Source organism: Elephas maximus, chromosome X, assembly GCF_024166365.1.
Source record: "Elephas maximus indicus isolate mEleMax1 chromosome X, mEleMax1 primary haplotype, whole genome shotgun sequence".
NCBI lineage: Eukaryota > Metazoa > Chordata > Mammalia > Proboscidea > Elephantidae > Elephas > Elephas maximus.
In genome coordinates this window covers 128,600,369-128,672,457 of record NC_064846.1, presented here as the reverse complement: position 1 = coordinate 128,672,457, position 72,089 = coordinate 128,600,369, and the positions used below count along the sequence as shown (strand labels likewise).

The 72,089-nt window shown below is 39.5% G+C and overlaps 1 protein-coding gene across 1 annotated transcript; it reads right to left on the bottom strand.

Annotated features, from left to right (window-relative positions):
* Positions 1-42,061: 42,061 nt before the first annotated feature.
* FUNDC1 (FUN14 domain containing 1) lies at positions 42,062-64,486 on the bottom strand. Its single transcript, XM_049871324.1, has 5 exons — positions 64,314-64,486; positions 63,529-63,685; positions 60,177-60,252; positions 48,230-48,358; positions 42,062-46,782 (listed from the first exon to the last, which is right to left on the bottom strand). Exons 1-5 carry the CDS (start codon positions 64,339-64,341, stop codon positions 46,705-46,707), a joined length of 468 nt encoding a protein of 155 aa, XP_049727281.1. The 5' UTR covers positions 64,342-64,486; the 3' UTR covers positions 42,062-46,704.
* Positions 64,487-72,089: the final 7,603 nt, after the last annotated feature.

Here is a 72,089-nt window from a genome sequence, read left to right as displayed (position 1 = left end):
TAGAAGGCTGTTTCCTCTGCACTGAAAACCTGTTGTCTAGCGCAGCCCCCTCCATCAGTCAGCTGGATCTCCTGGGTAACTCGCTGCAGCTTCTACATCAGCACTTGCTGCTTCGCCTGGCACTTTTGTGTTATGGACATGGCTTCTCTCCTTAAACCTCACGAACCAACCTCTGCCAGCTTCAGACTTTTCTTCTGCGGCTTCCTCACCTCTCTCAGCCTTCACAGAATTGAAGAGAGTTAGGGCCTTGCTCTGGATTAGGCTTTGCTTAAGGGAACACTGTGGCTGGTTTGCTCTATCCAGACCACTAAAAATTTCTCCATATCAGCAATAAGGCTGTTTTGTTTTCTTATCACTCCTGTGTTCACTGGAGTAGCACTTTTAATTTCCCTCAAGAACTTTTCCTTTGCATTCACAACTTGGTGAATTGTTTGGCACAAGAGGCCTAACTTTCAGCCTATCTTGGCTTTAGACATGCCTTGCTCACTAACCTTAATCAGTTCTCGCTTTTGTTTTAAAGTGAGAAATGTGCGACTCTTCTTTTCACTTGAACACTTAGAGACCATTGGCCTAAATTCAATATTGTTGTGTCTCAGGGAATACAGAGGCTCGAGGAGAGGGAGAGAGACGGGGGAATGGCCAGTCGGTAGAGCAGTCAGAACACACACGACCTGTATTAAGTTTACTGTTTTATATGGGTGCAGTTCCTGGAACCCCAAAAGAATTACAATAGTAACATCAAAGATCACTGATCACAGATCACCATAACAAATAATGATGAAAATGTTTGAAATATTGCAAGAATTACCAAAATGTGACAGAGACACGAAGTGAACACATGCTGTTGGAAAAATGGTGCCAATAGACTTGCTCGACACAGGGTTGCCACAAACCTTCAATTTGTAAAAATACTCAATATCTGCAAAATGCAATAAAGCAAAGTACGATAAAACGAGGCATGCCTGTATATCACTGAAAAACTTGTGTTTGATTTAAAGGCTCAGGCTCTTTTAATGGTAGATCTTCATCATCATCATCGTCATCTTGAGATTGCAAGTCCACAATTACTTGCAGGTTTATATCATCATTTCTGTGGCAATTTCTTTGTTGATATCAATGTAAGATGCAGCACTGACCCTATTTTCTGAAACACCACTATAAATGCCATTTATTGCATCCTGAATCTGCATGATGTTATCGGGCTCAATAACTGTTTTGTTTTGTATACTGTTGCCACTGCCAAATAAGAAACTGCAGTTCTTAAAGCATTTTGTTACGGTTTCTTCCTGAATCATTTTGACTGATTGCTTAAGAAATGAAATTGCATCAAGGACGTTGATTTTCCCCAAAATCTCCGATGCCATCCTGCACATCTCAAGGTTGGCAATCACTTTTTGAAGCAATAGTTTCCTGTAGTTTACTTTAATATCTTGGATATTAAAATCCAGAGGCTGTAGGACCTACGTTGTGGATGGTGGGAAAAAATTAATTTAACATTGAAAAGGGGCAGCGAATGATGACAAGAACCATTGCCAATGAACAGAAGAATGCTTTGATTTGTTTTCTCATGCTATTGTTGAGCTTATTTTAAAAATCTGTAAATTGCTCCTGTCATCCAAGCTTTTTTCTCCATTTCCATTCTACTGAAAGCTGGTTAATTTCAAAATTCTTCAAGCACCACGGTTTATTCCTCTTTCCAAATACCCACGTTTCTCAAATGTCCCATCCACAAACATGGTCAAGAGGACAGTAAACCACTCTTTGGAAAGCCAATCCCTTGAACAGTTTTGCCCCTTCATTTTCTGAGTCCTATTAGGCATTGCCCTGTAGAACAGAGCAGTCTCATCAGCATTCGCAACGTCTTTAGGATCATATCCCCTTATGATCTCTTAATTTTGTGAACCAGTTTTGAGCAACGTTTCGGCAACCTTGTTTGACTCCCCATAAGCTACATTGCAAGCGATGCCTTTTTCCCCCCAAGCTCTTAAGCCACCTGTTAGATACTAAGTGCATCCGCTTTAAACGTGTTGCCGTTTCCTTCACTTTTGCTTGATGGAGAGCTCTAAAATGGGAACATTTTTGGTGGAGACTTGAAGAAACCACTCAAAAACAGATTTGTTGATTTTTGCATAATTCCATCCCTTCTTTTCTTGATATTTACATTGGTCCTGCTTCTGTATTTTTCAACTATTTTATCCTTTTCTTTCATAATTGAGTAAATTTGTGTTTGCCTCTCTTGAACTTAATTACACTTTCCTTGACAGTCTTTCTGTCTTTGGTTATTATTTGAGGACATAAAAATTTCTTTCAGAGGTAGATTTCTCACTCTCTTGTTCATGGCTGTGAAAGAATAAGCTTTTTTTAGAAAGGAAACAAAAAAGGATATAAGTTCTTATAAAAATTGAGGAATTTATGATCTTCTCAAAAACATGAATATCACAAACAAAATGAAAAAATTGAAAATTATCAATATCATTGCATGATAAATTTAGCACACTTCAGTAAAATATTTAACAAAAAGAAAACCACATGAGAAGAATGTTTTTGCTTTTGTACACACCCTGAATGTGTTAAGTGAGGAAATGCTTCTCTATTTTGAGGGCAAAACAAGACATTTTGAAGGAAAGAATTTCAAAGAAATGAAGGACTGGATTTTGAAAATTATAGTAAAATGTATCAAAATTACAAATAGCTAAAGCAAAAACTGAAAATTAAAGATAAAGAGAAGAGTAAAACCTCTCAAGAACAACTTATGGATGTTGTCCTTCACTGGAAAAAAGTTACAGGCAAAAAAAAAAAAAACAAGGCAAAAGGTAAAGAATAGACATACTCAGAGAACAGTAGCAATGAAGAGTATGCACTCACACACAGTAATAAGGCCAAAGTAAGTGGAAGACTGAAACTTCAGCTCTGACTCTTGTGCTTCTTGAAACTATTGCCAGCTTTCACATCTGTACGTCCTCATATTCGGATGGCAGTACCAACGATTTTCTGATTCTTTCTGGATTTCACAGGCTCTGGCTTTCAGAGAATACTTATTAGGCTGAAGTAATTGTTTCAGTGGAAAATATTTGAGTTTTCCTTCTCCAGAAGATTTCATCCTTACACAGGTTGCAGCTTTCGCAGGTTTTACTCTATCACACACTATGTTATTGTATTTTTTTTAAATCTAATCATGATCTGGAAACCCTGGTGGCATAGTGGGTAAGATCTACAGCCGCTAATCAAAAGGTCAGCAATTCAAATTTACCAAGTGCTCCTTGGAAACCATATGGGGCAGTTCTACTCTGTCCTATAGGGTCCCTATGAGTCGGAATCAACTCGACGGTAATGGGTTGTTTTGGAATCATAATCTAAACCAAGCATCAGTAAACTTTTTTCATAATAGGCCAAATAGCAAATATTTTAAGCTTTGCGGGTCATATGGTCTGTTACAACTCCTCAGCAAAGCTGTTGTTATACGAAAGCAACTGTAGAATATACATAAACAAACAAAAACAGACAGCAGCCTGCATTTGGCCTTCGGGTCATAGTTTATTGACCCCTATTTTAAACATAAGGAGTCTTAGTGGCACAATGGTTAAGCGCTGGGCGGCTAACCAGAAGGGTGATGTTTCGAACTCACCAATGGCTAGGTGGAAGGAAAGACCTGTAAAGATTACAGCCTAGGAAACTCTATGGGGCAATTTTACTCTGTCATAGGGGTCGCTATGAGTCTGAATTGACTATACTTGGCAATAGGTTTGGTTTTGTTTTAAGAGTCAGAATCAACTCGACGGCACACAACAAACAACAGTCTAAACATAAGGAGTTCCTAGGTAGCGCAAACCATTAAGTGCTTGGCTGCTAACTGAAATTTTGGCAGTTTACTTCTGTCCAGAAGCACCTTGGGAGAAAGACCTGGCAATCCACTTCCAAAGGATCACAGCCATTGAAAACCCAATGAAGAACAGTTCTACTCTGATACACATGGGGTCACCCACCATGAGTCAGAGTTGACGACAACTAGTACAAGCATAAATAAGCATATTAGGCACCTTGTTATCTAAACTAAACTTACATATGAGTTCTTGGATACATTAAAAGGTCCTTTTGTAATGTACTTCCTCTATCCCACACCCACACCTCTGCACACTCTTTTTTTCTTTTTTTGTAAATTGGTCTTAGGATTTTGGATTTGCTTCAAACAAGGCAAATTCATCCTCAATGTCATTTAACTGGAATGAATCTGAGCAGTCATTTTACTTAATGCTCTAACCTGAGATAAGCCTGTGCCTAAACTGCCTCAGAAATATGGGAACTTGATTATTCACTAGGAGCTACAAGAAAGATGGATTCATAATTATCTTAAGAGTTCATGCTCCCCTCAGAATGAAATTGTTTTCCCTTATATCGAATCCAATCTCTTGCTGCTACTTAAACTCATTTCTCTTGATCCATCTTCTGTAGACAGGATGAACATACAACTTGTTACTTCCTTCAGTATTATTACCACTGGTGATAATTCATGCAAAAAGTCTGCCTGAGATCGTCAAGTATCACTTGGCTATAGGTAGCATGTCCTCTTGGGCAGCCCCTTAAAGCCACAAGCATTTTTGTAGCAGCAGTGATGTATTACCACAGAACCTGCAATCCGTTTTAGCAAGCCTTTGTTCCCAATCCCCCTTCCTCCTTGCCGCACTCCAACCAGTACAGTATTTAAAAAACAGAAAGTGGGGAAAGATTAGATGATGATTGTACTGCCTAAAATATGGTTTTAAAATATCCATTATTTATTCATTTAACACATTTGGCTTCTTCTGTAAACTTATTGGGGAGCCTTGCGAATACAGTTGACCTCTGAGAGAAAACTAGTAAAATCCACGTGGAAATGTAAGAGGTCACCTACGGGAACATTCTGACAGACGTGTGCCAAATGGGAATCCTCTAACCTGGCAGAAATGGATTTCTTGTGAGATTTCAGGGCCCCTCACTGCATGGTCACCTTTCAAGGCCCCTGGAAAGAGTTGTAGCTATGTGTTCACATAGTCATACAATTTTGTAAAATTTGCAAAAAGTAGTTTAATTCCAATCAGTTAAGACCACTGTCTCTTTCCACTCCACTTACTCTTCATCACACTTTCCCTCCTGTAGGATGGTGCTGGAGTGGCCGTGGACAGTCTAAATATTCACTTTGCATTGAATTTTGGAGTCCCTGGGTGGTGCAAATGGTTAATACTCTAGGCTGCTAACCAAAGGTTGGAGGTTTGAGTGCACCCAAAAGCATCTCAAAACTGAGAAGAACACATTCTTTTGTGGTTCCGAGAGGGGGGAGGGAGGGAGGGTGGGAGAGGGCTATTTACTGATTAGTTAGTAGATAAGAACTACTTTAGGTGATTAGGTGAAGGGAAGGACAATACCCAATACAGGGAAGGTCAGCTCAATTGGACTGGACCAAAAGCAAAGAAGTGTCCAGGATAAACTGAATGCTTCGAAGGTCAGCAGAGCAAGGGCGGGGGTTTCGGCACTATGGCTTAAGCGGACTTCTAAGTCAATTGGCATAATAAACTCTATTATGAAAACATTCTGCATCCCACTTTGAAATGTGGTGTCTGGGGTCTTAAATGCTAACAAGCGGCCATCTAAGATGCATCAATTGGTCTCAACCCACCTGGATCAAAGGAGAATGAAGAACACCAAGGTCACACGATAACTATGAGCCCAAGAGACAGAAAGGGCCACAGGAACCAGAGACTTACATCATCCTGAGACCAGAAGAACTAGATGGTGCCCGGCCACAATCGATGACTGCCCTGACAGGGAACACAACAGAGAACCCCTGAGGAAGCAGGAGATCAGTGGGATGCAGACCCCAAATTCTCATAAAAAGACCAGACTTAATAGTCTGACTGAGACTAGAGGAATCCCAGCGGTCATAGTCCCCAAACCTGTTGGCCCAGGACAGGAACCATTCCCGAAGACTACTCATCAGACATGGAAGGGACTGGACAATGGGTTGGAGAGAGATGCTGAGGAAGAGTGAGCTACTTGTACCAGGTGGACACTTGAGTCTGTACTGGCATCTCCTGTCTGGAGGGGAGATGGGAGGGTAGAGAGGGTTAGAAACTGGCAAAACGGTCACGAAAGGAGAGACTGGAAGAAGGGTGCAGGCTGACTCATTAGGGGGAGAGTAAATGGGAGTATGTAGTAAGGCGTATATAATCTTATATGTGACAGACTGACTTGATTTGTAAACTTTCACTTAAAGCACAATAAAAATTATTTAAAAAAAAAAGCATCTCAAAAGAAAGGCCTGGTAATCTACTCCTGAAAAATCACAACCTTGGCATTATTGACACTTCAGGCCACAGAATTCTTTGTTGTGAGGGGCTGCCCTGTGCATTATAGGATGTGTAACAGCATCATTGGCCATCTACCCTCCAGATGTCAGTAACACCTGCCAGGTCATGACAACCAAAAATGTCTCCAGACATTGCCAAATGTCCCTTGGGAGGCAAAATCACCTCTGATTGAGAACCACTGTCCTAAAGGATGGTATCTAGAGTAGTTTATTCTAGGAAAAACAATGTTGTTGTTGTTAGGTGCCATTGAGTCAATTTTGGCTCATAGCAACCCCATGTGACAGAGTAGAACAGCCTCATAGGGTTTTCTAGGTTGTAATCTTTGCAGGAGCAGATCTCCAGGTCTTTCTCTCACTGAGCCACTGGGTAGGTTCCAACCACCAACCATTTTATCAGCAACTGAGCACTTAACTGTTGTGCCACCAGGGCTCCTCAAAATAAGCATGTGTATTCAGCAGTGTATTTGCTAAGAGTCCATCCTTATAAAAAGAATTTATAAGAACTTAGGGAAAGTATGCTGATGTCTCCACTACCAGTCTGTCAGTTTGTCATACTGTGGTGGCTTGCACGGTGTTGTGATGCTGGAAGCTATGCCACTGGTATTTCAAATACCAGTAGGGTCACCCATGGTAGACAGGTTTCAGTGGAACACCCAGATCAAGACAGAATGTGAAGAAAGGCCTGGTGATCTACTTCCAAAAATTAGTCAATGAAAAGACTATGGATCACAGCAGATTATTGTCTGATATAGTGCTGGCAGGTGAGCCCCTTAGGTCAAAAAGCACTACGTAATAGCCACAACAACGGACTCGAGCATACCAATGATCATGAAGATGACGCAAGACCGGGCAACATTTTGTTGTTCACCATGAATCAGTGCCAACTTGATGGCAACTAACACCAACATACTGACGTCTGTCATATACTTTGAAATGTATCAAAAAAAAAAAAAAGATGAATAGAATGCTCGATAGATGGATAGATAGGGGATAAAATAAGTATAGAAAACTGTTATAGAATCTAGGTGGTGGGTATATGAATGTTCATTGTAACATTCTTTCAACTTTACTGTAAGTTTGAAATTTTTCGTAATAAAATATTGGGGGGAAAGGAATTCATGCATATTTCACTATCACAGCTAGAAAATCAAGAGGTTCGATTCACTTAATTATCTTAAGTGGAAATAAAAGGAAATCTCAGGAAAAGATATCCTTGTCAGTACTGACAAGGATATTCTTTTTCCTCTAAAATTGTGCTATTATATCTAAGTAACCTAATCCCATGAAATAACTACTTAATAGTTCTGGGCCAGTTTAAAGTGTCTAGCATTGACTAGAGCTGAAAGAGGGCTCAGATTCATTAATTCTTTCATTTTGTAGCTAAAGAAACTAACCCTATATATTTTTTAAAAATTGCTTTATACAGGAGTCTTTCTCGTCTTTCATTTTCAAGGATTCTGCCATTATCCTCAGCATTTTATTAATTAAAAATAATCTTAAACACTATTTTCCCCTAGGAGCTTCAACTGCCTAATAAAATCACAGATATTGGAATCTTCAAGTTTAAGCACATAAATCGCCTTCTGTAAAACCCTTCCTACCCTCAATTATGGTGACTGTTGTCTTCAAGCATTTCATTGGACAATAATTCTGCCAATGTTTATTGAAACTACCATATGTCAGGAACTGTGTGTACAATATCCATCCTAAGGGCATTGTAATTTGTAGAGATTTATACCAATGTGAAATGGCTATGCTGTTATGATCATAAGACTTGTAGAATCAGATGACTCCACAGGTACAGGCTAAGGTCTTTGAGTTCAGTGTTTTTACAAATTTTTGAAAAGCAGACATGGAATGAAAAGATGCACAAAATCATTAGCCATCAGAGAAATGCAAATTAAAACCACAATGAAATACTACTACAACCCTACATCTAAATTTAAAATACCGTTTTTTGTTTTTTAAGAACATTAGGTGTTAGGAAGGATGCAGCAGCATTGGAACTCTCATGCATTGCTGATTGGGATGTAAAATGGTACAGTTACTTTGGAAAACAGTTTGGCAGTTCCTTCTCAAGTTAAACTTACAACCATGATGTTGCTATTAGGTGCCGTCAAGTCACTTCCAACTCATAGCAACCTTATGTACAACAGAACGAAACACTGCCCGGTTCTGTTCCATCCTCACAAACATTGTTATGCTTGAGCCCATTGTTGCAGCCACTGTGTCAATCATCTTGTTGAGGGCCTTCCTCTTTTTTGCTGACCCTCTACTCCACCAAGCATGATGTCCTTCTCCAGGGACTGATCCCTCCTGACAACATGTTCAAAGTATGTAAGACGCAGTCTCACCACCCTTGACTCTAAGGACCATTCTGGTTGTACTTCTTCCAAGACAGATGTGTTTGTTCTTTTGGCAGTCCATGGTATATTCAGCATTCTTCACCAACACCACAATTCAAAGGCATCAATCCTTCTTTGGTCTTCCTTATTCATTGCCCAACTTTCGCACGCATATGAGGCGACTGAAAACACCATGGCTTGAGTCAGGTGCACCTTAGTCTTCAAGGTGGCATCTTGGCTTTTCAACACTTTAAAGAGGTCTTTTGCAGCAGATTTGCCCAATGCAATGTGTCTTTTAATTTCTTGACTGCTGCTTCCATGGGTGTTGATTATGGTTCCAGTTAAAATGAAATCCTTGACAACTTTTGACAATCTTTTCTCCTTTTATCATGATGTTGCTTATTGGTACAGTTGTGAGGATTTTTGTTTTCTTTATGTTGAGATGTAATCCATACTGAGGTTTGTGGTCTTTGATCTTCATCAGTAAGTGCTCCAAGTCCTCTTCACTTTTAGCAAGCAAGGTTGTGTAATGCAGGTTGTTAATGAGTCTTCCTCCAATTCTGATGCCCCATTCTTCTTCATAGAGACCAGCTCCTTGAATTATGTGCTCAGCATACAGATTGAATAGGTATGGTGAAAGGATACAACCCTGACACACACCTTTCCTGATTTTAAACCGCGCAGTATCCCATTGTTCTAACGACTGCCTCTTGATCTATGTACAGGTTCCTTATAAGCACAATTAAGGGTTCTGGAATTCTCATTCTTTGCATAATTTGTTATGATCCACACAGTTGAATGTCTTTGCATAGTCAATAAAACACAGGTAAACATCTTTCTGGTATTCTCTGTTTTCAACTAGGATCCATCTGACATTAGCAATGATATCCCTCGTTCCACTTCCTCTTCTGAATCCAGCTTGAATTTCTGGCAGTTTCCTGTCAATATATTGCTGCAGCCACTTTTGAATGATCTTCAGCAAAATTTTCCTTGTGTGTGATATTATTGATATTGTTCGATAATTTCCTAATTCAGTTGGATCACCTTTCCTGGGAATAGGCATAAATATGGATCTCTTCTAGTTGGTTGGCCTGGTAGCTGTCTTCCAAATTTCTTGGCATAGATGAATGACCGCTTCCAGTGCTGCATCCTGTTTGCTGAAACTTCTCAATTCGTATTACTTCAATTCCTGGAGCCTTGTTTTTCCCAATGCCTTCAGTGCAGCTTGGACTTCTTCCTTCAATTCCTGATCATATGCTACCTCCTGAAACGGCTGAATGTCAATCAATTCTTTTTTTTTCCTCCCACACATCTGTCAATTTGTTGTACTATGGGGGCTTGCATGTTGCTATGATGCTGGAAGCTATGCCACCAGTATTCAAATACCAGTAGGGTCACCCATGGTGGATAGGCTGCATCGGAGCTTCCAGACTAAGACAGACTAGGAAGAAGGACCCAGAAGTCGACTTCTGAAAATAATTAGCCAGCAAAAACCTTATGAATAGCAGCAGAACATTGTCTGATATCATACGGGAAGGTGGACCCCTCAGGTTGGAAAGCACTCAAACTATGACTGGGGAAGAGCTGCCTCCCCAAAGTACAGTCAACCTTAATGATGTGGATGGAGTCAAGCTTTTGGGACCTTCATCTGCTAGTGTGGCATGCTTCAAAATGAGAAGAAACAGCTTCAAACATCCATTAATAATCGGAACATAGAATGTAAGAAGTATGAATCTAGGAAAACAGGAAATCACCAAAAATGAAATGGGTCTGGGGTCTTAAACGCTAGCAAGCAGCCATCTAAGATGCATCAATGAGTCTCAACCCACCTGGATCAAAGGAGAATGAAGAACACCAAGGACAAAAGGTAATTACGAGCTCAAGGGACAGAAATGGCCACATGAACCAGAGACTACATCAGCCTGACACGAGAAGAACTAGATGGTGCTCGGCTACAACTGATGACTGCCCTGACAGGGAACACAAAAGAGAACCCCTGAGGCAGCAGGAGAGCAGTGGGATGCAGACCCTTAGTTCTCATAAAAACACCAGACTTAATGGTCTGACTGAGACTAGAAGGACCCTGGTGGTCATGGCCCCCAGACCTTCTGTTGGCCCAGGACAGGAACCATTCCCGAAGCCAACTCTTCAGACAGGGATTGGACTGGACAATGGGTTGGAGAGGGATGCAGGTGAGGAGTGAGCTTCTTGGATCAGGTGGACACTTGAGACTATGTTGGCATCTCCTGCCTGGAGGGGAGATGAGAGGGTAGAGTGGGTTAGAAGCTGGCAAAATGGACACAAAAAGAGGGAGTGGAGGGAGGGAGTGGGCTGTCTCATTAGGGGGAGAGTAATTGGGAGTATGTAGCAAGGTGTATATAAGTTTTTGTGTGAGACTGACTTGATTTGTAAACTTTCACTTAAAGCACAATAAAAATTATTTTAAAAAATGAAATGGAATGCATAAACATCAATATCCTCGGCATAAGTGAGCTGAAATGGACTGGCATTGGCCATTTTGAATCAGACAATCACATGGTCTACTATGCCAAGAATGACAACTTGAAGAGGAATGGTGTTGCATTCATCATCAAACAACCTATCTACCTATTATACAATCCAGAAATTCCACGCCTAGACATTTACCCAAGATAAATGAAAACATATCTACGCAGAGACATGTACATAAATGTTCACAGCAACTGTAACATAGCAGTCCCAAACTGGAAACATTCCGTATCTATCAACAAATAAACTGTGTATATATTCACACAATAGAATACTACTTGGCAATAAAAAGGAACGAACTACTAATACACACAACACCGACGCATCTCAAAACATTATGCTGAAACATGAAGAGTGTAATCAATGTCACTGAATTCTGCACGTAGAATCTGTTGAATTGGCAAATGTTTTGTTGTATATATTTGCACCACAATTAAAAATATATATATATGCTGAGAGGAAGAAGCCAGATACAAAAGACCACACACTATATGATTCCATTTTTATAAAATTCTCGAACAAGCAAAACTATAGTGACAGAAAGCAAATCAGACGACTTCCGGCCAACATGGTGCCATAGATAGAAGCACCACGCTGTCCCTGCACAGCAAAGACCTGAAAAACTAAGTAAAACAGAGACAAACATCATTCCTGGAACCTGAAGTGCCAAATGAAGAGATAGAGAACTCAGCCAAGCACAGAATGGCATAAGAAACTCACAGGGACTGAGAGCGAGGAGAGGTACTTGCGAAGGGCCCCATCAGCCAACGCAGCACGGATCTGCCATCTTGAATTCCAGTTGGGGACCGACAAACGGAGCGGAGGAACGATACACGCTTTCCCACCCCCCATTATCTCCCCGCTGCTCTACCTCCGAGCTTCCTGCTAGTTGCGGTGGCTCGGGCAGCCCGGAAGTGCAGCATCTGCGCCACTTGGATTCACCCCACCCACATCGGAGATCAGCGGACAGGGAGTTCAGGAAAGCAGCTTCAGGAAGTTCCCAGCAGGAGACAGAGCACCTGGTAACGAGTGATATACGCTTTCCTAGTCCCCCGCTTTCGTCCTCCCCACTTTGTCCTCCTCTGCTTCCGCCAGCCACAGCCTTTTGGCCAGGAGGCAACTGCTTTGGTCTCAGGCTGCTTGGATTTGCCCTGCTCACACTGGCGGGGCCCCTGAGCTGGTGTTGGTTCTTTCCATCCCTTTTGTGCCTCCAACCACCTCCTCCTCCTTTCTCTGGAACACCTGGCTCCGTGTGCCATCTTTTCTTCTTCTTGAAATGCTGTCAAGCCTTGCTTGATTGGGGAACCACTCCCCCAGCCCGTGACACCAGGCTGGTGGGATCTCTCGGGCTTTTTTCACCTTGTTTTGCTTTGTTCTATTTATTTGTTTTCTTTTTCTTTTCACACCCTGGGAGCCCCTTCCAGCTGGGCTGTACTGCATGGCTTAAGAGCCGCTCCCCCAACCTGCGCAGCCACGTAGGTGGGTCCCTGGGGACAATTCTTTTCTTCTCTCTTTCTTTTTTCTTTTCTTTCTCTTTTCCCCTTTCTGCCTGTCTTCATTTCTCAGTTCTCATCTCTCTACACTTATCTTCTTTTCCTGTCCCAGAATACCTGGTGCTGTGTGACATCTATACCCACTCTAGCCGGGCTATACTGTGCAGCCTGGGAGCCACTTCCCCAGTCTTAGCAGCCCCGCCGTGGGATTCTGGGACTACTGGGGGCTCTTCTTTTTTTTCTTTTCCAAATTTTTATCTAGTTATTTTTCCTTCCCCCCCCCCCTTTTTTTTTCTTTTTGTGTTTCTCCATTTCTTGGTTTCTCATCTCTCCACTCCAACGGGAAGCTCCCTTAGCACTCTTTTTTTTCTCTTACTTTGCTTGTTTGTTTTTGGCTCCTGTTTTTCTCTCCTCTCTCCCACACCCCTATTAGTACCACACATCACAACCTCCCCCCCTTTCCTGCCTACCTGCACCATGCACTGAAAATCACACCAGTGAGGAGCACAGGCATGGCCTACTGAAACCTGCCCAGCACTGATTCCTGGCCTGCCCTGTCGGCTCTAGTAGTGCCACAAACAACCCATCCCAGCCTCTCCCCTGCACCTGGACCTGTGCTGCTGCACCATAGCTTAATGACAGGCCCTGCCCATTGGACAAGGAGGTGAAAAGTATTATGACTACAGATGAGCAAACAACAAAGAATGCACAGCCCGCCTGCTCAGACAGAAGCAAATAAGACAAAAAAAAAGCAAGACAAAACAAACAAATCTACAATCAAGAAACAAAGAAAATAACTACTGAATGTCCAGAAGCCAGCAGACAATATCAAAGCACATAAAAAAAAATAGGGCAGGATGGGTCTAGTAAGCATCCAAAATAAAACACCAGATGACTTCCCAGTAGAAGAAAAGGCACTAGAACTACCTGACAGGGAATTCACGGCAATCCAAGGGTTGAAGCAAAAAGCATATAAAAATGAGGGAAAAAAAGACAAATTTTTGGAAAAGGCAGACAAATTCATGGAAAATACGGACCAAAAAAAGGAACAATTCAGGAAAGTAATACAGGAAAAAAATGCCAAAATAAATTCACTACTAGAAATTGTACAAAAACAACAATTAGAAATCCAAAAAATAAACAAGATCTCAGAAATGGGCAGTGTCATAGAAGGGCTGAGGAGCAGGTTTGAAATGATGGAAGACAGAATCAGCAAAATTGAAGACAAACACTTGGATACAACTCTGTTTGAGGAAAAATCAGAAAAAAAGAATAAAGAAAAGTGAAGAATGCTGAGAATTATGTGAGAAAGAATCAAAAGCAAAAATGAGTGAGAAATCGGACCTCCAGAACAGGGAGAGAAAACGGAAAACACCGAGAGGATCATTGAAGAATTGCTGACAGAAAACTTCCCCAATATCATGAATGATGAAAAGCTGACCATCCAAGAAGCTCAACAAACCCCATGTAGGATAGACCCCAAAAGAAAAACACCAAGGCATATCATAATCACACTCACTAAAACCAAAGACAAAGAAAAAATCCTGCAAGCAGCTCGAGAAAAACAAGTCACATACAGAGGAGAAACAATAAGACTAAGCAATGATTATTCGGCAGAAACCATGTAGGCAAGAAAGCAATGGGATGACATATAAAAAACCTTGAAAGAAAAAAAATTGCCAACCAAGAATAATACATCCTGTAAAACTTTTGTTCAAATATGATGGTGAAATTAAGACATTTCCAGATAAACAGAAATTAAGGGAATATGTAAAAACCAAACCAAACTTACAAGAAATTATTAAAGGGAGTCCTTCGGTCTGAGAACAAACAACATCAGACCACAGCCTGAATCTAGGATGCAAGATTGTAGCAGCCAGATACCAACCTAGGAAATGAACTCTCAAGGACTATCCAAAACAAAACCCTAACTCAAAAAGAAAGACCAGACTTGCTGGCCTGAGAGAGACTGGAGAAACCCTGAGAGTATGGCCCCCAGACACCCTCTCAGCTCGGTAATGAGGCTACTCCTGAGGTTCACCCTTCAGCCAAAGATTGAACAGGCCCATGGAACAAAACAAGACTAAAGGGGTGCACCAGCCCTGTGGCAGGGACTGGAAGGCAGGAGGGAACAGGAAAGCTGGTAATAGGGAACTCAGGGCTGAGAAGGGAACGTGTTGACATGTCGTGGGGTTGTTAACCAATATCATACAACAATGTGTGTACTAAGTGATGAGAAACTAGTTTGTTCTGTAAACCTTGATCTAAAGTTCAATTTTAAAAAAAGCAAATCAGTGCACAGAATTTAAAACTGAACATTATTCATACTAGCCAAAAGGTGAAAACCCAAATGTCCATCAACTGATGAATGGATAAACAAAATGTGGTACATATGTACAATGGAATATTATTCAGCCATTAAAAAAACAAAGTCCTAATGCATTCCACAACATGGATGAACTTTGAAAACATTATGCTGAGTGAAAGAAGCCACACACAAAGGGACAAATACTTCTGCTCCCACTTACATGAAATATCTAGAGTAGAAAAATGCATAGAGGACAGAAAGTAGATTAGTGGTCGAGGGGAGGGAGAAATGGGGAATTATTGCTTAATGAGTACATCATTTCTGTTTGGGGTGATGAAAAGTTTTGGGAAGCAAATAGCAGTGATGGTTGCACGACATCATGAGTGTGATTATAAAAATTACATTTTAATAAAGAAAAAAATTAAGAGTACTTTTCTAATTCCTATAAAACGTAGGGTGATAGCAGCATAGGCATTTCACATTGACATAAAGCTCTCTACCGTTTACATTTTTTTCACACTCGCCACTTTATAGAGTGGGCAAAATGGAAGTTATCCCCACTAGGTTGTTGTTGTTGTTAGTTGCTGTCATGTTGATTCTGATTCATGGAGACCCCACGTGCATCAGAGTAGAACTGTGCTCCACAGGGTTTTCAAGGCTGTGACCATTCGGAGCAGATCGCCAGGCCTGTCTTCTGAGGTGCCTACTGGGTAGGTACAAACTGCCAACTTTTTGGCTAGGAGTCGAGCACTTAACCATTTGCACCACCCAAGGACTCCTGTTCTCACTTTACTGATGAGCAAAGGGAAATTCCTGGAAGTGAACTAGATGTTGCATAACTAATAAGTGGTGGAGATGTCACTTATTAAATTCAGAGTTACTGCAGAGTCTTTTCACCTTCTTGTACCCCACTGGTTCTCAACCTTTAGGTTGCATCAGACTTACCAGGAGAGTTTGTTAAAACATAGGTGGCTGGGCCCCACCCTTAAGGTTTCTGATTCAGTAGGTCTGAGGTGGGGCCTGGTAATTTGCTTTTCTAACAAGTTCCCAAGAGAAGTGAAGTTGTTGGTTGAAGATCACATTATTTTTATTTTGAGCTAGTTTTAGACTTAGAGAAAAGTTGCAAAGCAGAGAATTCCCATATATCTCTCACCCAGCTTCCCCTAATGTCAATCTTATATAATCATAGTACAATGATCAAAACCAAGAAATTTACATTGATATAATATTATCAACTAAAATACAGATCTTGTTCAAATTTCACCAATTTTTCCAGTGAAATTTTTCTTTTCAGGATCTCACATTATATGTAGTGATGTTTCCTTAATCTGTGACAGTTCTTCATTCTTTCCTTGTCTTTCACGATCTTGTAACTTTGAAGAGTACTAATCCTTTATTTTGTAGAGTGTCCCTCAATTCGGGTTTGACTCATGTTTCCCATGATGGGGATGAGACTATGCATTTGGGGCAAGAATACCTCAAGGAAAAGATAGTAACTTTACAGCAGAAAAACTCAGCAGACATCACCTTAAACAAATGATCAAGGTTGATTAAGATCATCAGTAATACAACAGATCGACATCATAAGCCACTTGATACACTGCACTAAGAAGAGGATCCACATTTTGGAATCACTGCTCTGCTCCAATAAATACTTACAAAGTGTTCGATACTGTATAAACCAATTGCCGCAAGTAGATTCTGACTCATGGTGTGCCCATGTGTGTCAGAGTAGAACTGTTCCACAGGGTTTTCAATGGTTGTGATCTTTCAGAAGTAGATCGCCAGGCCTTTCTTTCAAGGTGCCTCTGGGTGGACTGGAATCTCCAACCTGTCAGCAGCCCAGCACGCTGTTTGCACTGCTCAATCCTATACAACTACTCAGTTTTGGTTTGTGTGTGTGTGTGTGGCAATATATAGGTAACAAAAGATTTGCCATTTCAACAGTCTTCACATGTGCTATCTTAGTTTGGGTTCTCTAGAGGAACAAAACCAGTGAAGCATATATAAATACATAGAGAGAGTAATTTACTTCAAGGAAATGGCTCATGCAATTGTGAGAAAATGGCTTGCACAATTTTAGGGGCTGGCAAGTCTTAAATCCATGGGTCAGGCAACAGGCAGAAGCCCTGTGCTGGCTCACGTGGTTGCAGGGCCTAACAAATCCAAAATCTGCAGGTCAAGTGGCAGGCTGGAGGCCTCTGCTGGCTCATGAGGTTTCCAGGTTGACAAATCTAAAATCTGCAGGTCAGGCAGCAGGCCGGAGACTTCTGCAGGCTTATGTTCCAAGATCTGGAGGTTAGGCAATGAGAAGAGTGCAGGGTTAAGAAAGAAAGTGAGCTTTGCCAGAACATCCATTTATATGCTAGAGGCAGGCCACACCCCCAAGGAAACTGGCCTTTCAACAGATTGGCTGCTCACATCAGATCACAAAATGGAAAGTGATTATGTAATGATTGCCAAACCACTGAGAATCATAGCCTAGCCAAGTTGCCACATAACACTAACCATCACAACCCACCCCTTATCAAATTGGCACCTATACAAATCTCCTTAAATCATACATAATCTCTAAATACAGATAATTATAGAGTCATACTTGTGCCTAAAATAATGCAACTAACATGCTTGCAACCAAAAATATACTAGCCCCTTTTACATATTGTACTTTATAATAAGCAAAGGGAGGAAAGAAAAGAAAGATATTTGACACACATACACACACGTGTAAGAAAAGAAGACATAACAATTACAAGTCCTCATTTCTATAACTGGAAACATGGTCATAGCTGGTATTTAGAACTACCCTTCTTCTACCAACCATTCTGTATTCCTTTTATACCATCAGCAAGCACCTCTTCTGATCGTGGTTCTTTGCCTGGTAGGGTGACCCAAACCTTCATTCCTGAAGAGTCTAAAAAAAAAAAAAAAGTCTAGGACATCAATATTCATGTCATAATTGGGTTGCTGTAGTTTTCCATTGACTTTAATCAGAGGACATGGTAGTACTAAGAGACACCCTAAGGGATCTCCTGCATTCCAGACATACTCTTCTTTACCTCCATTACGTAGTGTCAATCCCATTAGCCCTTGGTAATCAGGATCACCACCATGCATCTGACAGTTTGTTGAACTGTGGTGGCTTGCATGTTGCTGTGCTTCTGGAAGCTATGCCATGAGTATTCCAAATATCAGCAAGGTTACCCATGGTAGACAGGTTTCAGCAGAGCTTCTAGACTAAAACAGACTAGGAATAAGGATCTAGCAGTCTACTTCTGAAAAAATTGGCCCGCAAAAACCCTATGAATAACAGTGCAATATTGTCTGATATAGTGCCAGAAAATGAGCCCCTCAGGTTGGAAAGCACTCAAAATATGACTGGGGAAGAGCTGCCTCCTGAAAGTAGAGTCAACCTTAATGATGGAGATGGAGTCAAGCTTTCAGGACTTTCATTAGCTGATGTGGGAAGACTCGAATGACAAGAAGCAGCGACAAACATCCACTAATAATCAAAATGTAGAATGTACAAAGTATGAATCTAGGAAAATTGGAAGTCACCAAAAATGAAATGGAACACATAAACATCAATATCCTAGGCATTAGTGAACTGAAATGGATGGGTATTGGCCATTTTTAAGCAGGCAATCATATGGTCTGCCATGCCAGAAAGACAAGTTGAAGAGGAATGGGCTCATATTCATCGTCAAAAAGAACATTTCAAGATCTACCCTGAAATACAACACTGTAAGTGATAGGATAATATCCATATACCTACAAGAAAGACCAGTTACTACGACTGTTATTCAGATTTATGCGCCAACTGCTAATGCCAAAGTGAGGAAATGAAGACTTTTACCAACTTCATAAGTCTGACATTGATCAAACATACAATCAAGATGCATTAATAATTACTGTTGAGTAGAATGCAAAAGCTGGAAGCAAAGAATAATCTGTAGTTGGAATATATGGCCTTGGTAACAGAAACGACTTTTAATATTCCATGAGAGAATTTTGCAAGACCAGCAACTTCTTCATTGCAAATACCTTTATCCAACAACATAGATGATGACTATATACATAGACTCACAGGAAACAAACAGACTACATTTGTGGAAAGAGACAATGGAAAACCTCAATATAATCAGTCACAACAAGGCCAAAGGCTGACTGCGGAACACACCATCAATCACTCATATGCAAGTTGAAGTTGAAGGTAAAGAAAATTAAAACAAGTCCATGACAGCCAAAGTTTAACTTTGAGTATACCCCACCTGAATTTAGAGTATATCCCAGCTGAATTTAGAGACCATCTCAAGAACAGATTTGAAGCATTGATCATGACAGAAGACCAGACAAGTTGTGGAATGTTATCAAGGACATCATACATGAAAAAAGCAAAAGGTCATTAAAAAGACAGGAAAGAAAGAAAAGACCAAAATGAATGTCAGAAGAAACTCAAAAACTTGCTCTTGAACGTAGAGTAGCTAAAGCGAATGGAAGAAATGATGAAGTAAAAGAGCTAAACAAAGATTTCAAAGGGCATCTCGAGTAGACAAAGTAAAGTATTATAATGAAATGTGCAAAAACCTGGAATTAGAAAACCAAAAGGGAAGAACATGCTCGGCATTTCTCAAGCCGAAATAACTGAAGAAAAAACTTAAGCCTCAAGTTGCAATTTTGATGGATTTTATGGGCAAAATATTGAATGATGCAGAAAGCATCAAATAAAGAAGGAATACAGCCATCTAGGATACTCTAGTGGTCTCACCTCTTCAGGAGAAAGGAAGAAAGAAGAAAACTAAACATATAAGAGAAAGATTAGTCCAAAGGACTAATGGACCACATCTAACACGGCCTCCATCAGACTAAGTCCAGAACAGCTAGATCGTGTCCAGCTACCACCATGACTGCTCTGACAGGGATCACAATAGAGGGTCCTGGACAGAGTTGGAGAAAAGTGTAGAACAAAATTCTAACTCACAAAAAAGGACCAGACTTACTGGCCTGACAGAGATTGAAGAAACCCCAAGAGCATGGCCCCCAGACATCCTTTTAGCTCAGTAATGAAGTCACTTCTGAGGTTCTCCCTTCAGCCAAAGATTAGACAAGCCTATAAAACAAAACGAGACTAAAGGGGCACAACAGCCCAGGAGCAAAGACTAGAAGGGAGGAGGGGACAGGAGGGCTGATAATAGTGAAACGAAGGTCAAGAGGGGAGAATGTTGACATGTCATGGGGTGGTTAACCAATGTCATAAAATAATACGTGTACTAACTGTTCTGTAAACTAGTTTACTCAGAATCTTCATCTAAAGTACAACAACAACAAAAAAAGGAATACACGGTCACTGTACCAAAAAGAATTGGCCTACGGTCAAACATTTCAGGAAGTAGCATATGATCAAGAATCAATGATACTGAGGTGGGATCAAGATGGCAGAGTTGTCAGACACGTCCTGCCATCCCTCTTACAAGACAGATGCCCAGAAAACAAGTGAATAGATTATATATACAAGCTAGGAGCCCTGAACGTCAAAAGCAAAGTTGAGGAATCGGACTGAGTGGCAGAGGGAAGGAGAAATGTTTCAGCAGCAGCAAGGAGTTGCCAGACATGACTCAGCAGGAACTGACACCCCACAGGCCAGTTCCGCTGGCATGAGCGCCATGAGACAAGCAGTAGCATTCAGTACACATTTTCCACATTGGGAGAGAATGAGTGGCGAAGAGTCTGCTCAACCTTCCAAAACAAGTGAGAAGCAGCCCTCAATTGGCAAATAAATAAGTACTTTCATTTAACCTACCTCGCAGATCCAAAAATACTCCTACGGGAAAAACCTCTGTCCAACTTACCTGCTCCCTTCCTGCTCTGCACTTGGTCCCAGCCGGCTGCATGCCCTGGGCCAGAAGTAGGACCCTATACTCACCGTGAGCCATTCTCCCAGCTTTGGAGAGGGAATAAATTAACAAACGGGAGAAAATAACCTGCCAGCTCCCCTAAGCCAGGAACTCAGGGCAGAAACAGCTCCTTTGCCTAGGCACAGGCATAAGGAGTCCACAGACTTTGAATGCCTTTCACCCCTACGTAGACCTGTGTGGGCCCATTTCAACACATAGGCCCTCGTCAGCACAGTACAACAGCATATATACCTGAAGTCTAACTTCAATTCTTTCAGCTACATGGCGGAGAGGCTAGTCTGAGACATTTGATACTGCTCTGCATATTAAGCAGGGCCCTCAGATACCCACATCAGAGGCCTGAGGACTGGCGGCTCCACCCATGAAACCAAGCCACCTGCGACAGGGGTCCAATGGTGCCTCCTAGTCCTTACAGCTAACACCACTGGGTGCTCATAATCCAGCTGCAAAACCTGCCCACCTATGCGCTCTAGGGAACAGGGACATGCTTTCCTCACAGACACTCAGGGATGGCTGTCAGCCCTTTGCCTTGCTCAGTGTGTGACCCCCTACTGGACCCAGAAACCTGTGCCTACACCAATCACCCTTACACATCTAGGACAGTAGGCAAGAGCCTGCCCACACACTTGGTGACTGAATAACTGGACACCTGAGCTGAATCCATACAAGAAAAGTGAACAGACTCCTGGCCTCACAAACCTAGTAACAGCTCTAAATACCTGATGACAGGACATTAGAGCAAACATAAAACAAATATAATAACTTATTGATGACTCAGAGACAACAGTCAATATCAAATCACATAAACAGGCAGACTACGATGGCTTCAGCAAGCCCCAAAACAAATAATCAAGAAATCTTATGGATGAAGAGAGAGAACTTCTTCAAATTACCGGAAGTAGAATACAAAAGATTTATATATAGAACTCTTCAAGAGATCAGGAAGGAGATCAGGAAAAACACAGAACAAGCCAAGCAGCACACAGACAATGCATTAGAGGAACTTCAGTAGATAACACAAGAGCACAATGACAAATTGAATAGGCTGCAAGAATCCATAGAGAGACAGCAAATAGAAATTCAGAAGATTAACAATAAAATCTCAGAATTAGACAATTCAATAGAAAGTCATAAGAGCAGAATTGAGCCCATGGAAGTCATAATTAGTAAGACTGAAGATAAAGCACTTGGTGCCAAAATATTTGAGGAAAAATCAGATAAAAGAATTAAAAAAAATGAAGAAACCCTAAGAATTATGTGGGACTCTATCTAGAGGAATAACTTATGAGTGATTGGAGTACCAGAACAGGGGGGAATAACGATATACAGAGAAAATTGTTGAAGATTTGTTGGCATAAAACTTCCCTGATATCATGAAAGATAAGAAGATATCTATCCAAGAAGCACATAGAACCCCACACAAGGCAGATCCCAAAAGAAAGTCACCAAGACATATTATAATCAAACTTGCCAAAACCAAAGATAAAGAGAGAATTTTAAGAGGGGCTAGGGATAAGCAAAAAGACACCTACAAAGGAAAGTCAATAAGACTAAGCTCAGACTACTCAGCAGAAACCATGCAGACAAGAAGGCAAAGCGATGATAGCCTTGATGGAAAAAAAAAAATGCCAACCAAGAATTATATATCCAGCAAAACTTTCTCTCAAATATGATGGCGAGATTAGGACATTTCCAAACAAACAGATTTTGGGGAATTTGCAAAAACCAAACCAAAATTGCAAGAAATACTAAAGGGAGTCCTCCAGTTAGAAAGTCAAAAACATCAGATAACAACCCAAAACTAGAACACAGGACAGAGCAACCACATATCAACCCAGATAGGGAAAACACAAAAATAAATCAAAGCTAAAATGCTCAAAACAGGGAAACAGAGACATCATTATGTAAAAGGTGAAAACATTAAAATAATAAAGAGGGACTAAAAAAGAAAAGTACAGTCATAGATCTTTCATATAGAGAGGAAGTCAAGGCAATATAAGGAAATAAAAAATTGTTTTAAACTTAGAAAAATAGGGGTAAATATTAAGGTAACCACAAAGGAAACTAACAATCCTATGCACCAAAACACAAAACAAGAGGAACATAAAGACTCAGCAAACAAAAAATCAACAGCAATGAAAAAGAGGAAAAGAAAATATATAAAGATAAATGACTCAGCACAGAAAATTAAGTGCAACAAAGAAACTGTCAACAACAAACACACAAAAAAGACACCAAAATGACAGCACTAAGCTCATACCTATCAATACTTACGCTCAATGTAAATGGACTAAATGCACCAATAAAGAGACAGAGTGGTAGAATGGATAAAAAAAAAAAAAAACACAATCCATCTATATGCTGCCTACAAGAGACACACCTTAGACTTAGAGACACAAACAAACTAAAACTTAAAGGATGGAAAAAAATATATCAAGCAAACAACCAAAAAAGAGCAGGACTAGCAATATTAATTTCTGACAAAATAGACTTTAAAGTTAAATCCACCACAAAGGATAAAGTACAGTATATAATGATTAAAGGGTCAATACACCAGGAGGACATAACCATAATAAATATTTACACACCCAATAACAGGGCTCAAAAACACATAAATTCTAACAGCATTGAAAGAGAGATAGACAGCTTCACAAAAACAGTAGGAGACTTCAACACACCACTTTCAGTGAAGGACAGAACTACCAAAAAGAAGCTCAATAAAGACATGGAAGATGTAAATGCCACAATCAACCAACTCGAACTCATAGACATTATACAGAACATTCCACCCAACACCAGCCAAGTATACTTTCTTTTCAAATGCACACGTAACATTCTCCAGGATAGACCACATATTAGGCCATAAAGCAAGCCTTAACAGAATCCAAAACATCAAAATATTGCAAAGCATCTTTTCTGACCATAAAGCCATAAAAGTAGAAATCAATAACAGAAAAAGCAAGGGAAAAAAAAAAAAAAAAAACACATGGAGACTGAACAACACCTTGCTAAAAAACTATTGGGTTATAGAAGAAATTAAGGACAAAATAAAGAAATTCGTAGAATCCAGTGAGAATGAAAACACATCCTACCAGAACCTTTGGGACACAGCAAAAGCAGTGCTCAGAGGTCAATTTATAGCAATAAACGCACACATCCAAAAAGAAGAAAGGGCCAAAATCAAAGAATTAACTCTACGACTTGAACAAATAGAAAGAGAACAGTAAAAGAAGCCCTCAGCGACCAGAAAAAAAAAAAATTAGAGCAAATTAAATGAAATAGAGAAGAACAATCAAAAGGGTTAACAAGACCAAAAGCTGGTTCTTTGAAAAGATCAATGAAATCGATAAACCACTGGCCAAACTAACAAAAGAAAAACAGGAGAGGAAGAAAATAACCCAAATTAGAAATGAGATGGGCGATATCACAACAGACCCAACTGAAATTAAAAGAATCATAACAGAATACTATGAAAAACTGTACACTAACAAATTTGAAAACCTAAAGAAAATGGACAAATTTCTAGAAACACACTACCTACCTAAACTAACACAAACAGAGGTAGAACAACTAAATAAACCTATAACAAAAGAAGAGATTGAAAAGGTAATTAAAAAACTCCCAACAAAAAGAAGCCCTGGCCCTGAGGCTTCACTGGAGAATTCTACCAAACTTCAGAGAAGGCTTAACACCACTACTACTAGAGCATAGAAAAGGATGGAATACTCCCAAACTCATTCTATGAAGCCAGCATAACCCTGATACCAAAACCCGGTAAAGACAACACAAAAAAAGAGCATTACAGACCAATATCCCTCATAAACTTAGACACAAAAATCCTCAACAAAATTCTATCCAACAGAATTCAACAACATATAAAAAAAATAATTCACTATGACCAAGTGGGATTCATACCAGGTATGCAGGGATGGTTCAGCATTAAAAAAAAACGATCAATGTAATATACCACATAAATAAAACAAAAGAACCACATGGTCTTATCAGTTGATGCAGAAAAGGCATTTGGCAAAGTCCAACACCAATTTGTGATAAAAATTCTTAGCAAAACAGGAATAGAAGGAAAATTCCTCAGCATAATAAAGGGCATTTATACAAAGCCAACAGCCAACATCATCCTAAATGGAGGGAGTCTAAAAGCACTACCCCCTTGAGAACGGGAACCAGACAAGGATGCCCTTTATCATCACTCTTATTCAACATTGTGCTGGAGGTTCCAGCCAGAGCGATTAGGCTAGATAAAGAAATAAAGGGCATCCAAATTGGTAAGGAAGAAGTAAAAGTGTCTCTACTTGCAGATGACGTGATCTTATACACAGAAAACCCTAAAGAATCCACAAGAAAACTACTGGAACTAATAGAAGATTTCAGCAAAGGATCAGGATACAAGATAAACATACAAAAATCAGTTGGATTCCCCTACACCAAAAAAGAGAACCTTGAAGACGAAATCACCAAATCAATACCATTTACAGTAGCACCCAATAAGTAAAATACTTTGGAAAAAAATCTAACCAGAAACGTAAAAGACCTATACAGAGAAAACTACAAGACATTATGCAAGAAACCAAAAGAAACCTACATAAGTAGGAAAACATACCTTGCTCACAGATAGGAAGACTCAACACTGTAAAAATCTCTATTCTTCTAGATACAATGCAATCTCGACCTAAATTCCAATGACATTTTTTAATGAGATGGAGAAACAAATCACCAACTTCATATGGAAAGGGAAGAGGCCCCAGATAAGTGAAGCATTACTGAAAAAGAAGAACAAAGCGGGGGGCCTCACACTACCTAATTTTAGAATCTATTATACTGCCACAGTAGTCAAAACAGCCTGGTACTGGTACAACTACAGATACATAGACCAATGGAACAGAATTGAGAATCCAGACATAAATTCATCCACCTATGAGCAGGCGATATTTGACAAAGGCCCAAAGTCCATTAAATGGGGAAAAGACAGTCTCTTTAACAAATTGTGCTGGCATACCTGGATATCCATCTGCAAAAAAAATAAAACAAGACCCATACCTCACACCATGAACAAAAACTAACTCAAAATGGATCAAAGACTTAAATATAAAATCTAAAACAATAAAGAATATGGAAGAAAAAACAGTGACAATGCTGGGAGTCCTAATACATGGCATAAACAGTATACAAAACATTACTAACAATGCACAAACACCGGAAGAGAAACTCCTAAAGACCCAAACACTTATGCTCACCCAAAGACTTCACCAAAAGGGTAAAAGACAACCTACAGACTGGGATAAAATTTTTGGCTACAACAAATCCAATCAGCATGTAATCTTTAAAAAAAAGATACTGCAAAATCTCAACAACAAAAAGACAAATAGCCCAATTAAAAATGGGCAAAGAATATGAACAAACACTTCACCAAAGAAGACATTCAGGTGGCTAACAGATATGTGAGGAAATGCTCATGGATCATTAGCCATTAGGGAAATGCAAATCAAAACTACAATGAGGTACCATCTCACTCCAACAAGGCTGGCATTAATCTAAAAAACACAAAGCAATAAATGTTGGAGAGGTTGTGGAGTGACTGGTACACTTACACACTGCTGGTGGGAATGTAAAATGGTACAACCACTTTGAAAACCAATTGGGCACTTCCTTAAAAAGCTAGAAATAGAACTACCATAGGATCCAGCAATCCTACTCCTTGGAATATATCCCAGAGAAATAAGAGCCTTCACACGAATACATATATGCATACCAATGTTCATTGCAGCACTGTTTACAAAGCAAAAAGATGCAAACAACCAAGGCGCCCATCAACGGATGAGTGGATAAACAAATTATGGTATATTCACACAATGGAATACTATGCAACAATAAAGAACAATGATGAATCTGTGAAATATAACATGAGGGAATCTGGAAGGCATTATGCTGAGTGAAATTAGTCAGTCACAAAAGGACAAATATTGTAAGAGACCACTGTTGTAAGAACTCAAGAAATGGTTTCAACACAGAAGAAAACATTCTTTGACGGTTACAGGGGTGGGGAGGGAAGCAGAGGGGTATTCGCCAATTAGGTAGAAGACAAGAATTATTTTAGGTGAAGGGAAGAACACACAATACTGGGGAAGTCAGCACAACTGGACTAATCCAAAAGCTAAGAAGTTTCCTGAATACAACCAAACACTTCGAGAGACAGAGTAGCAAGGGCGCACTGGGGACCATGATTTCAGGGGACACCTAGGTCAATTGGCATAACAAAGTGTATTAAGAAATTGTTCTGGATCCCACTTCGGTGAGTGGCATCTCAGGCCTTAAAAGCTAGCAAGCGGCCATCTAAGATGCATCAATTGGTCTCAACCCACCTGGAATAAAGGAGAATGAAGAACACCAAAAACACGAGGAAAATATGAGCCCAAGAGAAAGAAAGGGCCACGTAAACCAGAGACTCCATCGGCCTGAGACCAGAAGAACTAAATGGTGCCCGGCTACCACCAATGACTGCCCTGACAGGGAACACAACAGAGAATTCCTGATGGTGCAGGAGAAAAGTGAGATGCAGACCTCAAATTCTAGTAAAACAACCAGACTTAATGGTCTGACTGAGACTGGAGGGACCCCAGAGGTCATGGCCCCCGGACTCTCTGTTAGCCTAAAACTAAAACCATTCCAGAAGCCAACTCTTCAGACAGGGATTGGACCAGACTAGAAGACAGAAGGAAACCCTGGTGGGGTAGTGGTTAAGTGCTATGGCTGCTAACCAAAGGGTCAGCAGTTTGAATCCGCCAGGCGCTCCTTGGAAACTCTACGGGCCAGTTCTACTCTGTCCTATAGGGTCGCTATGAGTCAGAATCGTCTCAACGGCAGTGGGTTTGGTTTTTTGGTTTTTATAAGACAGAAAATGATCCTGGTGAGGAGTGTGCTTCTTAGCTTAAGTAGACACATGGGACTATATGGGCAGCTCCTGTCTGCAGGCAAGATGAGAAGGCAGAGGGGGACAGAAGCAGGTTTTAAGGACACAGGAAATACAAGGTAGAGAGAAGGAGTATGCTGCCACATTGTAGAGAAAGCAAGTAGGGTCATATAACAATGCGTATATAAGTTTTTGTATGAAAAACTGACCTGAACTAAACTTTCACTTAAACCAAAAAATAAAATAACATTTTGTACCTCTAGAACCACTCTTGGCACCAAATGTCTTAGTTTAGTTTCTCTAGGGGAGCAAAACCGGTGAAGCATATATAAATATAGAGAGAGAGAAATTTCAAAGCCCTGGCTCATGCAATTGTGAGGAAATGGCTCACACAATTGTGGGGGCTAGCAAGTCCCAAATCTGTGGGTCAGGCAATAGGCTGAAGACCTCTGCTGGCTCATGTGGTTGCAGGGCTTGATGAACCCAAAATCTGCAGGTCAGGTGGCAGACTGGAGGCCTATGCTGGCTCACGGTGTTGCTGTGGTTGGCGACTTCAAAATCTGCAGGTCAGGTAGCAGGCCAGAGACTTCTGCAGGATTATGTTCCAAGAACCAGAGGTCAGGTGATGAGAAGAGAACAGAGTCAAGAAGGAGAGCAAGATTTGCCTGAATGTTCACTTATATACTGGAGGCAGACCGCACACCAAAGAAACTCCCCTTTCAACTGATTGGCTGTTCAAACCAGATCACAAAATGGAAGATGATTACATTACTGAGAATCATAGCCTAGCCAAGTTGACACATAACATTAACCATTACATGTACAGTTCAGTGATATTAAATATCTTCATCACATTGTTCAACTATCACCATAAATTGTTCCCAAATTTATCCATCTCCTTTAACAGAAGCTCAGTGTTCCCTAGGTGTTGTGTCTTCCTTTCCCCTGCTGCTGAGTTTTCATGATATATTTTCTCACTGATGCAATAGAAGTGACTCTCCATTTTACACTATGAGCATAATGTCTAGGAAGTACTCTGTAAACACTCCAACTCTTTTTTTGTAGAGGCAGTTTTAGAATTATAAGGGATTTTTGAGATCTACTACAACTTCCCAGCCTTTAAATAAAATCTCCCAGTTCTGCTTTTTGCCTTGATAATCCCAGGATGCTGAAAAGCAGAATTTTCATTTATTCAGGATCTTTCAGTTCTTCCAGATCTCCATCCAAGACACCAATTTCCACTTAACAGCATAACCCATGTAGATAGCAGAGGATTTTCAGATTGATCTGGATACTTTGGGTTTCTTTTCTTTCCTACCCCTGATACCTCCCATCTTTACCCCTTGGCCTGAGACTTGACCATCCCTGCTTCCCCTATTATTTACCTTAGTTTCTCTAGGACTTGTTTTTTTTTTTTTTTTTTTTGCTTTTTTTCCCTATTTGGTCAGTTTACTCTCAAATTAGAAGCGCTTCCTTCACCAGTTTTTGTCACTTCTTCTCAGTCAATAAACAACCACTTTTGGTTGGCTTATGTTTTTCCATCTGTAGCTACAAAAATTCTATTTCTACAGTTCTTCATGCCTTGGTTCTTCTCAATCTTTTCAGACTTGCCAGGGAATTTGCTACTCATGTGGCATTTTCCTTAAGTTTAACTGATATATCTATATAATATTTTCACTTATAATATGTTCTCAAGCAACCTTGGCTGGAGGGGGCAGGGCTTAGAAATTAAATTATAGCCCCAGGCAGCTAAGCACTGACTTTACTACCCAGCTGATCCCAATAGTTCATACTGGCCAGTTTCTCTTTAAAACAATCTATTACTGGAGAGAGTCTATCCCAGCCTCATCTAAACTCCTAACCAACTCTTGCACTACAGAAAACAAAATGACCTCTACTCCCTCTCAATCTAGAAACGAACAGGTAACAATTTTCTTCTCAGATTACCAGAAACAAGAAACTCTCCAGTCTTTGTTAAGAATAAAGACATTCATTCAAGAGGTTGGATACTTTAAAGTTTCCAGTGCCGGCTGTAATAAATTATTGTACTTCAGATGCAGAAATTATGTACCTTTCCTCTATTTGAACAATAAATGTGAGGATATATTTCAGCTCTAGAGCTTACATTGATTTTTTTTTAACTTTTTTTTTAAATAGGTTATACATTCGTATGCTTCAAAAATCAAATTAAAAGGATAGACAATGAGAAAGTGTCACTCCTGATGTTTTTCCTATAAACCACATTTCCTCCCTCACTCCGTATTTACTTATTTCTTATGTATCTCTTCGTTTTCTCTAAGGAAATGTGCCCAAGATAATATAAATATATTTCATACTCTCTTTTAAAAAAGATAACCATTACTGCTTTTTACCTTGCTTTTCTTATTTATAATAAAGTCTACGGCCTATGGGGCAGTTCTACTCTGTCCTACAGGGTCGCTATGAGTCAGAATCAACTTGATGGTAACAGGTTTGGTTTTGGTTTTTGGTAAGTTAGTGCATACATTTAATATAATCTCAATAAAAAATCATCAGTTTTTATGTTTATAAAATTTATAACTTATTTTAGGAAGATCAAATAAGCAACAGCTATTTTATGAAGTGCCTTAAAAAAGATAGACAGTGATGGGGGCTAGCCCTATCAGATATTAAAACATATAACAAAAAGTGTAAAATAAATACCCATGAGTTCATACTGAATAAAAGATTGAGTTGATAAATAAATGGGGGAAGAAGAGACAAATCTCCCATGCAGAAGAATTTCAGAAAATTTATGTAGATACTTTGCCCTCAAGGTGGAACATAACTCACGCTCCTTAAATATCAGTAGTGGCTTCCTTCCAAAGAGTATAATATGGCAAGGAGGGGAAAATAAGAGGAATTTTACAATGAAGAAATCTGACAAACACTACCTCAGCCAGTTGATGAAAGTCAACGTTAACTGTCATAAACCATGTTGATATTATTTGATATGATGTGATGAGAATAGCACTTTACCTTTGTGGTCTTCCTCCCCAAAACCCATAACTCCAGTCTAATCATGAGAAAAGCATCAAATTCCAATAGAGGGGCATCCTACAATAGAGCAGCCCAGTACTCCTCAAAACTGTCAAGGTAATCACAGAAAGGAAAGTCTTAGAAACTGCCACAGCCAAGAGGAGCCTAATGAGACATGACGACTAAATATAATGCGGCCCTGGATGGGCTCCTGGAACAGAAAAAAGACATTCAGTAAAAACTAAGAAAATATGAATTAAGTATTGACTTTAGTTAATAAAAATGTATTAGTATGAGCTCATTAATTGTAACAAATGTACCATATTAATGTAAGATGTCAATATAAGAGAAACTGTGTGTCTGTTCAGAGTGGGGTAATATGGGAACTCTGTACTGTCTGCTCACTTTTTCTATAAATCAAAAACGGTTCTAAAAACAAAGTTTATTAATAAAAAATATACAATTTGCTTCAAGCAAAGACATCAATCTTCAGAAAGAACCAAAAGAATGCTGAGTATAATGATAGAAAAACACTCAGAAATTATTATATGATGTGTTTCATTCCCATGATTCTGAATCTCTCCCTTTCATATTTATTGAGCACTTAATTGGGGTTCTCGATCTCAAAATCTAGGGTATGAGTTAAGACTCTCCCACTGGCCTTTGTTTTTAAATGTGAGCTAAGTGTATCTTCTTTGTAATGACAGAATACACAATGAGAGGACACTAGCATGCATTTAAAAAGCTCTCTAACTTGATTTTTAAAAACTCACATTTAGAGACAAGTTAATGAAATTTCAAAACTCCAAGGTAAAAGAAATAAAACCACAAAGCTTTCAAAGAATAAAATACACAAAAGAAACGGTTACCCAGAGAGGTTCAAAATCAGACTGACATCACACAATATCAGATACTAGAACACAATAGAACAATGTCTTCAAAGTTCTAAGGGAAAAAATATTGTCAATCTTGAATTGTATGAGAACAAAAGATATTTTAAGACACAGGAAAACTCAGAAAGTTTACCTCCCACACCTTATGAGGACTCAAGAAAATAGTTCAACTAAAAATGTTAGTAATCTAAGAAAGAAGACATAAGATATAAGAAACAATAGGTGCAGAGTCTGTCCCAGATTGAAGGGTGGGAGGTTCAGAAGAAAATTAAGAGGATTTATTATATTTTGAGGTCTGGCAGATTCTCTATTGAACAGTGAAATTTTAAAAACATTTCCTTTTCTATGGATCTAATCCCAGTACATTCTACACAGTATGTTTATACAAAACCATACTGTAAATTCTGTTATTTTTTTCTTTTGAAGTGTGATTACTGATATATGTGAATTTATTTTTAACCGCTTATTTTATGATTTCTCTCTGCTTCTTTCATTTCCTGACTTCATTTAGATTGGATTGCTTGGTTGTATGTTTGAAACACATTTATTTGTTCACATCTAATAATAACACATTTAGTGATTGCCCTTAAAAAATTTTACATGCATGCATACTCAAAGTGTGAGGACAATCCATGTTTTGGAATGATACAAGGACTTTTTACCACAACTCCAAATATTTCAGTTCTTCATTCATTTTATTCCCCCACCCCCAATTAGACGTAACAATAGTTTTACACATTCAAAGTTGGCTTAGTTTTACCCACTGTAGTGGATATAGTTGATTCCCCACCCAGATCCCCGTTGGACCAGTACATCCACTGTCCAGCTGCAGCATTCCCTACAGATGGCTCGGGGCTGCACCATTCCCCTGAGAATTGCTCTCAGCAGGACAGCGGGCTCCCTGGCTGGGAGGTTAGCCACCCAACCCCAAAGGGCAGACTGCAGCCAATGCCTTGATAAAACCAAACCCGTTGTCATGGAGTCAATTCCTACTCATAGCCACCCTATAAGACAGAGTGGAACTGCTCCATAGGGTTTCCAAGGAGTGGCTGGTGGATTCAAACTGGCAGACTTTTTGGTTAACAGCCAAGCTCCTAACCACTGCCCCACCAGGGATCCACCTTGTTACGGGGTGGAAACCCCAAGTTCCTACGCGGCATGACTCGTATTGGCCAATAAGTTAGAGACCGAGGTGAGAGAACAAAAAGGCACCTTTATTTCACGGTACAAGGAAATGGAGTCAGTCGGTTACTGCTGCCAAGACTGCTCGCCAAAGGCAGGCAGGCAGGTTACTTTTAAAGGAGTTTGCAAGTAGAGAGTTCATACAAGTTACGTCAGCAACATTCTTAATCATACTATGTAGGTGCAATGGGGTTACATATAACCTCCAAGCAAAAGCAGGATTCAAATGAAAAGCTTGGCGGGGGAGCCCAGCAAAGGAAACAATTTTGCAATACCACACGTAGGGGAGGAAGCCAGGTAAAGAATTCAGTACTGTGGGGGTTCTGTCTCACTCCTCTCATTTCTTTTTGGACATTGGTCATTCAAGACCAGTGTCCATTTTGAACTACAGCCTGGCTCGGAATTGCTTGGCATATTTTTGGAGGGAGCAAATATTGGACCTAGGCCTTTCATTGTGGCTACTGACCTCTTGTTGGTTTATAGCTATTTACCAAATATTAAAAGAAAAAGAGTGGCTTTTATGCCCTGTTTATGTGAATGTCTCCCTAAAAGATTCTTCTTTTTTTTTCAGATTGTCTTAGCTATTGTCTTTATACTTCAGGGCCCAGTTGATGTGTCTTTATGAGTCTTTTTGAGTCCAGCTCCAGCTGGGTCACATTCTCTATGCTCAAGGGCAAGGAATAATGATTTCAATATTATTTTCTAAATCATTCCCTCTTGTTGATCGGAGATTGGAGATAACACATTGATGATCAATACCTGGACTTAGTCAAGTTCCTAAATGGTGGCCATGGCAGGCTCTTTAAACTCACGGTGCTGGTTTTCCACTGGATACCATCTGGCTCTTCACCAGGTTATTAAGTAAGAACGATGTTCTCATCAATCGCATTGCCAAAGCGAGCAGACTCAATGTACGTCAACATTTTAGCCCAAGGCCTTCTTTGCCCTTTTAGGTGTGTAAGACAATAGAAGATAAATTTTATTATGCCTAATACTATCAGGATGCAGACTAAGAATATTACTATCCCTTGCAGTAGAGATCTAGCCCATGTACTTATTCCTGGTGATAACCAACCAAATAAATCTGGTGTTTATAAGGGTGTTAATTCTATGTATATCCTGTTCTACTTCTCTTGTGTTATTTATCTAAATACAAGAGCTGTTTGCTACAGCACAGACTATACTTTCTTGGGCTAATAAAAGGCTATTTTGTTATCTCATGTCACCTTGGTTAATGAGGTCAGAGTTTACTGTTGTGTTTTTACCTCATTAGCAATTTCATCTGTTATTCGTCCCATCATGATTGATAAATTTATTAAAGATATCTCCGATTCAACTGTACCATAACTAGGAATTAAAGCTGTCAACCATACCCTGAGTGTTGAACCAATGGCCTTCTTTTGACTCTCATTTTATAGTGTGTAACAATTTAACATTACCTTTGAAATTTTCTTTCTTTTTCCAATATTTACTAGCATCATGACTATGAATATCTAAAGGTAATCTTAAAATTCTCAAAGTGCATTGCCCATGCATTCACCAGGAATCTAGACAAGAGATTGCCCACGTAAACTCACCATCTGTTGGAAAGGGATCATTTAAAACCAGTATAGTTGGATCCACCACACACAAAGTTTGTCTAGAGGAAACAGAAGGTATAGAAAAATTCACATGTGACAACCAGATTTTCATTAGAGAATATATGATTAACAAGAGGATATAGGATGGACCTCTCCTGTTGGAGATCTTCAGTTAATCTGTTTAAAACATACTAAGTAGGTAAATTTTTTTTTTTTAAGTGTTCTCCAGGGCAAGCTGTCCCTCCTTGGTCTACTTATTAACAGTCACTGGTCACTTTCTCAGAAGCGGTTGTGTCACAAAATTGTTTTTATGAGAGAATAACTTCTAATTCAAGAATTACAATATCTAAACCCATTAGTTAAATAATCTAGGAGAAAGGAAAATGGTTTCTTATATCTAGAAAGTATGACTATAAAACATCAGCAACATTCCCACATAAAACCCAGAGTTTTCTTCCATTTACTCAGTCGTATGTAGTTGTTTTCTGTTCCGTGTGATTTTTGGATTAGCCACAGTCAGTTTCTGCATAAGAGTTCTGGAAATCTTGATTGAGTCTAGTCACAGTCCTTTTCATAAGTCCAATACAGTCCATCTTTTTTGTTGAGATATTCCGATCAAACGTTTTCAGAACATCAGCAAAGTAAAAACTTATCTGCAGAGGACAAAACTTAATATGGCCATGATTAATTTATAAAAATAATACTCTTAGTAGTGAAAGACCTGATAGAAATTAATTAGAAGCATAACGTAAAGGCCAAATAAAATCAGTTAAAAAAAAACTTTAGATAAAAATATCTCTAAATATAGAATGAAGAACACCAAGGACACAAAGTAATAAAGAGCCGAAGAGACAGAAAGGGCTACGTGAACCAGAGACTACATCATCCTGAGACCAGAAGAACTAGATGGTGCCTGGCTACAATTGATGACTGCCCTGACAGGGAACACAGCGGAGGACCCCTGAGGGAGCAGGGGAACAGTGGGATGCAGACCCCAAATTCTCATAAAAAGACCAGACTTAATGGTCTGGCTGAGACTAGAAGGACCCTGGTGGTCATGGCCCCCAGACCTTCTGTTGGCCCAGGACAGGAGCCATTCCAGAAGCCAACTCGTTGGACATGGATTGGACTGGACAATGTGTAGGAGAGGGATGCTGGTGAGGAGTGAGCTACTTGGATCAGGCTGACACTTGAGACTATGTTGGCATCTCCTGCCTGGAGGGGAGATGGGAGGGTAAAGGGGCTTAGAAGCTGGCGAAATGGACACAAGAAGAGAGTGGAAGGAGGGAATGGGCTGTTTCACTGGGGGGAGGGTAATTGGGAGTATGTAGCAAGGTGTGTATAAGTTTTTATGTGAGAGACTGACTTGATTTATAAACTTTCACTTAAAGCACAATAAAAATTATTTTTAAAAATCTCTAAATATAACCATTAACTGTATTTTTAAAGAGCGTCAGATATAATACATACTAATCTTGAGATATAACACCAAGATATACCAAGTCAGGATATACCAAGAATATACCAAGGTTATCAAATCTTTAAATCCCTGAATACAAATAAAAGAAAACTTCTTAGGTAAATGATGTGAATTCTCAAACCATTGGCTTTGATGAAGTTGCAACCAAGTTAGCAATTAAGAAATAATAATAAGATTAAAAAATGACATAATATTATGCATTTGTTGTCTAATATTAGGCAAAAATACAAGAGGAAATACTAACATATAAATCCTAACCCAAAGAGAATCAGAAGTTTTTCTTGATTTTGACAACACCTTCCATGTAACTTATTAAGTAAAACTTTTTAGCGCTTTTCCTTTATAAAAAAATTTTTTTTTGTGGCTTTCCATGAAGTTTCAGAGTTGTCAGGAGTTTATTATAGGTCACCATGAAACAGTACTTAAGTTACTTAACCAAAGGTCTGAAAGTAAAAACCTTGGCTTTTTTTTTTTTTCTAAAAGCCACGTGGCCTGGTTTTCAGCTCAGGAATCTTAATCTAATAAGAGGCCGAACCTCTGCCTTCGAGGCTGATTACACAAAGAATAAATTAACCCTTCAACTCAGAAATCAAAGAAAATTTTGTTATTTTAACAGCAAGAAACCCAATTCTTTGTTTCATATTTTATTCAATGTTAAAGGTCCTAAACATCTCATAAATTAAACCACTAAACTTTAGTCAGACAGATAAAACTTTTGACAATATCAAACACATTTCTTTTTAATAAATCTCTTAAACGTTGTCTTTGTTGCATACCTCTTATGTCGCATCTCTTTAAATGGCAAAAATTAACACACTCATTAAGCAGACCCAAATATACACACATATATCTCCTTTCTCTTGTGACATAAAAAGCAAAAGTATATAAGCTTAAATTATGACAAGTATCTATTAACTCAATACCAGTAAGTTACCTAAAAGGTCTTAGAAATTTTTTTAAGCCTGCATACCATAAAACATAAGACTGTTGCTAACAGTCTGTTTAAACATTCTAATCTTTCATTCAACTTTTACTATTTCTGATATTTTCTCAATTTAATTTTAGCCCTTAAAGATTTTATCAACTGGCTTTAGAAATCACAAAGTCTCTGCTCAACTGACCAATTCACTGATATGTATATAACCTTAAGTGTCTGGCTAGGATTGGAAACAGTTTTCCAGGCCATTTCAGGTGTGTCTCATTGTGATTTCCGTATGACCTTGGAGACTGGTGGCTGGCAAAACCTGATGTTGTCCCACCCTCTCTATTTTTTTTTTAATTTTTTTAAATAATTTTTATTGAGCTTTAAGTGAATGTTTACAAATCAAGTCAGTCTGTCACATATAAGCTTATATACGCCTTACTCCATACTCCCACTTACTCTCTCCCTAATGAGTCAGCCCTTCCAGTCTCTCCTTTCATGACAATTTTGCCAGTTTCTAACCCTCTCTACCCTCCTATCTCCCCTCTAGACAGGAGATGCCAACTCAGTCTCAAGTGATACAAGTAGCTCACTCTTCATCATCATCTCTCCCCAACCCTTTGTCCAGTCCCTTCCATGTCAGATGAGTTGTCTTCGGGAATGGTTCCTGTCCTGGGCCAACAGAAGGTTTGGGGACCATGACCGCCGGAATTCCTCTAGTCTCAGTCAGACCATTAAGTCTGGTCTTTTTGTGAGAATTTGGGGTCTGCATCCCACTGATCTCCTGCTCCCTCAGGGGTTCTCTGTTGTGCTCCCTGTGAGGGCAGTCATCGATTGTGGCCGGGTACCATCTAGTTCTTCTGGTCTCAGGATGATGTAAGTCTCTGGTTCATGTGGCCCTTTCTGTCTCTTGGGCTCATAGTTATCGTATCGTGTGACCTTGGTGTTCTTCATTCTCCTTTGATCCAGGTGGGTTGAGACCAATTGATGCATCTTAGATGGCCGCTTGTTAGCATTTAAGACCCCAGACGCCACATTTCAAAGTGGGATGCAGAATGTTTTCATGATAGAATTATTTTTTCCAATTGACTTAGAAGTCCCCTTAAGCCATAGTCCACAAACACCCGCGCTTGCTCTGCTGACCTTTGAAGCATTCAGTTTATCCCGGAAACTTCTTTGCTTTTGGTCCAGTCCAGTTGAGCTGACCTTCCGTGTATTGAGTATTGTCCTTCCCTTCCCTCTCTATTTTTTGACTTACAGGTAGACGACAAGATTAGGCCATTCTGATTCATTTACATATGCTTAAATTGATGGAGACATTTTGAAAGGCTATCTACCCAGTAAATACCAAACCTCTTTAGAAATTTTGTAAATGAATCCCTCAATTCTTGGCTAGGGAGATGGGGCTGGGGAGGGAAGTCATTCCAATTCATTTACATATGTTTAAGTTTACTAGGAATTTTGAAGGGCAAAAGATAACTAATTTCTTTCTCTTTTACTATTCTGGAACTGCTACTTTTACTTTAAGACAAAAATTATCCCTTTTCCTTAAATAAAGCACATTTCTTATAGTATCTGGCTTAAGTTACTTAGAAAGGTTTCACCTTTAAGATTGACATACTATAGAATATAAAGATCTTATTGTACTTTTCAAATTGACCAGTTTATATCAAAGTTTCTCCAAGTAGCTTCTAAATCTAAACCATAAGACAGACACAAGACACAGCTTTTCTGGATGAGGAAAGAACTGAGGTTTTAAGACAGACTTACAAAATCAACAATCATCACCCTAGCTCTAATCTGATACAAGACAGAAACTCAGACACAACACTCTATACCAGAAGCAAACTCTCAGAACAAAAGGAAACAGAAAGGCCACGTAAACCCACAGAACAATACCACACAAAACAAGGATATGTGTACACAGCAATTTTTGGTAAGATTGACTCAATTCAATGGAAAAAAAAAAAAAAAAGGTTCTAGATAAAACTTATTAACCTGCCAGAGGCTCAGGTGTAGGAATATTAGACCTTTTGACAAAACCTGAGCAACAAGCTTAAGTTTCCCAAAGAGAAAACGCAACATAAATGAAAGCTCATTTTCCCCAAAGTGGTCATTGATCTTCCAAATTGCTTCTAGTATACTCAGTTTATACCGTTTTTAAATACGAACCCAAAACCAGTGTCGCGGTTGGGGGGGAACCCTGCTCATTTATCAAAGATGTTAAGCTCTAAGGTTCAAGCTTTTGGTTTTCTTCTTTCTGAACTTAATTCATTCTGATGGCTAGAGACCTAGTCTCTTGTTTTAGACCTTAAGTATACTAGTTCCTCCAGTTGGAAAGTATCTACCGATGATTTTAATTTTAACATTGTGATTCTTTATTGACAAACTAGTCGGAATCGACTCGACAGCCCTGGGGTATATCATAAAACATGTAGGGGACTTCCACTTCTCTCTGCAAACTTGGCAAAACAGAGCATTATTTTCCAGGTTTTCTCTGAGCCACGAAAAGAAACCTAACGAGGAGTGCCACAGGGTTTGGACAGTGCTTCCCTTAGACCAATGTGTACCTTCCTTGCTCGAGCTTTATCTTGTGGGTGGCAGGCAGCCTAGTGCTCTAGCCTGTCTCACGACCACCTTATCCTGTCACACGACCACCTTATCCTGTCACAGGAGTCTTTAACTCCCGTGGTGAGCACCAGTGACCATGCCAATGGCTTTTACTGTTGACCCATGCCCGAATTTTTGCGGCTTATTGTGGCTCAGAGCTCTTTGAAAATAGAATTACCTCTTTAATGTTTTGTATGCCCAAATTCAGACTTAAACTGCGGTTCACCAAAGGTTACTATATACCACTCCTAAAACAAATGATCAAGCAAAAATCTAAGATTCTCCTTAATAAAACAACAGGTTTTTCAAACAAATGTGCCGAACAAAACTTAAGAAAACATGAGAAAAGAATAAACAAAGGCTCATTTTCTGAGAGCCCTCACCCTGGGGGTCTCCAAGGGACGTGGAGTGTGAATGCTTGGGTCCAGAAGATAGGACCTCTCTTTTTGCTGGCTTCTGCTCCACAGTCCAGGTCTCCTCGAGGTCGACTGGATTCCTGGTTTTAGAATTCCTGCAACAACTTATTCTTATAGGGTGAAAACACCACAAAGTTTAGTAAAGCAAAAAGAAAGGTTTTATTCAGCATATACTCAAAAAGGCAAAAGTGAGAAGTGGTCAAGCATGCTGCCAGAGCCATGTCTTTCCGAGTCTCTGTTCCCAGTTCTTAAGGATGCATCTTAGTGGGCCACATTTGGGGATCCCTTGAACGTTCTCCATTCTCTAGATACACACACTCACACAACCTAATCTGGTGTACCAATTTAACAGGTACCTCTTGTTTATGCCCTCAGCAGTCGATTCCTCCCACTCCTTGGGACTCTTCTGAGGCCATTCCTAGGCACTTATCAGACAACCCAGGTGCATTCCATGTCTCTCACAGAGCCATCATTTGCCCCGGGGGGTGGGGGTAGGGGTGGGGATCGGCTTTCAGTGCTGCTTCAAGGTCTCTAGGAGAAATTTGGTGGCACCAGACATCGGGTCTGGTCTGTTTTCCAATCCACCTCAGGAACCAAGCAGATGGCTCCTGGCTGGCTCACCAAAAGTTACCAGGTGGAAACCCCAGGTTCTTACTCAGCAAAACTCATACTGGCCAAAAAATAAGAGACCGAAGTGAGAGAACAAAAGGTAAGTTTATTTCACTGTACAAGGAAATGGAGTCAGTTGGTGCTTACTGCTGCCAAGACTGCTTGCCAAGGGCGGGCAGGCAGGTTGCTTTTAAAGGGGTTTACAAGTAGAGAATTCATACACTCTTACTCATACTACACAGGGGTTACATATAACCTCCAAACAAAAGCAGAATACAAATGCAAAGCTTGGGGGGAAGCCCAGCAAAGGAAATGATTTTGCAGTACAACACTGTAGGGGAAGAAGCCAGGTATAGAATACAGCACTGTGGGGGTTCTGTCTCAACCTGACTGACACAGGGATACAAAAAGCCAAATCTTCCATGGGTCTCACTGGGCTAAAATCAAGGTGTGGCAGGGCTGGATTCCTTTCTGGAGTCTTTAGGGGAGAATGTGTTTTCTTGCTTTTTCCAGTTTCAAGAGGCCACCAGCATTCCTTGGCTTGTGGCCCCCTTCCTTCATCTTCAAAGTCAGCAACATAACATCTCTCTGACCATTCTTTCATTGTCATATCTCTTTCTCTCTTCAGCCTCCCTCTTCCACTTTTCCGGAGCCTTGTGATTACATTGGGCTCACCTGGATAGTCTAGGACAACCTCCCTATTTCGAAGGTCAGCTGATTAGCAATCTTAGTTCCATCTGCCACCTTAATTCCCCTTTGCCAAGTAACCTATTGACAGTTCCCAGGAATTAGGACATGAACATTTTGAGGCCATTTTTCTGCCTACCATGGTGTTTTCATGTTCCGGAGCTACTCACAGAATCAGGCAGAGGCTAGACTCCAGGTGAACGCACATAATAAAGGGAACCACAGGAAGTTGTGTCCTTATTCGACAGCAAATAATATGTCATAATAATGTATAAAACTTTACATGAATTTAATTAATTGTTACAAGAATGTGAAAAGGACGTGTGATAGAGCTAAACTCTTATCCACCATAATAGGAAATCTAAGTCAAGTCCCTTATCCTAAAGAAAGTCTATGAAGTATGGTCATAGTAAATACCAAAAGAAACAATGTAGTTGAAACTTCTCTGGGGAAAACACCACTAAATTGGAGAGAGGTGGAGCAGGAAGTGCTCCTTTTCTTTAGACACCTTGTAATAATATTTGACTTGTTGAACTATGTGCATTATTTTGATAAAAACAACTTATAAAATAAGTGAATGAAGCAGAAAAGTTTAAAAAACTAAAATAGCAATAACCTATTAATTATAAATCACTCTTCCTTTTTCTAAAAAAAACTGTTTCTAACTATAAATTAACATGTACTCACTGTAAAAACTTCAGACAATATAAAAATGCTGAAACTACAAAGTGAAAATTCCATATAGCAACCTCTCAGAGATAACCACTAAGAACATTTTTGTGTACATACTTATGCTCACTTGTGTATTAAAAAAAAGTCACATTGTAACCTGATTTTATCACTTAACACGTGGCTATCTTTCTGATCAATTTATGTTAATCCTCTTAATAATTGTATAGAATTCCATCTTTTGAATATACCATTAAAAATAATAATTTTTAACAAAAATCAGGAGGCCAGAGCGTGGCAGGGAATAAGTATGCTCTATTTTCTTCATCTTTCTTTACAGAGAGTTAGCAGATACTACCTTAAGTTGGTAAACAAAGAAAAAAAATGAAGTGTAATATTTAAAGTAATAAAGGCAACCACTAGAATAACTAAAAATAAATTAACAATCAAAACAAAGAAAGGGGAAACCAATGTGTATAAAATCCCTTGTCTTCAGAGTGGACATTCAATACATCCTATTGAAACTTTCACAGTAAAAATGGTATAAGATATATTAAAATATATTTTAAAATAAGTTTCAATATGGTTGTCTCATGAAAGGGGATGGGGTGGGTATGTATGTTATACCTTTCTGTTACCATAAATGTGCCTACTACTATAAAAAGATATTCATAATACATAACTGGAAATAGTGATTTATAAAATAGAACATAAACTGATTCAATTTTTATATGAAATACACAAATATATGTTCATACATACACAGTAAAGACTGAAGGCTAAACACCAAGGTCTGGACAATAACTCTCCAAGCACACCAGATTATAACATTCTGTATATTCTTTTCACTGGCTTATTTTTCTGTAATGAACGTATTTTATTCATACTGTATTTGAAATGGAAACCCTGGTGGTGTAGTGGTTAAGTGCTACAGCTGCTAACCAAAGGGTCGGCAGTTTGCAATCCACCAGGTGCTCCTTGGAAACTCTATGGGGCAGTTCTACTCCGTCCTATAGGGTCACTTAGGAGTTAGAATCGACTTGATGGCACTGGGTTTGGTTTTGGTTTGGTATTTGAAATGTGAAAACACATTTAAAATCTTTTTTGGAAGGAGAGTAGTAGGTTATGAGAAAAGTAAAAATAAAAATCAGTCAAAATGTTCCTATGTATCTTCCAAAGCCTAGACCATGAAATAAGAATATTCCATCTACTTAAATTTTAATAAATCTCATAAACAGCCTTTATACCCTCAAACATAAAAATTCCCGTTATAGACAAAGGCAGGCTACCGGCTTTTCATTCCAACCAGGCCACATCAAGTCATTTCTGATTGAGCCTCTGATTCACAGGACTGCTACACAAAGAACAGCTCTCTACAGACTGACATGTATCTAGCATAGTAATATGCTTTTCACAAGTGTTTATTCAAAACATTTGCTGAACACCTACATGAGATATTTTTTACTTAAAATAATTTGGTCTTTGCCCTTGTTTCCTGAAAGAGAACTCTAAACCCTTAGACTTTGCTGAGTAATTGAGGTGCCTTTGTCACCTAGGAGTCCTGGTGGCATGGTAGTTAAGAGCTCAGGCTGCTAAACAAAAGGCTGGCAGTTCAAATCCACCAGCCGCTCCTTGGAAACTCTATGGGGCAGTTCTACTCTGTCCCATAGGGTCAGAACTGACAGACAGCAACACATTGGGTTGTTATTGTTATCTAAACACCTGAGGATTTATGCAAATGAGTGGGGGACTGCCCAGGCCACAAAGACCACTTGCAGGGCTTCAATCCAGTTCATTCTGGTTCAAGCCCTACCCCCCACTAAAAGAGTAGTAGTGGGAGCCAGCAGATCAGAAGTGAGGGAGTCCAGGGGAGTCTCCGAGCTTGTGGCTAGCACCCTAAAGGGGTAGAGGAGAAACTCCAATTTGTAGCCAGCAGGTCAGAAATGAGGGTGTCAGGTGGACTCTACTTGAGTCTGAATGATTGTGTCCTTTTAACTTGTAAGATCTGACCGAGCTCTGGGTGGCTAGGGTCAGAGAAGTGCTGCATGGGCAGCTGGTGTCAGAAATGAACAGTGAAGTAAAAAGTGGGGATTTGTTTTGTCCTCATAGTTGGAGACAGCATAGTGGTATTCTGAGATTTCCAAACAACTGCAGTGAGTCAAGATGAAAAATGGACTGCAAGAGGGCTGTAGCTCTCAGTAATTAATTGGCATCATCCAGTGGCAAGATCACAAGCTTTTACTTACTTATATAACAGTGAGGAGGTAGATGAATGGGTTAAGGTTCATTGCAGGGTTGGCCTCCCTCAGACCCCCATCCCAGGGTGAGTTGACACAGGGAAATCTGAGCGCATGGGAACAAGGAAAAGGGTAAGAGGAAGAGGCCTTTGTTCAGCCGCTGCTGGCCTGACCATCCTGTTGCCAAGCTTTGTTCAAATTCAAATAGCATGGCAGTCCTGTGACCAGGGGTGCATGACTGGAAAGAACATTTCTTCTCCCACTAACTACAGGATTAATTACTTTAGTACTATTAAGTAGTCAAAGATAGTCATAGAAAGTTATTATGGGTTCAAAAGAGGGAGAAGGGCTTCTCTGACAAACAGAAGGGAATGGGAGAGGAGAAAGAGATCCAATGCCCAGCCTCCATATCAGAGAATGCTCTGAGTCCAAGGCCTCAGCTTAACCAGCCTGGATGAGAATCATAAAGGTAGGCTACCCTCCCAGCAACCTACCATGAGCAAAGCACTGCACTATGTGCTTCACAGGTTACAGATTGACTAGCCTCAAGTAGCCTACAATCTAGTGGGGCAAACAGTGTAGGCATGAGGCAGAACAAGAGATGCTAATAAAATATTGCATTTGCATAGAAATATTTTTAAAAATCTAGACAGCTACTTGGAAATGTAGAGGTAAAAATGAGTTGCTACTATCTTTTTCAGTTTTCATTCATGTTTGGACTTTGAAAGTAGTTATCCCTACTACTCTTTTGCCATGTACTCCTATAACTTTTCATATAGGAAAATCTTAGTCTCTATTCAGTTGAAGGCTATTGAGGGCAGTGACATTTTGTGTGCTCCCTCCCCCACTTTCCTAGTGGATCATGCAGAGAACACTCTGTAAACACTTCCAGAATGAACAAATTGAGTCAGCTACCAGAGCTCCCAACAGCCTGCCTTACTCTGTGTGTCACAGGGAGCATCACAAAGGCCTGGCACACAGAAGAAGTACTGCCAAGGTTCCACCTAATGTGTGACCTGATCATATTCATGAATATTTTTCCCTTTTAATCCTAAGCAATAAAAAGCTGGACAAGGCAGAAATTTTAAAAAGCCCAAAAAAGAAAAATCAAGTATTTATAAGCAAAATCACTTCATACTAAGAAAGTCTGCATTTTATTTAGCATCATACCTGAAGCACTCATGAGAGTAAAGGAAGAAACTTAACATCAACTTCACATTCAATTTTAAGGAACCTCAATGATAATGAAAGCACTCAGACTGTAACCAATCTCAAAAGTATGAAATGCCACATGTTTACAATACACAAAATATGCTATGGGGACTTCCTATGAAAAGCAGGTGGCCTGAATATCTACAGTCTTCACAATCTGAAGACTCCAACACACGTTCTGTTGTTTTTCCTAATTCCAACCTAGAACTCTACAAACTTCCAGAAAACTTTTGGGGGAAAAGGAACCTCCAAGGGAGTACGATGTTGGCCCTGAGAAACAAGTTCACTGGTTTAAGGTTCAACCAATATAATGACACAGAAAACCAGAAAGCCTTAGTACTTACATCTGAAACGAGATCAAAGGAACAATTCTCTTTAACCTACAATTTCATAATTACATAGAAAATCACTGTTCTCCAAACAAAAAATTCATAGTATACTGCTAAATATTTTAACTTTCACCTCTTTGTGAAGAAGGGGCCAGAATAATAATTAGGAATTTTAGAAATGAGAATGGAACTTCATTCAAGCTTAATAAAATGAATCAGTTGTCCAACTATATACACCTTCAAAAAAATTACTTTTGTCCATACCGCCAAGATAAACAAATTAAAAAATTTGGAAGCTTATATACAAGAAGATATTTTTTAACTACAGACAACAAAAAAAAGAAAAAAGAGCTTTGGACATGTAGTATTTGCTTAGAAGGGCTTTCTTTGAAATTGTCTACTATAGTTATCATTTAAGCAAAGTAAGAACTGCAGGTAAACTTAAGTACATTAAAGCTCAAATAGAAAAAAACTTAAAAATTGGTATTAAATTATATCAGTAGAGTGTGTTTAATATCTTTAGTAGTTCTATTATTTCTAAATCCTTCCACAAAAGGGCACTGCAGTTCTTCAATTTATTGCAAACATTTCTCAAAATAAAACTCAGCTCTAATGTTGAAGCAATAATACAAATGATTAGTTATTGGTACTATACTATAAACCATAATGAAGAACATCTTATTTAAATAAAACGAGGGTAATATTTCACTGGAGAGTAGTCCAACAAACAGATTTTTTTTTCTTTCCACATCTACATGCTTTGATGATATTTTATAGGCTAATTTCTAAACAGATGCAATTTTTTTTAAAAGGATCAAAGTTTTTGCTCAGGAATACTATTATACACATACGACACAGGGTATTTTACAGCAGATACTAGTTTGCCAAGCTTCAGAAGGCAAAACACTAAAGTTGCGAATTCAGTATTGTCCAGGTAATTGTTTCTCCTTGCCCTGGAGAATCTGGTGGCACATGCTATTGAGAGGCTGTCTTGATGCCACCACTGCTCGTCACAGTTGAATCCACTATGATAAAACATTCACGTCCTTAAGATGCAAGGCCTAGCAAAAAGCCTCCCACAAATCCACTGGATATCACGATGTTCTGTTTGATAAATTCTGTTGCCTGAAACATAAAGCAAATTTAAACAAAAGTTTAATTACTGAATCCAGAGCTAAGTAACATTTTCAGCTATTTTCTTCAAATAAAATTTCAGCAAAAATTCCTGAGCCCCTACTATTGTAGGCGCCAAACACCATGCAAGACCTCAGAGCAGTGAATTACAAACTGAAGGAGCCTAGAGCCCAGAGTCAGGCCCAGTAAGTTCTGTGACTACTGAGGTAACAGGTATATGGGCAGCAATGATCTCACAAGTAAAAAGATATCTACATATAGGGCAGACATAAACGGCTCCTTTAGCAAGTTATTAACACAGATCATTTAATGAAGTCCCACAGCAGGTACAATGATATTTATTAATAATCCACTTAGCTGGTAAGAAAAAATGTACAGGATCAAAAAAAAGTATATTTAACATCACCTTCATAAAATAGTTAACCCAAATAAAATTGTGAAGAAGCAAAGGGACAAGGCCGAACCATGGGCTATTCTGCAAAACTGGCCTAGATGTTTCAAAAATGTCAGTGTCATGAAAGATGGAGAAAAAAGAAAAAACAAACCAGATAAGCGGACTGTTCAATATTAAAGAAGACATCAGAGACACGATGACCAAATGCAATGTATAATTCTTGATCAGGAAAAAAAAAGCAATAAAGGATATTTTGTGGAAAAACTTTCTATATATCAGAAAGTAATACTGTATGTTAAATTTCTTGGGTGTAATAATGGTATCTGTAGTTGTACAGCAGAATATCCCTATCCTTAGCAGACAGGTGCTCAAGTATTTAGCGGCGAAGAGTCATGATATCTTACGTGGTTCAGAAAAAAAAAAAGGTGTTCATCACACACATGCACAGAGGTAAAGCAAATGTGGCAAAATGTTCACAATTTGGTGAAGAGGTAAAGGGTATTTAGGTATTCACTATACTCATCTTTCAGTGTTTTAACTGATTTGAAATTTTTCAAAATAAAAAGTTCGGAGAGGTAAAAGAATAAAACAAAAACAAAGTCAAGGGAGTAAATACTTAATTCTAAACAGTAAAGGAAGACTATAGACAAAATACAAATGTTATTAAAAATAATACATTCATCCAATAAAATAAAATGAATACGTTTTCAAACTATTCCACCGCAAGAAAAAAACGGGTAGTTTGCATTTTTAACAGTTTGTATACACACATACACATCGTAAAACCAAAAGAAAAATTCTGGAAGACTAATGTTATCTGTTTTTACACAGGGGGAATCAAGGAGTTGGGAAGATGAGCAGGGGAATCTATGTTCATCACCAAAAAGTAATGACTGATTCAAACGGTTTGATTCCAAATTTTACTTAATGCTAGAGACATAAGACCAAAACCACCAATTTTTTTAAAGAAAATAATTCCTAGTCACATTTACTGCTAAGTGAGACTCATTTAAAAAAAGGAGCCAAAAATATATATTGTCTTACTTCTTCAATTATATTGTTGATTTCAGGTGCCGCTTTATTTGCCCGTTTCTTAATCTGTCTTTTTGCTTTGTTTACATCTTTTTCAACTCTCTTCCAGTCAATCTGCACATAGCCACTGTGACTGGCAATCTGTAAAAATGTAATAAAAATGGTAAATTCTAAATCAACTAGATTACTAATCTATTACCCAAGAATATAGGAACATATAGATTTCAATAAATCTGTGAAGCTTACAGGTTTTAAAAAAATTACTATTTATTAATTTATCTAAGAAATACTGAGTGCCTACCCAATGCCGAGTACTGTCCTAGGTCCATAAGCTACAGCCAACAAGAGACAGACAACATCCCACCCTTTCCCACCCTCACAGAGCTTCGAGTGCATTAGAGAAAACTGACATTAACATAAACTAATTATTCAGAATAATGAACGCTATGCTAAGTATGGTACATGACAGGAAAATATTTCAAAAATTATAACTGTACTATAATTCTATCACACCTTTTAGAGACAGCTAAAAAGATACAGAGGCTATCCAAATAACATAAATAAAGAAGTACCTTTTAATTAAACAGATGTTTGAACAAGGGATCAGAAGCCAATTAGCTATTACATCACTAAAGAAACCAAAAGTAGTCTGATAAAAGGTCCACACTAACTATTTAAATAAGAATACTTTCTGATAATTGCTTTTGAAAGTAGAATGTAAAAGAAATACTGTGGCAAACTTATGCTCTACACACGTTTCATAAAATAAATCCTTTTAACAAAACTACAGCTTCGATCTATATGCTGAGCAAATAATCCAAGAAGCTGGACTATATGAAGAGGAACAGGGCATCAGGATTGGAGGAAGACTCATTAACAACCTGTGTTATGCAGATGACACCACCTTGCTTGCTGAATGTGAAGAGGACTTCAAGTACTTCCTAATGAAGATCAAAGACCACAGCCTTCGGTATGGATTACACCTCAACATAAAGAAAACAAAAATCCTCACAACTGGACCAATAAAGAACATCATGATAAAGAGAGAAAAGACTGAGCTTGTCAAGGATTTCATTTTACTTGGATCCACAATCAACAGCCACGGAAGCAGCAGTCAAAAATTCAAACAATGTGTTGCATTTGGCCAATCGGGTGCAAAAGACCTCATTAAAGTGCTAAAAAGCAAAGATGTCACCTAGAGAACTAAGGTACACCTGACCCAAGCCCATGGTATTTTCAATCGACGCATATGTATGTGAAAGCTGGACAATGAATAAGGAAGACCGAAGAACTGATGCATGTGAACTAAAAGAATACTGAATATACCGTGGACTTGCCAAAAGAACAACTAAATCTGTCTTGGAAGAAGTATAGCCAGAATGCTCCTTAGAAGTTGAGGATGGTGAGACTTCGTCTCTGTACTTTGGATATGCTATCAGGGGGGACTAGACCTTGGAGAAGGACATCACGGTTGGTAGAGGATCAGCAAAAAAGAGGAAGGCCCTCAACAAGATGGACTGACACAGAAGCTGCAACGATGGGCTCAAATACAGCAAAGATCGTGAGGATGGCACAGGACGGGTAGTGTTTCGTTCTGTTGTGCATAGGGTCACTACGGGTAGAAACTGACTCTACAGCACCTAACAAAAACAACATAGCTAACTGCCTATTAACCATAAGAAAAACACTCACGTGGTGCTATGAGGACACCGCAGTATCTGAACAGGAATAATAAAAAAAAAAAAATTTTTTTTTTTTTTATTTTGTGTTAAACCAGTAAAGTAAGCTAGTCCCCCAAAATAATAAACTCAAAATATAATCATGAGTAGTAAATAATTAAGCCATATATACATTATAAATCACTTCTACCAAACTTATGCTTTCCTTATCATCTCTTAAGGTATTGCTTTGACTTTTAACCATATACAAAATACTTCAAATACTAAAAATACCTGGTTTTATATAAATAAGATGAATATGAATCACAGACTCTATTTTCTCTGTGAATGACTACATAGAGGAATTTGACTGCATTTCTGCTTATGTTTATTCACTTACTATCACTTCAAACTCAAACCTCGGCAAAACAGACTGGAGATCAAAAATCAAATGGCAAGTAAAAGCTTTTTCTGATAGTATTTGACACAGCAATTTGGGCCACCAACATGGAGGTGATGAACTTTAGGGAAAGGAGCCTTTTCCACATATAAATTGAAAAGACTTATTACTTACTTGTACTAAGTAATCAAACCAGTTGATTTCTTTGAAGCTTTTGCAGAATTTAACTTTTTGTTGAATCTCCTATCTTCTTATTCAATCCAAAGCTTCTGAGTACAAAGATTTTACGTATATGTGTGGCTTTTATTTTTTGGTGAGAAAAAACCAAAATATTATCTACAAAATATTACCAACAGCAATTCCCAATTTACTTTTCATTTTAAGTTTTTTTTTTTTAATTAATCCTTATGCCATGAGTTATATTGATGAAACGAACAAAAAACCTTAACTACATCCCTAGCAAATGAATAAAGGAAGTCATTTAATGAGACGCATTAAACAAATTCTCACAAACAGCATTTTATACACATTAAAAAAAAAAATTTTTTTTTACATAAAAATATTTCTGCATAGTCATTTATTACTGAAAATTAATAAAGCCGAAGTTATCTGAAACAAAGATTTTATAAGGTTTAAAGAACCCTGTATGCTTTTGGGTAAAATGTCGAAACAGTTGCAGGAAAAATAAAGACCTTGAGAAGTTGAAGATGTTAATGCCTCTATGGGCTCTCCCTCTCTGACACCTCCAAGCAGTCACAGCATCTTCCAGAGCTATATACATACACCTTTCCGCCTCAGCACTGGCCTTACCATTAAATTTGTTGGTGAAAACCTAACTCTCCCAGGGGATTGTGAATCTCTATGTTCCTAGAATCCTCAACAAATAAATAACCGAATAAAGACTTCACCTGGAGGCAAATCTGGTCAAATTGAAGGATAGCAGTCTGAACTCGGCAGTACACTCCAAGACAGAGATGACCCAGGACAACCAATCTGACACCATTGGGGTTCATGTACATCCATCATCGTCAAATACCTTCTAAGAACTGACTATACAAGAACCAACTCAGTCTTCTCCACCCAGAACTTAGCTAAGCAATTACAGGGAAATGCAAACCAGCAGACCAGGGTTGAGGGTGACGGAGTGGGAGGGGTAATAACTATTTTTGAACATTTGACTTTCTTTGAATGCTGAAAGCAAAGAGGACTTGAAACACTTACTGATGAATATCACAGACCACAGCCTTCAGTATGGATTATGCTTCAACATAAAGAAAACAAAAATCCTCACAACTGGACCAATAAGCAACATCATGATAAATGGAGAAAAGACTGAAGTTGTCAAGGATTTCATCTTACTTGGATCCACAACCAGTGCCCATGGAGGCAGCTGTCGGGAAATCAAACGACGTATTACATTGGGCGAATCTGCGCAAAAGACCTCTTTAAAGTATTAAAAAGCAAAGATGTCACTTTGAAGACTAAGGTGCACCTGACCCAAGGCATGATATTTTCAGTCGCCTCATATGCATGTAAAAGGTGGACAATGAATAAGGAAGACTGAAGAACTGATGCCTTTGAATTATGATATTGGCAAAGAATACTGAATGGACTGCCCGAACAAACCTGTTTGGAAGAAATACAGCCGAAGTGTTCCTTGGAAGTGAGGACGGCGAGACATTGTCTCACATACTTTGGACATGTTATCAGGGGGGACCAGTCCCAAGAAAAAGACATGCTTGGTAGAGGGTCAACAAAAAAGAAGACCCTCAACAAGATGGACTGACACAGTGGCTGCAACAATGGGCTCAAACATACTGATTGTGATGACACAGGACTGGGCAGTGTTTCGTTTTGTTGTATGCAGGGATGCTATGAGTCGGAACCGACTCGATGACACCTAATGACAACAACGAAGAATGCTAAAGCATTTCATGGAATTAGGTAAAGAGATGTCATTAGAATAAAGGCCTACAAGTTGAAAATAATACCAGGCTTTCAGGTAAAGACCCACATATGATGGAACACTGAACATGTGGATGGGCCTATTTGCTTGTGAGTTTCACCATATGGTGATCTAACTGGGCTATTTCATTGAGGGAAAATCCCTCTCCCACCCCAAATCCACATCTTTAGGTATTTTTTTTCTTAGGTTGGTCAGATTTCCCAGAGACAGGAAAGCCCCATCCACACATTTACGGCTTTTTATCAGCTTTTATGAGCAGACATCAGACATCAAGGAAAGCATATAACATGAAAAAGAGACCAAAATAAACAAGCAGAGAGAGAGATTAATAAAAAATAATAAAAAAAAAAACCTAAAAATTTAGAGGAACACAGACTTTGTAGGGAGAAAAAAAGGCTTAAAAAAAAAAACAAAACTAGATCCTTTATGTCCTCAGAGACTGAAAAACATAATGGACAACTGAAAGAACTCCAAACGGCTAAAGCTAGAATAATTTGAGCAACAAAATATAGTAGTACTGGATTATAACCCAAAGTATAAAATATTCATTAGCCCATATCGATATAAATAAATGACTGAATAAATTGATAAATGGAGAAGATGTAAATCTCCCATGCAGAAGAATTCCAAAATAATTTATGTAGATACACTACCCTCAGGGAGGTGGTGTATAACTCCTACTCCTGAAGTGTGGACTGTGCATAGTTCAGACTATAGTTCCTTCCAAAGAGTACAGTGGAAAAGAGGACAAGTTAGCAAGTACTTTCATACAGGGCTCGTGGGAACGTAACTGATGTATCCTTTCTGGAAGGCTACTTGACAATCAAAACACTTAAATATGTGCATTTGCTTTGTCTCATGAGTGTGTGCAAACGTATGTAAATAGCTGGTCATGGCAGTGTTGTTTGTAAAACTGAAAAAATTAACTGCATAGATGAACATCTCTGTAGGTGTTGAGAATTCCATACAGGACAGGCCATTTGGATCAATACTCGAGTGAACTTGTAGTCTATTAAGGCAAGGACATCAAACGCGCATCCAGTGATTAAAAATAACTTTCAGCCTCTGCCATTTCTAAGAACCTTCTATCCTCAATTCAAATGAGAGAACACATTTCAAGTACAACCACCTTCACCAACATCACCAGTCTATAGACAAATAATTAAAATGGTTTCAAAGACACTAGTGCTTCAGTAAATAATGTATTTCTAAAAGATTTATGAAGGGATTGTCCTTTAACTACTGCACTGGTTGAAGGAAGCTATAGGCTGGAAGGGGACAAGTCACACATAATACATGCCACCTTTCCAATCTCTGAAAAAAATTTTTTTTAAGATACTGCATCCACGAAACAGGAACAAGGAACAAGATGCTAAGGTACCCGAAGCTGGGGTGGAAGTAGGAACTGACTGCAAACTGGCTCCTGTGAATCTTGGAGGGTGAGGGTTAATTCTGCAGTATTTAAATTCTACCTAAGTAAAGCTGTTAAAAACAAAAACAAACCAAAAAAAAAGGATGCTAAAGTAACACTGAAAGAACAACAAAAGCTCACGAAAGTTAAAATTAATGATAGCAGAAATGAAAAAATGAGTTAGAAGGTGAAATTGAAAATATTCCAGAAAGTAGACCAAAAAAAACCAGAAAGATAATTAGACAATCAGTTCATGAAATCCATGTAATTAGGAACTACAGAAAGAGATAAAAAAAACCAAAATCATTACTAAGTAAGTATCAAGAGAATTTCCCAAAACTAAAAGACACACATCTTCCAAATTCAAAGGGCCTATTTAGTTTACAGCGTAATGGATGAAAACAGGCCATGGCAAAGTACATTGCTGTGAAAAGTCAGAACACTGGGGACATATACAAAAACCTCTATTTACTAAGAAGGGAAAAAAATATAGCACATACAAAGTTTCAAGAATTAGAATGATTTTAGACTTCAGAGCAACACTGGGAATTAGAAGACAATGGAGCAGTATCTAAACTCAAATAAGGTATCAATCAAATGTGAGAGTAAAATGAAATTTTCAAACCTGTGAAGTCTCAAAACTACACTTCCCATGCTCACTTTCTCAGAAAGTTACTGGAGAATGTCTCCCACCAAAACAAAAGAATATATCAAGAAGACATACAAGACACAGGAAACAACCCATGACAGAAGCAAGAGGTAGCCCCAGAACGGTATTGAAGAGAGATCCCAGGGTAACATCAACTATACACCAGGCCTAAAAAAAATCAGGCCGAACAGAGGACTCTGGGAGCAAGTTTGTCAAGAAGATTGAACTGACAGACTATTTGATGCATATGGCCCCAGTGAGAGGAGATTTAAGACAACTGGTAGAAAGTTTGGGATTGAGTTATTGATGCATACATAAAAAATGAAGCCAACCAAAACACAATATAATTATTAACTTCAGGGAAAACAAAGAGTTGTGACAAGAAAAATCACAGCATACTGCATGGCTCAGTGGTGAATAACACCTGCAGTCATAACCTAAACCAGGGATCAGCAAACTACAGCCTGCAAGCCAGTTGCCTATTTTCATAAATAAAATTTTATTGAAACACAGCAATATCAATTTATCTACATATTGTCTATTGCTGCTTTCATGCTACAATGGCTAAGTTGAGTAGGTATGACAGAGACCATATGGCTCATAAGCCTAAAATATTTACTATCCTGACTCTTTAAGAAAAAGTTTGCTGACCCCTGATCTACACACTTGGTGCTGAAATTCTGCTTCCAGTATGCCAGAGTATACTCCTAACACACAGACCCTCTGCAGATAGCAACTATAAACTCTTGGTTAAAACATAAGGGCTCCAGAGTTGTTTTTTTTTTTTTTTATATAAAAGGCAAGCAGATTTTGAAGGGGAGTTGAAACTTAAGTCAGGAAGGGACCAGTACCAGGTGAGTTGCCCATTTTTATGACTTTACGCTAAGGGCAGAATGCAGTCACACGGTGAATAAAACTTCAATAGAAAACTTGCCATCTCTCTGGTCTGAAGAAACAGAAGACAGAACCCAAAACAACCATCACTGTCATAAAGGAAAGAACCAGAGGGGAGCCTCAATTTATGTTCATAAACTCTAGCCAAGTCTTTGGATGACTCCTTAATCACACATTCATGGAGCAGAACCAAGCATTTTGCATCTAAGGCTAAAAGAAATGAACTGAGATCTGAGCTGCTGCCCATTACAAACGAAACAATTTGTAATTTGAGTCTAACCAAGTTAACTACCTGTGAAGAATAATCTGTCAAGATTCTTCAGAGGAATAAACAGAATCCAGGGCCTCCACAATGTACCATTCCCAATCAAAATCCAAAATTACTCAATATATGGTAAACTAGGGAAACGTGACCTACTCTCAAGAGAAAAGAAAATCAGCAGATGCCAAGCCTGAGACAACTCAAATATTGCAATTATCAGGACTTTACAGCAGCTGTGCTTTAAATCAATGAAACGATAGGACATTGCAGGACTGTTTACAATAGCAAAAAGATGGAAGCAACCAAAGTGCCCATCAACGGATGAATGGATAAATACGTTATGGTATATTCACACAACGGAATACTGCGCATCCATAAAGAACAGTGAGGAATCTGTGAAACGTTTCATACATGGAGGAATCTGGAAGGCATTATGCAGAGTGAAATTAGTCAGTTGCAAAAGGACAAATATTGTATAAGACCACTATTACAAGAACCCAAGAAATAGTTTAAAAAGAGAAGAAAACATTCTTTGATGATTATGAGAGTGGGGAGGGAGGGAGGGTAGGAGAGGGGCATTCACTAATTAAATAGTAGATAAGAACTACTTTAGGTGATGGGAAAGGCAACACACGATACAGGTGAGGTCAGCACAACTGAACTAAACCAAAAGCAAAGAAGTTTCCTGAATAAACTGAATGCTTCGAAGGCCAGCGTAGCAGGGGTGGGGGTTTGCAGACCATGGTTTCAGGGGACACCTAAGTCATTTGGCATAATAAAATCTATTAAGAAAACATTTTGCATCCCACTTTGGAGAGTGGTGTCTAGGGTCTTAAATGGTAGCAAGCGGCCATCTAAGATGCATCAATTGGCCTCAACCCACCTGGATTGAAGGAGAATGAAGAACACCAAGGACACAAGGTAATTACGAGCCCAAGAGACAGAAAAGCCCACATAAACCAGAGACTACATCAGCCTGAGACCAGAGGAACTAGATGGTACCCGGCTACAACCGATGACTCCCCTGACAGGGAACATAACAGAGAACCCCTGAGGCAGCAGAAGAGCAGTGGGATACAGACCCCAAATTCTCGTAAAAAGACCAGACTTAATGGTCTGATTGAGGCTAGAAGGACCCTGGTGGTCTTGGCCCCCAGACCTTCTGTTGGCCCAGAACACAAACCATACCCAAAGCCAACTTTTCAGACATGGGTTGGACTGGACAATGGGTTGGAGAGGGATGCTTGTGAGGAGGGAGCTTCTTGGATCAGGTGGGCACTTGAGACTATGTTGGCATCTCCTCCCTGGAGGGGAGATGAGAGGGTAGAGGGGGTTAGAAGCTGGCAAAATGAACATGAAAAGAGAGAGTGGGAGGTGGGAGCGGGTTGTCTCATTAGGGGTGAGCAACTGGGAATATGTAGCAAGGTGTATGTAAGTTTTTGTGTCAGAGGCTGACTTGATTTGTAAACTTTCACTTAAAGCACAATAAAAATTAAAAAAAAAAAGGATAGGAAATCTCACAAGAGAAATAAATATGAAAAGAACCACATGGAAATTCTAAACGTGGAAAATACAATATCTGAAATAAATTCACTGGGTAGGCTAAATGGCAGAAGGTAGATAACAGATGAAAGAGTCAGTGAACTTGAAGTTAGATCAATACAAATTATATGACCTGATAAAAAATATTTAAAAAATGAACAAAACCTCAGAGACCTGTAGGACACTATCAAAAGGTCTAACATATATGACGTTGAAGTCATGTTCAGAAAGAAAGAATGGAACAGAAAAATATTTGAAGAAATAATTGCCAAAGCCTTCACAAACATAGTTATAAAGATATAAATTTACAGATTCAAGCAGCTCAGTGATTGGAGAAGGGTAAGACAGTACACAGTATTGGGGAGGCCAGCACAACCTGTATAAGGTGAGGTCATGGTAGCTCCATAGATACATCCAAACTCCCTGAGGGACCGAATTGCTCAGCTGAGGGCTGTGGGGACCATGATCTCGGGGAACATCTAGCTCAACTGGCATAACAGAGTTTATAAAGAAAATGTTCTACATTCTATGATGAGTAGCATCTGGGGCCTTAAAAGCCTGTGAGCAGCCATCTAAGATACTCCACTGGTCTCACCCCTTCGGGAGTAAGAAAGAATGAAGGAAACTAAAGACACAAGGGAAAGATTAGTCCAAAGGACTAATGGACCACATCTACCATGGCCTCCACCAGGCTGAGTCCAGTACAAGATGGTGCCCGGCTACCACCACTAACTGGCTACAACAGGGATCACAATAGAGGGTCCCGGAGAGAGCTGGAGAAAAATGTAGAACAAAATTCTAATTCACAAAGAAAAACCAGACTTGCTGGCCTGACAGAGACTGGAGAAACCCCAAGAATATGGACCCCAGACATCCTTTCCGCTCACTAATGAGGTCACTCCTGAGGTTCACCCTTCAGCCAAAGATTGAACAGGCCCCTAGAACAAACCAAGACTAAAGGGGCACACCAGCCCTGGGGCAGGGACTGGAAGGCAGGATGGAAAAAGGGAAGCTGGTAACCGGGAACCCAGGGTTGAGCAGGGGGAGTGTTGACAAGTTGCGGGGTTGTTAACCAGTGTCATAGAACAATGTCTGTACTAACTGTTTGATGAAAAACTAGTTTGTTCTGTAAACCTTCACCTAAAGTACAAAAAAAAAAAGGCAGCTCAGTGAACTCCACAATTATGAAAGAACAATACTAGGATGATGCAGTGACACAGGGGAACAGAAGCTTGCATGTGTGTGAGAAAGAAGGGGGAGGAGGGTATGGGGAGAGCAGAGCAATTCAGTAAATGGAAGCTAAATTCTCATATTCTATAATGAGAAGCCAACAGTTAACACCTAAAACTGAAAGATCAAGACATGTCCAATTAAAACTTGTTTAGAAAAAAGGGGATACACACTTTAAGAATCTGCTAAGAGCTGAAAGTGGTCGCACCAAGGAAGGGGAAAATTGGGGTGAAAAGAGAGGCACAGGATTACTCTAATCTGTAATAAGCCTTGTACAACCATTTGGCCCTTTGATTTACGTGCATTTAACTCTGAAAGAAATAAAAACTAAATTTAAAAATTTATATACCGTTGTCTGTTTTAAGCCAGTGGTGTAATAAATATCTACTGGAAAATACTTAATACTGAGTTACTGGAAAAGCATTAAGATTCTCATGAATATTTATCTTTAAACGTAGGTAAAGGTGGTAAAAAAAAAGAAAATGGCCCTAAAGAATATCAAACAATTAGCTAAATGCTATTTGATACTCTATTTCCTCTTTCAGTTTCCTTCCACTGAGTTTTTGGGGCAAGTCATATTTCTGGGAAAAATGGGTTTGATGTAGACAGGTGCTTGTTATTTCTGCCTTCTTACCTCAAAGAATACATGGACTAGGCATGGAGAAGTAGGAAGTGGCAATAGCAATATGTAGATCTGAGTGATGCCATATTGAGTGGACTGACAGAGTTCTGAAAAACTAACATGCAGAGTGGATTAAAATACAATTCTCTCTATTCTATGTACATTTTAGGAAGCACTGCTTCAGTCCAGTACTCCTTTCGTGTTAAATGGAAATGACTATTGAGTTTTCAAAATAGCTATAAAATTAAATATGTTCTTGTATCTCTATGACCCCAAGTCAAAATCAGCGTAAGTAAAATTCTCTTCTGCACAATGCTCAGTTTAGATATTAATCATATTTCTTTTCACTTCTTACCATATATTCCTAAAGGAAATGTATATTTTTTTTAAAAGGCTGTTTAGTAACCAACTCAAAATTTGTGCTTAACATGTACGATTTCAGTCCCTTTGTAGTTAAGGCAACTACACTGATTATTACATGACCAATGGACTTAGGTGCTAAAGTCAGATTTTGGTTGCTATGATCATCAACCATGTTTTAAATCTGGTACAACTGACAGTTCTCTGCAACTTTAAAACTGTCACTAACATTCATTCCCAGATATTTTCATTTTTTGAATTGATGATATTTGATCCTCAGGGAATATTTTTGGAAAAATACATGCCAAACAGACAAGAATGCCACATAATAGCCTGATAAACATCCTCTAAAGGCACTATATTTAGAGGAACATGAACAAAACTAAATTTTCGAATCCCCCTGTCTCAGAAGTAGGATTATGGATGATTTTTAAAACCAATTTTTCACACCTTCTATATTATTATGGTTCCCTGGTTTTAAAAATCATGTTAGAAATTGCTAATAGCAGTTTCTTATGGGGAAGAAACTACATGTGTAGAAAGCAGACCTTATGAATTATATATACTCTGTGTGTGTGAATTTTAAATATGTCTAAAATGGCCAGGATGAGTGGGTTACATTATTATATTGGTAAAAGGTTTATTTTGCCAGGAAGATGCTTCAAGGGAAATCTGGTTAAGTAATAACATAAAGGAAACAAGGCAGCTATTAATAAGACAATTTTCAGTTGTCTTTTTAATAGCTGGAAATAAGCTATTGCTTAAAGAATTAAGAAGTATTTAAATTATTGTCTTTTATGTCAGATGCAAACTTTAAAAATTCATTGGAGTTATTCCATAAACTGACGCCTAAAAGAAAAATTCTACCTTCTATTAAAATAGACAGAAGTGAAATGGCTAAACTTGGCTTCATTTCCAAGGGCTACCTATATAAGCAGAGGCAAGTAGCTACAGCTCTGACATACCTGAAGGAGAAGAAAGCCACCACCTACTGCAGTTGCTGCAAGTTTTCCAACTTTCTGGAACAAAAATCCAGCACACCTTTAATGAAAGAAATGACAAAAGATGAGAATGATCAATGATGTACTAAACCCTTTTCCCTCTTCTAGTTTTCATTGCTTTCCTGGGAAAATTTTAATATCATCCTATTTCTTTTGATCATGTCCTCCACCTGCTCAGAAACCCTCAATGTTTCCTTTCAGTTAAGTCAAAAATGCACAATCTGAAACGTTTGAGATTTGCTTCAAAATAAGGGATGGAGAGGAGAATTTAGAAGACTGGGTACTGAAACTGGATGATGGGTACTTAGGGGTTCATTATACTCTTCCCTCTGCTTTTGTGTAAGCTGAAATTTACCATAATAAAAGGGTTTAGTTTGTTTTTTTAATACAGTGAAGATACTCCACACATCTGGCCAACCTCCACTCTACCCAAACTGTTCCAACCCAACTAGTTTCCAAATAGATCATCACCTTTGATCAAGCTAGTAATCTCCCTGCTTCTAGGGGTTTCTGCCTATTGAAAGCTTTCCTACTCTTTCAGGTCGAGCTGAAGTTCCACCTCTGTGACTACTTGAGCCCACCTTTCTCATGACTCCTTATCTGTATCTATTTTTATATTAAACCTGTTTTGTCCCATCTATCCTGTAAGAATGTCAATTCCCATACTTCTTCAGTGGTTAATTCTCTCCTTCAGTGAACTCACACATTCCCTTCAGCATTCCAGATCCCTACTGTGCAAAAGAAGCCCTGATTGGCGCAATGGTTAAGTGCTTGGCTGCTAACCTAAAGGTCAGCGGTTCAAACCACCAGCGGCTCTGTGGGACAAAAGACCTGGCAATTTGCCCTTGTAAAGACTACAGCCTAGGAAACCCTATAGGGCAGTTCTACTCTGTCATATAGGGTCACTATGAATTGGAATTGACTCAATGGCACACAACAACAGTATGCAAAAGAATCCCAGATTTCTAAGTCTAGCCCTCCTAAATGGTAAATTTACATTTTCCAATTACATTCTGGACTTCTCTAGCACCCAGAACCACACATTCAAAATGTCCCAAAGCAAGCATCACTTTTCTACCCAAACCAACTGTTGCTAAGGCCCCAACTTGTAAGCGACAGCACCATTCTCCAGGCTTGCTATCTCATATTCATCTCAGACTCAGCCTTCTCCATCCTCTCCTTGGTCCAACTGTTTGCCAAGTTCTATATACTCTATCTCTATAACATTACTTGACCCTGTCTCCTTTCTGCTCTTGAGAGCATCATTACCTTGCTAATGGATCAGGCATCTATTACCTTGCTTCCAGACCACTCTAACTGGTCTTCCCCTGAGCTCCAGTCTCTCCTAGCAACCACCCATCTTGATGTCAGTTTTATTTTCACTATGCTCCAAAACCTATAGCTACCTACAGCTAAATATAATCTCTTTAGCCTCCCATACATGTCCTGAATTGGTCTGAATTGTTAACTGGTTAGTGCTTATTAACCTTTCCTCTTTAATGTATGACACAAATTATTACATCAGTTTCACTCCCTTAGAAAATTGCAAAAATTTGCTACACTGAATCTATAGTCATTGCAACAAATCATTGTATAATATTAGAGTCCTACTGCACACAGCTCCTGGGCTACCACCTGGCTATAACTCAAATGTATGTATTACTATAAAAAACATATCCCTCAGTAAGGGGGGGCAGCATCAAATGCTCAGAAAAGGAAGAGGAAGAAGCAAACAGCAGCCAGGTCTCCGGTGTCAACGATATCCTGGACAGCATGCTCCACAACCATGTGTATGATGGCATCAGCTGCTAAAATGAACCTACTAACTCCCCCTGCTCTGTCTCTAGGCTCTCCAAGCAAACATCTGCCAATTATGAGGCCTACAAATAGTGATTTGATAATTCTGTTTCTCAATTATTTCTTAGCCTCTTTTTTTAAGATTGGACATTAGGCCCTGACTCACTTTAACCAGTCATCTATGGCACCAAATTGTGAGCTTATATAAAGAGAGGACCAGACCCTAAATTAGGGGATCAAAGTACAACCAGCCTGTGGAGAATTGTTTGAATGACCAAGGCCACGAACAGACATCTCTCTTCTAACTGTGGGCTTTTTTTCATACAGCCGCATTAACAAATACACTTAATAAATACTGCACCTTTCCATTACAGAATCTTCCCATAAAATGGCATTTTTAAAAAGGCATGGAGGAGTGTGCCACTGTTCAAAGTGCATGAAAAACACAAATCAAAAAAAAAGTTATACTTACCAAGTATATTTAAATTAATGCAAGATAAATTTAACTTAGAATCTAAGAAAAAAGCCATTATTTGTAAGTACCCTCACTACAAAAATTCTCTACAGTCATGTACATTTTCAAAATAAAGTGTCAGACTTGTTTCTAATCCATGTTACTTGGCCAATCTTTTATTCCAGGAATAACCAAAGTAGATCCATAGCAGCAATTACGTAATCATGTGGTCCGAAATTGTTAACTGATTAGGCTAATGCCTATTAACTGCTCCCCCTTAACGTACTTCACAATATTAGAAGGGAAGCAGCCAGCCCTTTAATTCCAACACAGAACCACCATTCTACAGCTCCTCTTCAAAGCACTGGTATAATCAGAACCAGCCCACAAAAATGAACAGAACCATCTGTATCATCATCAACCATTCTTAATGAGGATTTTACACAGCTCCCTATAGCACTGACAATCCGGGAGACCAGTTCTACTGTGTGAGTTTCTCACAGGTTGTTCCAGTTGTTACCACTGGGTGACATGTAAAAATTATTTACACATGCCAAACCAAACACCAAACCGTTGCCGTTGAGTCGATTCTGACTCATAGTGACCCTACAGGACAGAGCAGAACTGCTCCACAGGGTTTCCAAGGAGTGGCTGGATTCGAACTGCTGACCTTTTGTTTAGCAGCCTGAACACCTGACCACTGTGCCACCAGGGCTCCATTTACATAAAGTTAACTCTTAAATATTTTTTTCTATTTACTCACTATTACGGAGTCAGATCCACTACATATGCTGAACTTCAGAAAGAGGAATCTATATTAAAAAAATCAAAGGAAGGATGAGGAGGGAATAGTGGTACCCTGGCAGGCATGACGGAGGGGAATTATCAAAACCAACACTGAGTCTGAGCGTAGATTACACCAATCATATCAGAGAAAAGCTTCAAAACTGTGCTATTTTAGGATTAACAGTGTAAACCCACTCAATATGTATTGAGTCTGGCCCACCTACAAAAGGGCAGAGGCCAGGCTCCTAATGAATTTAATGAAAAAGATGTTCTTCTCACCAGCCAGTCACTCCACCCATTACAATCTGAGTGGCTACTGAGTATTTTTCTACCATAGGTCCCGAACTGTGGCCAAACACTCGATTCCACCAGTGGTGTCTTCTTGCGTACTCGGTTAAATCCAACACTTCGTAAGACTCGTCATCACTTTCATACTCTTCAAAATACAAAAACAGAAAAAAATTAATTTAGAGTCAATCTAAAGTCATAAATGTTCCTTCATTTTTTTTTTAATGTTACAATTCACTGTTACTTTTGGCCTACAGGTAAAAACGTCCAGGCGGAAACTGATGAGTGTTATTAGGACTTCAAGAGTAAAAGGGGCTAGAAATAATATGCCCATCTCCTTCCTAAAGGCCCAAGGACCAGCCAGGGGCACGAAGCCAGTCAGATCAGAGTTACACAGCAGTGAGGGGCCACCTACCCAAATCTCAGTAGGGTAAGGAGCAGAGAAAGGTCCATTTTCAGTGAGAAGAGGGGGGTTCTCCTCTCAAAGAATCGGTCAGGAGCCGGAGAGAAGAAATCACTCCAGAGTCAGACTAAAAAACCGTTTGAAGATGAGGGGCCGGGGTTGAAAAGACAGACAAGGGGTGGGGCTACTTTGGGGGCGAGGGTCGCTCTCCCCCAGCGCTCCACCAAGAGGGGAGGACGAAGTCTAGCTCAGAGGGGGTATTAAACGGGCGGCCTCAAAGAAAAAACAGAGCCCCAGAGACCCTGGGGAAGGGGAAGGTAAAGCCGCCCCCGGAGCAAGGTCAGGAGCTGTGAGCCGCGCCCGGACCGCTCACCTTGGGGAGGGGGGTTCCGGGTCGCCATGATTCCGCTGGGGGCCTGTTGAGGGTGGTCCCCGCCCACCCTCCTCTCTTTTACACTTTGAGGGCCGCTCTAGGCCGGTGCGAAAGTCTATGCTCTCTTTCTTCCTCCTCCTTCTCTTCAGGCGCCACGTCCAGTCCCCGCCCCCTCCCCCTCCAGCGCGGGGCCTCCTGCGCAAGCGCAAGTCTCACGGGTCGGGAGGGGAGGGCAGCGAGCAGCCCCCGCGAGGACTTGTGGAAATTGTAGTCCGTTGACGTCTGCACCACTGGCCTCGCCTTCCCACCTCCACCCCTCCGGAATTTCCTTAACCCTAGTTTTGTTTTAAAGAGCCTCAGTGTTTGGGGTGGCGGGGTGGGGAGGTAGGAAGGTCTCTCGTGGTTTAGAGCGCAAAACCAGCTGGGCATTTGAACACTACCAGAATTCAAGCCATTGGGGAAAAGGGCTTTTATAAAGAGATAACAGAAGCCCTGTTTGAAACCACACTTTTCTAAGGAGGCAAGAGCTCACCAACCGATTGAAATTATTTCTAACGTGCTATTGCGGAGAATTGGAACCTTTTTATCCATTTTCTCTGCACGTGTTCCTTGCCAGGCGCTCAAGGGAGGCAGCAGAAGGGCTAGGAAGTGGCCTGACACCAGTTACTCAAGAGGACATAACTTTGTATCATTATGATTTTTTATTATTTAAATCTAACAGGAATGAGGGTCAAGTTTCTTTACCCAGAAGCCCCAAGTGATTCTGTAGAATGAAGAACCACGTTGATCACCAAGCAGCTAACTCAAGTTCACAAATATACCAGCCCCCAAACTTCTTTTGAACTTGCATTACATCCGCATTTGCTGTACGATTAAATGAGGCCCCTCAATATTAGTTTTAATGAAAAATCAAGGAATCCTGATGTAGATTGAATTACTTAAAATATTGACTTGCATAATTGAGCTTGGCTCAATTTCAAATCCTGGCCCTTTAAATGCAAAAGTTAGTTCTGTAATGATCCTAAGCCTGTGGCCTCCAAAATGCAATTCTAAGGCTGTCCGGAGTGGGTGTTCCAAACTCAAAGGCCGGTTTCTTTGTGTAAGACTCCACTTTTCAGAAACAAAGATTTTAGGGGGCATAACTCCACATCTTCTCACTGAAGTGTTTTTCCAAAAGTTACTGATTTTGAGTTCATACGCTCCTTCCTCGCCATTATCCACCCATTCCTGTTAAGGTACTAACAGAGAAATAGCCAAATAATGGGCTACTAAAAGAAGAGTTGGGTGGGTTAAAAGAAGAGAATGGAGAAAAAAGGGAAAGGAGTATCATAAATTGGAAGAGCAAAATGGAGGGTTGACTGAGCCAATGACATCCAAGTGACACTTTCACAATATCTGCCAACTGCAGAAAGAAGTCACTTTCATGTCAAGGAAATGACTTTTAGAGTCAAATGGCTATGGAGAAATAAGGGAGATAATAGAAACAAAATGCTGCTCTTAGGATGCCAAAGAATAAACCTTAAATGTATCCAAAAGTGAATTAAAAATCAATCATTTCTGCAAAGACCTTGATGGCTGAAAAGAAAATTTTTAATATGTTCTTCCCTTCCATCTTTAGTGATACGCCTTTGCCATTGCATTAAGGAAGTTAGTTGTACAGGTAGTCCCCAACTTAAGATGTATTCCAGTTACCACTAATTGCACTTCTGACAGTCCTTTTTTTTTTGTACATCTTATTCTTAGTAATATGTGCTGATGATATCATTCTCAGATGTTCACTCTAAGATGTTCAATTTTATGATTAACTCTTCAAAACACTGCTGTATAGATTTAGTTTTCTAAACTAAATCAGGGGTTTGGGTTGCTTGAAAACATGGACCCAAACGCTGATCACTTTGCTAGAGTCAATAGGCAGATTCAGGAAGCAGTGAGATGTTACCAGGAAATATATGAAGAAAAAAAGAAAAGGACCATACAGACAACTCTTACTAATTTTCTGATTAGAAACACTATCCCAATTCCCAGGGATAATTCAGAAGACACAGAACTTTCCAAAAGTGGAGTTATTACCGCAACTGACAAAATGCCAACATCGTCCAACTCTTCTTCATCTTTGGAGAAAATTTTTATGATTTGTGTATTTTTTATGTATGTGTGTATTAAAATATATCTGTAAGTTTATATGTAATGTTTCCAACCCCCAGAGACAAAGACTGGATTTTTAAAGATACTGATAATAAAAGGCAATAATAATGAAAATTTCAAAAAAAAATGAAGTATTTGACTTACGTCAGAACTGACTCGTGTCAGAACAGAACCCTGTTGTAAATCAAGGACCACCTTATAATGTATTTTTCTAGTGTGGATTTTCTCTTTCCCAACAGCAAAAAAGCTGTCATTTTGTTGTCTGAATGAAGAGTGGTTTAATGTGTACCTAAATTATATACACAGACTTTCCGAAGTGCTGTGATCAACCTGATGTTCTCTAGGGGGTGATGTGTGTTTTTTTTTTTTTTATAATTCCCATTTTATTTATTTATTTATTATTAATTTCCATTTTAAATAGTGTAAATAATTTTTCTTTTCAGTCAACACTAATAAACATTTTCATTATGAGCACTGGTATCATCTACAACTCTACCAAAACATAATTCAGACAGTCCCCAACTTTCCAATGGATAGAGTCCCAAAAGTTTATGAATAACTATTTGAAATTGAGAACATTTACTATTTCATCCATAACGAATCTTTAAAGAAGCTGTTGTCCCCTATTCCATCCTGAGCTTCACCTTTCCTTAACTTCTCATTCCTTGGAAACCTCACTTGTTAAAAACTGTTTAGTCAGAATGGAGAAAAGCAAAAAGTTGCAGAACAAACAGAAGAACACTTCACACTCCCTGAGCAATCTCATGTCCCCCATTGGCTACAACTGTTATTCCCTATTAGATGTCCACATTTCAATGACCTGCAAATTCAAACAACTTCACTCTATCTTTGAAGCTCCCCAAAGGAGAAAAATTAGTCACCTCCTTTTCCCCTCCCTTTTCTCCCACAGTTACACAGTCACTTATCCTATGCTTGCACCACCAAAACTGTGACATCCTTTCTCTCCCTGATGGTCAGCCCACCCGTTGGACCACTGCAATGGCCTCTCAATTGGCTCCTTCCTCCTTTTCTTGCTTCTCCCCACCCCACCCCAATCCAGTCTACTCTTCATCAGAATTTTTCTTCTAAAACCTGCATCTGATCTTGTTCTTTCTCTTCTTGAATACTTGTAAAAGTTGCCCATTGGTTACAACATTAAGCCTAAACTTCTTATGACATACTGCAGAAGTCGGCAAACTACTTCTGTAAAGAGTCGGATAGTAAATATATTTTAGGCTCTGCTGGCCACATAATGGTGTTTGTGGTATAGTCTTCTTTTTCTTTTGTAAACAGTCTTTTAAACCAGGGCTTCGAACCAGTTCAGTCATGGCCAATGAAGCAAAACCGAAACAGAACCAAATTTTTAAAAATCTGGGTGATCCGTAATCATAACCAGAATGGGAAAAATTTTGGATCGAAGCCCTGGAATGGGAGACTCGGAAGAGGTGTAGTGAGCCCTTTCAGGAGCCTGATGTGTGAGATTGGGTTATTGCCAGGACCGAGAAGAGCGACACACATTCAAAGCAGTGAGGTAGGCCACCATCTTTGATTGGGGTACCACTGTTTCCAACTCCGCGCAAAATCCAATAGGCAAGAGATTTGGTTGTTATGCAATGTGTATGCTGCCCTTGTTTTCCAAGAGGGAGATTAACTTTCTAGTAGGGTTTCAACTTGTAATTTTCCCAGCTCCTGTTACGGTTCTGGTTCACTCGAATTTTAAAAAATTTAGGTCTGTTCCAGTGTCATTTCCTCAGTCATGATTGAACCAGGAAGAACCTGTTCAAAGCCCTGCTTTAAACGTGTAAAAACTATTCTTAGCTCATGGGCTAATTTGGCCTGCACATCCTAGTCTACTGACCACTGGCATATAGGACCCTCCACATTTTGGACCCGAGTTACCTCTCTGGCCTCCCAATGCAGCTTGCTCCAAATTTCCTCCTTTTCTAGGTCCACTGAAGAACTAAGTTTTCTGAATACACTTTGCTTTTTCCAACTTCCCTGACTTGGTGCATGCTCTTTCCTCCACCTGAAAGTAATAGCTTCCTTCTCTACTAGGCAAATACTCAAACACCCTTTAAGACACATCTTAAAAGTAACTTCCATACAGTTTTTCTCTACTTCCCCCAAAGACCTCCCTCTCATTATCATCCTTAGTTGAATTTAAAGAAGGCAGTTTGCATTTCAATTAAGCATTTGGATGAACTTTCAGGTCAGCCAGACCTGAGTTCAAATTCCAGCTCTGTCCTTTTGCAGTGCAGTGAATTACTTAATAAGGCCCTTCTAGCCCATAGTCTTTGTAACTTCCACCAAATGACAGGATAAGACTATGCAAATGAGGTGCTTGTAGCCTACCAAGGGGATTCATAGCTGGCTAATAATATAAATGGGTGCACGGCATTCTTGTGGGGGTGGGACCATGTAAATAAGGTGTATGGAACACTGAAAAGGGAATTGGTCAGTTTTGCCATCCCACGAGGCTTAAAGGGAGACATGGGGAGAGAGGGGGGAGCTGTATCATGGAAGACAGTGAGAGACGGCAGCACAGCTGTAGCAAGAGTGATAGTAGTGCAAGACAGCAGGAACCAGGAGACTGGCACAAGACAGTGACATTGGAGCTTGCTGACCTGAGACAGATAGGGTTAACTGTGCTGGCGGAACAAAAGAGCTGTTAAAAGATTACCATCTAGAAGTTGGGTAAACAGGAACCACACCCTATCAACAAGAGGTAAGACTGAAGCAACCCGTGGAATTACTATCTCCTTCTTAGTGTTTTTCTAGTCCCTTCTCCCTTTACAGGCTCCCGCATGAGCAGAACAAAGTGTGACCATTGTTTAACCTTCCTTAGACCTCCAAAGATGGTGAGGTAATGCCAAAGATCAGTGCACTTGCACTATATCCCATAATAAGTGATGCCAAGGGCTGCTGAGAGGACTCCATCTTGAATATCAGCAGGTTCCATCTTGGATTCCAGATGCTCACACAACCTAATTAACATGCACTGCCATTCTGAGAAGTGCCCGCCCCTTGAAAGACCCCACTAAATATTCATTACTCTATTGTCTCCACCGAACCCGTATAAGCCCTAGCCTTGCTTCCCTTTTTGAGTCAGTCTTTTAGAGAGGCTTAGATCACTGCTGACTCCTTTTGCTTGACTCAAGCAAAATAAAGCTTGCTGAAAATAAAGTTTGTCTTTCCTGTGTATTCTTACTCTGGAAAAGACAAGGACCCTTTGTGTCAGACTGGCGATTGGTAACAGACCCATGGAGTTAAGAGTTGTAACACTGGCCCAAGGAGACCCCAGCAGATTCTGGTGGCAGAAGACCCCCAGCAGGGATTGGCAGCAGCAAGGCCCCAACAGGGTCCGGTGGCAGATGGCAAGAAGTAGCTGTCCTGATTGAAGAACTGCGTCCTGAGTTGTTGTTTTTGTTACTTTCAAGTTGATCCCAATCCCAAGTTGTACCCTGTTGCTTCCCTAATAAGCCACTTAACTACAGTTACAGTTCATGAGTTCTGTGAGATATTGCAGTGAATTACCGAACTCAAAGAGGAGAGAGGGAGTAGTTGATGTTAGAGATGATGGAGTGGAACAGCAGTTTGGAAAAGCTGGACATTTGGGATTTCTTTAACCTCCACCTCATAGGAACCAGCTTTGTGCTGATCCTTATAAATTATTCATTTACCTGTCTAGCTTTGTCTTTGAAAAAGTGTTTAACCTATCTGACCTTCAGTTTCCTCCAAAAAAATTAGAAAGAGTAGTTGATAATAAACCGAGCTAGGTAAAGAACTTAGAGTCTTGCTCAAAATGAATACTCATTAAAAGTTCCAAAAAAAAAAAATCTAAATCCACTGCCGTCGAGTCGATTCCAACTCATAGCAACCCTATAGGACAGAGTAGAACTGCCCATAGAGTTTCCAAGGAGCGCCTGGTGGATTTGAACTGCAAACCTATTGGTTAGCAGCCATAGCACTTAACCGCTACACCACCAGGGTTTCCTCATTAAAGGTTAGCTTTTATTATTCAACCATTTATTCATTCATCAGATATTTATTGAGCATTTACAAAGGATGAGGCATATAAGTAATATGGACAAGTTTGTGGTTTTCATGGACTTTACTGTAAGATATATATATATATATATGGAAACCCTGGTGCTGTAGTGGTTAAGTGCTATGGCCGCTAACCCAAAGGTCAGCAGTTTGAATCCACCAGGTGCACCTTGGAAACTCTATGGGGTAATTCTACTCTGTCCTGTAGGGTTGCTATGAGTCAGAATTGACTCAATGGGAATGGGTTTGGTGTCGTTATACATATATAATCAATACTCTATTGGAGGTAAAATGATTTAAGTCCCCAGTTGAATTTAGGCAAGTCATTTAAGCTCTATGGACCTCCCTTAGCTATAAAATAAGGATTAGGTTTCTAAACTCCCTTCCAACTGCCCATTCTACGTGTAATATTCCAGTCAGTTCTGGTATTCTCTACCCCTCTTACCCAAACTACCAATATTAGCAACAATTACCCTTAGGTTCCTCAGCCCCTTCCCACTCTGTGTGTCTAGGGATCCTCAAGAACTTACCAGGAGTTGACTATTTGCACCACCCACGGGCTCCACCCACTCCTATATGTTCCTAACTCCAGAATCGTTTTTTGGAGGGATAGAGTGCAGGGAGGTTCCCAGCTGGTACAAACAGTTAAGCACTACACTACTAGCTAAAAGGTTGGCAGCTCGAACCCACCCAGGAGTGCCTTGGAAGGCAGGCCTGACAATCTTCTTCAGAAAGGTCACAGCCTAGAAAACCCTATGGAGCAGTTTTACTCTGCACACACAGTGTCACCACAAGTCGGCATTGACTCAACAGCAGCTAACAACAACGACAGAGTGCAGGGGTAACAGGATGAACAAATTAATACATCTGCTATGTGCTAGTGCGGAAACCCTGGTGGCATAGTGGTTAAGTGTTACAGCTGCTGACCAAAGGGTCGGCATTTTGAATCTGCCAGGCGCTCCTTGGAAACTCTATGGGGCAGTTCTACTCTGTCCTAGAGGGTCGCTATGAGTCAGAGTCGACTCGACAGCACTGGGTTTTTTTGGAATCCACAACCTTGAGTCCCTGGGTGGTGCAAACGGTTAAGTGCTCAACTAGTAGCCGGAAGGTTGGCGATCTTCCAAAAACTGTATGGAACACAGTCCTACTCTGACACACATGGAGTCACCATGAGTCAGAATCTACTCGATGACACTGACAACAACAATCCACAACCTTCAAGGTGCTCATGCCCTTTGCCTCAATGATCCCACTTGTCAATGCTAAAGATTTACATAAAGAGCTTTTATTCTCAAAGATACTCATTGCAAGATTTTTTTGTTTGTTTTGTTTTGTTTAATAATGAAAAAAATAGAAACAATGGGGGAAATGAAAAGTATCCAACAATAGGTGAATAGTCACGTGAATTATGGAATATTATTGTTGCCCAGTGGAAACCCCAGGTTCTGCTTGGCATGACTTGTCTCAGCCAATAAACGAGAGACCGAGGTGAGAGAGTAAAAAGGTGCCTTTATTTTGTTGCACAAGGAAAGGAGATAGTTGGGGCTGCTGCCACCAAGCCTGCTCAGCAAGAGCGAAACGGAA

What these genes read in the sequence shown, in the direction of transcription:
- FUNDC1 (XM_049871324.1), bottom strand. Translation starts at nt 64,341, where the DNA reads ATGGCGACCCGGAACCCCCCTCCCCAAG. An exon ending in GTGGCTTTCTTCTCCTTCAG is followed by an intron (nt 48,359 to 60,176) that starts GTATGTCAGAGC and finishes ACATTTTTACAG; the next exon opens with ATTGCCAGTCACAGTGGCTA. An exon ending in TCAACAATATAATTGAAGAA is followed by an intron (nt 46,783 to 48,229) that starts GTAAGACAATAT and finishes TTTATGTTTCAG; the next exon opens with GCAACAGAATTTATCAAACA.